The sequence below is a fragment of the Salvelinus fontinalis genome, chromosome 12, assembly GCF_029448725.1.
Source record: "Salvelinus fontinalis isolate EN_2023a chromosome 12, ASM2944872v1, whole genome shotgun sequence".
NCBI classification, from domain to species: domain Eukaryota; kingdom Metazoa; phylum Chordata; class Actinopteri; order Salmoniformes; family Salmonidae; genus Salvelinus; species Salvelinus fontinalis.
In genome coordinates, this window is record NC_074676.1 from 58,884,300 (window position 1) to 58,956,388 (window position 72,089).

Below are 72,089 nucleotides of genomic sequence, written 5' to 3' on the forward strand. Positions count from 1 at the left end.
AAAGGTGAAATAAAAAAATAAAAAAAATAAACTGTGGAATTTCACCCAGTATATGGAATTACACTCATTATATAACCATGAGTAGTTACAGCCTGTGAAGTATCTCCTTTAACAGGTAACAACTCTAATGAACATCATTATATAACCATGAGTAGTTACAGCCTGTGAAGTATCCCATTTAACAGGTCACAACTCTAATGAACATGATGATGTAACCATGAGTAGTTACAGCCTGTGAAGTATCCCATTTAACAGGTCACAACTCTAATGAACATCATTATATAACCATGAGTAGTTACAGCCTGTGAAGTATCCCATTTAACAGGTCACAACTCTAATGAACATGATGATGTAACCATGAGTATTTACAGCCTGTGAAGTATCTCATTTAACAGGTCACAACTCTAATGAACATCATGATGTAACCATGAGTAGTTACAGCCTGTGAAGTATCCCATTTAACAGGTAACAACTCTAATGAACATCATTATATAACTAGGAGTAGTTACAGCCTGTGATCATGAAGTATCCCATTTAACAGGTCACAACTCTAATGAACATCATGATGTAACCATGAGTAGTTACAGCCTGTGAAGTATCCCATTTAACAGGTCACATTTAGTATCGTTTCCTCTTCTTTTAGTTTAGTCACATGATTTCTCAATGTGCAGTACGTTTGCCAATCGGTTGTGCAGCCAGACCTATTTACCATTCCTTTAACCTCATCCCTCTCAACCATACAATTGTTCAATTCCTCATCAACCACAGGGATTTAACCGTTTTTACAGTCATTTTCTTAATAGGTGCGTGTTTATTAGTAACTGGCTACTATATCCGATGGATTTAGATACTGCTTTAAAGCAGAGTTCTGCAGCATTAGTAAAGATGTGATCAATACATCTGATTAGAGCAGAGTTCTGCAGCATTAGTAAAGATGGGATCAATACATCTGATTAGAGCAGAGTTCTGCAGCATTAGTAAAGATGTGATCAATACATGTGGATTATTTCATTCCTGTGCTGTTTGTAACGACCCTGGTAGGTTGACTGATAACTCCTGTACTGTTTGTTACGACCCTGGTAGGTTGACTGATAACTCCTGTGCTGTTTGTAACGACCCTGGTAGGTTGACTGATAACTCCTGTGCTGTTTGTAACTACCCTGGTAGGTTGACTGATAACTCCTGTGCTGTTTGTAACGACCCTGGTAGGTTGACTGATATCTCCTGTGCTGTTTGTAACTACCCTGGTAGGTTGACTGATAACTCCTGTGCTGTTTGTAACGACTCTGGTAGGTTGACTGATAACTCCTGTGCTGTTTGTAACGACCCTGGTAGGTTGACTGATAACTCCTGTACTGTTTGTAACGACCCTGGTAGGTTGACTGATAACTCCTGTACTGTTTGTAACGACCCTGGTAGTCGTTGACTGATAACCTGAACCAGGTTGCAGGTACTAGTTACAGTTTGAAGCTTTTTCTTGAGTGGGCAGCTTGACGAAAGCCAGTCAATATTTAAATCACCCAGAAAATACACCTCTCTGTTTATATCACATACACTATCAAGCATTTCACACATATTATCCAGATACTGACTGTTATCACTTGGTGGTCTGTAGCAGCTTCCCACCAGAATGGGCTTTAGGTGAGGCAGATGAACCTGTAGCCATATTACTTCAACAGTATTTAACATTAGATCGTCTCTAATCTTTACAGGAATGTGGTTCTGAATATAGACAGCAACACCGCCTCTGTTGGCATTTCTGTCTTTTCGGTAGATCTTATAACCATGTATTGCTACCACTGTATCATCAAAGGTATTATCTAGCTGAGTTTCAGAGATGAATGTCGTCTGTTACTAATTATGGATTTCATGAACCTTTTTAGCCCTTTTCTGGGATGCTTGATTGTTTTTATCACTTGCCATTGTTCATTTAAAGATTTCGCTGACTTTTCTTAGCGGATGTACAATCGTAGTGAATTGAATTATGGGGAGTTTCAGGCCCCGGAGAGAACATAATTGTACACTCGCAAAGCCGACTGAAAACAAGGGCTGATGGTCTTACGTTGCAAACTTCCCTTGCTTGGCTAATCATTTGGACCGCCCTCCAAGATGGCGACGGAGATTCCCCCAAGTGCATAAGTCGAGGGTAAGTGGACGAGGGTGTCTTTTTAAGTTTTTGGACCGCATCCATTTTCTCCCGGGGCGGGGACTTCAGGCTGCCATTTTCGCCATTGCAAGGTGTTATGGGATAGCCTCCCTGGCGAAGGGAACCAAAAAGTAAAAAAGGATGCTCACATGCCTGCTTTGTTTTCCAGACCTCCCAAGTAGATCTACGCTTATAGAACTTCCAGTAAACTTAGTACAAACTTGCCTTTTCGACTTATTATTTTTGGAATTGCACTTATTAAATGACAGTTGACTTAAGTACTCGCTATAAGCTCTAGAAAGAACACAAGTATGTATTTTGTAACAGACACAAAGTCGCGCAACACACACTCAACTCTTATTTAGATTTTTTTTTTTCAATTTAAAGTTTTATTACGTTTTCAATCAACCAACCAAACACATTCCACATTCACAGATGTGACAGACTTAAAATAATAATAATAAAAAATTGTTTTATATATATATATATATACACACATACATACATACATACATACACACATACATACATACATACATACACACATACACATACATACATACATACACACACACACACACACACATACATACATACATACATACATACATACATACACACATACATACATACACACACACACACACACACACACACACACACACACACACATACATACATACATACATACATACATACATACATACATACATACATATATATATATACACATACATACATATATATATATATACACATACATACACACAAATAATAATTATAACAACATTTAAAATATAGAACTTGCAGCAGCACTATCAAGGTTCTTATTAGCTATTTCCAGCCGTAGCTGAGATGACGAGCCAATAATTACTCAACTCTTATTTTGAAGGCTAGGTTTGAACAGGATATGCGTTTGACCAACGACACAAGACTATAGATTTAGCCCAACCCACATCACCAGTAATGAGAAATGGAACCGATTCGTTATTTTCTATGATCATTAGCTACCGATGAGTGATTTTTTTGTTTTCGGCAATATGATATCTTCCAAGTTAAAAATAAAACAACTTGTTTTTGCTATTTCGAATTTGAACACATGAAAAAATAAATGAATTATTACTTGGAAATAGAACATTCCAGTTATTTTTATATTTTGTCTGCCACTCACATTTAGAGGTAAGTGGAAAAGTGGGAAATCAAAGCATTTTGCATTCGACCATTTATTGGCGTTGAAATTGACAAACGGAAAAATAGGCTTTTTTAAATGAATTTCCTCTTGTTTGCCCTTGCCGAGATGAAAGGACATTTGAATTATCCATAAGCACACGGACCCAGTTTCCATGTGTTTTTTTTTTCTGTTGCGTTAATTTCAAGAGCACATAGGCCTACAACCTGATCGATACTAGGGATTTATTGACTCTTGTCAAAGCAACAGGGTTTTTGGTGTGTGTGCACTTTATAAGTTGCTTGTTTAAAAAAATATAAGTTGTATAAAAGCCCCTTAGATTTGAATTTAGAATCCCACTAAATGTCCTTAGAACTACAAATACATGTAATTGAAATGCAAGTATTTTTAGTTGAGAGATTCCGGTAAACTCTTTGATGTTTCCTTTCATGTGTCCTACCAATTGCTATTGTATTATTCACCATGGGAACCAATTGTTAGAATAAAAACAGAACTGAGGTTATTTCTCAGTTGTCTTTCGTTGGAGAACAGTTTTTCCTTTGCAGGGATGTGTGTGTTTTTCACCAGTACAGGGCATTCGGAAAGTTTTCAGACCGCTTGACTTTTTAAAGAAAATGTCACCTTTATTTAACGAGGCAAGTCAGTTCAGAACCAATTTTTGTTTACAATGACGGCCTATACAACTCTGTCCACATTTTGATACAGACTTATTCTAAAATTGATTAAATTACATTTCCCCTCATCAATCTACACACAATACCCCATAATGACAAAGCGAAAACAAAACAGGTCTTTGGAATAAAAATAAATGCCTTATTTTCCATAAGAATTCAGGCCCTTTGATATAAAACTCAAAATGGACATAGAAACATCTATATAAGCCTAGCTATACATAAATATGATTCGATAAAACGTTTTATTTAAAATTGAAAAAAAAATGCTACATGAATGCACACTAGACTGAAACTATATAACTGGGCTTTTATTTTGAAACTGTGACTGAGGGCTTTTATTGAGTAATTTGAATGGGCGTGTCTAAGACGTTTCTTTTTCAACTCTTTCCTCCTGCTGGCCTCAGTCTGCGTAGAGCGGCACCGAACCGGACAACAACAGACCTGTCTATCTGTGAGAGAGGGAAATGAAAAGGAGGCTACAGAAGAAATACTTCATTTTAATTCTAGGATATTCCGTGTTACTTCTGTTAATTCCGTATATGCTGGACCACAGGAGTAAATCAGGGTATATTAAACATGGCAAGCAACAGCCGAGGTGCCCCGACCTCGATATGTGGAATAACGGGGACAAGTTCAGCAACAATACGGATACCGTGGAAGAGACGGTAGTCAACAGGAGCCAGTCTAAAATACACGTTTATTTACATGCTACATGGAGGACGGGGTCATCGTTCTTAGGGGAGTTATTCAATCAACACCCCGATGTGTTTTACCTCTACGAGCCCATGTGGCATATATGGCAGGCTCTCTACCCAGGAGATGCGGCCAGTCTGCAAGGAGCCGTGCGGGATATGATGAAGTCCTTATTACGATGCGACTTCTCAGTTTTAAAACTATACACAGGGAGCCAAAATATCTCCACGTCTTTTATATTTGGATGGAGAAAGAACAAAGTGATCTGCTCGGAACCTCTATGCGAGGCGTACAAGAGAAACGAAGTGGGATTAGTCCAAGAAGACGTCTGTGGAAAGTGTCCAAGGAAGGATATCAAAGAGTTAGAGAGGGAGTGCAAGAAGTACCGCGTCGTGGTAATCAAAGGGGTGCGGGTTCTGGACCTCGGTGTACTCGTCCCGTTAATGAGAGATCCCGCTTTAAATCTCCAGATCATTCAGTTGTTTAGAGACCCGCGGGCAGTGCACAATTCACGACTGAAATCGAAACAAGCTCTGGTCAAGGAGAGCATACAGGTACTGAGGAGTAAAAAACATACGGAGAAATACAAGCGTCTACTCGTGCCAAACAACCGGGGAAACCGGGCAGAGAATTATGTCTCTAGCGCAATGGAGCTAATATGTGACAACTGGCTGAATGATATGATGCTCATGATGAACGCGCCCCCCTGGGTGAAGAGGAATTACATCAAGATCCTCTACGAGGACTTGGTTCTGCACCCCATGGAGGAACTCAAGAGAGTCTACAGCTTCTCCAAACTCTCCTCTTTTCCTGCCATGGATAAGTTCGTGTTGAACATGACCCACGGCCACGGCTACTCCTCAGACAAACCGTTTGTAATATCGTCCAGAGACGCGAAGGAAGCCATCTTCGCATGGAGAGAGCGGTTAAACGTTGAGCAGATCTCCCAAGTGGAAGACTACTGCAGTGAGGTCATGAGACAACTGGGCTATCAGAAGAACAGTGTGGATCAAACATACACATTACAGCATCAAGATGGTGGTGATGATGGAGGTATGTAGGCCTGTGATGATGGAGGTATGTAGGCCTGTGATGGTATGTAGGCCTGTGATGATGGAGGTATGTAGGCCTGTGATGATGGAGGTATGTAGGCCTGTGATGATGGAGGTATGTAGGCCTGTGATGGTGGAGGTATGTAGGCCTGTGATGATGGAGGTATGTAGGCCTGTGATGGTATGTAGGCCTGTGATGATGGAGGTATGTAGGCCTGTGATGATGGAGGTATGTAGGCCTGTGATGATGGAGGTATGTAGGCCTGTGATGATGGAGGTATGTAGGCCTGTGATGATGGAGGTATGTAGGCCTGTGATGGTATGTAGGCCTGTGATGATGGAGGTATGTAGGCCTGTGATGATGGAGGTATGTAGGCCTGTGATGATGATGATGGTATGTAGGCCTGTGATGATGGTATGTAGGCCTGTGATGATGGAGGTATGTAGGCCTGTGATGATGATGATGGTATGTAGGCCTGTGATGATGGTATGTAGGCCTGTGATTATGATGGTATGTAGGACTGTGATGGTATATGGGCCTGTGATGATGATGGTATGTAGGCCTGTGATGGTATGTAGGCCTGTGATGGTATGTAGGCCTGTGATGGTATATGGGCCTGTGATGATGGAGGTATGTAGGCCTGTGATGGTATGTAGGCCTGTGATGGTATGTAGGCCTGTGATGGTATGTAGGCCTGTGATGGTATGTAGGCCTGTGATGGAGGTATGTAGGCCTGTGATGGAGGTATGTAGGCCTGTGATGGAGGTATGTAGGCCTGTGATGGAGGTATGTAGGCCTGTGATGATGGAGGTATGTAGGCCTGTGATGGTATGTAGGCCTGTGATGGAGGTATGTAGGCCTGTGATGGAGGTATGTAGGCCTGTGATGGTATGTAGGCCTGTGATGGTATGTAGGCCTGTGATGGAGGTATGTAGGCCTGTGATGGAGGTATGTAGGCCTGTGATGATGGAGGTATGTAGGCCTGTGATGGTATGTAGGCCTGTGATGGAGGTATGTAGGCCTGTGATGGTATGTAGGCCTGTGATGGAGGTATGTAGGCCTGTGATGGAGGTATGTAGGCCTGTGATGGTATGTAGGCCTGTGATGATGGAGGTATGTAGGCCTGTGATGATGATGATGGTATGTAGGCCTGTGATGATGATGATGGTATGTAGGCCTGTGATGATGATGATGATGGTATGTAGGCCTGTGATGATGATGGTATGTAGGCCTGTGATGATGATGATGGTATGTAGGCCTGTGATGATGATGATGGTATGTAGGCCTGTGATGATGATGGTATGTAGGCCTGTGATGATGATGGTATGTAGGCCTGTGATGATGATGGTATGTAGGCCTTTGATGATGATGAGGATGATGGTATGTAGGCCTGTGATGATGATGATGGTATGTAGGCCTGTGATGATGGAGGTATGTAGGCCTGTGATGATGATGGAGGTATGTAGGCCTGTGATGATGATGGAGGTATGTAGGCCTGTGATGATGATGATGCTGAGGGATTTCACCATGAGGCCAATGGTGACTTTAAAACAGTTGCAGAGTTTAATGGCTGTGATAGGAGAAAACTGAGGATGGATCAACAACATTGTAGTTACTCCACAATACTAACCTAAATGACAGAGTGAAAAGAAGGAAGCCTGTACAGAATAAAAAATATTCCAAAACATGCATCTTGTTTACAACGAGACACTGAAGTATTACTGCAAAAAATGTGGCAAAGAAATTAACTTTCTGTCCTGAGTACAAAGTGTTATGTTTGGGGAAAACACATCACTGAGTACCTCTCTTCATATTTTCAAGCATGGTGGTGGCTGCATCATGTTATTTGTATGCTTGTCATCGGCAAGGACTTTTTTTTTAGGATAAAAAGAAACTGAATCGAGCTAAACACAGGCAAATTCCTAGACAACCTGGGAAAAAACTGTGAGACCAAATCCACCTTTCAACAGGACAATAACCTAGAACACGAGGCCAAATCCACCTTTCAACAGGACAATAACCTAGAACACAAGGCCAAATCCACCTTTCAACAGGACAATAACCTAGAACACAAGGCCAAATACACCTTTCAACAGGACAATAACCTAGAACACAAGGCCAAATCCACCTTTCAACAGGACAATAACCTAGAACACAAGGCCAAATCCACACTGGAGTTGTTTACCAAGGCGACATTGAATGTTCCTGAGTGGCCGTGTTACAGTTTTGACTGAACCTTTTACTGCAGTGGGCTAAATCAGGGTCACCGTGTTTTATTGGTAGTCTTAAACAAATCTACTTTAAAACAAAACACACATGGTTATGGGCTTAACAAAAAGAAGACACCTGTACCGTGTCAGATATAGAGTTGAAATGTATTACATTTGGAGTTTCCATCCCAGTATTACACTTTATATACATCACAGAAGACTGAAATATAACACAACCTTTTGACATTGAAACACCGGATTTGTGGCATAAAAAAAAGAAGAAAAGTGATTAATTATCAAAAATATTCCACCCATGAGGCCACTAGGTCATTTGACTGCGGGAAAGGGCGACATCTGCTTGGAAATCTGTGACTTGAAAATGTCTGTTTAGCAATGATCAACAACCAACTTGACAGAGCTTGAAGAATGGCTTACCAAGGAAAAACTTACAAAAGGACTAATTCAACGTAAAACGGAGTTGGAGCACTTGAACCGAGAGATTTGGAAGAATTTACCAAAAATAATCACGTGTAAATATTGTACAATTCAGGTGTGAAAAGCTCTTAGAGACTTACCCAGAAACACTCAGAAACACACACTGTAATCACTCTTAGAGACCCAGAGAGACTCTCAGCTGTAATCACTCTTAGAGACCCAGAGAGACTCTCAGCTGTAATCACTCTTAGAGACCCAGAGAGACTCTCAGCTGTAATCACTCTTAGAGACCCAGAGAGACTCTCAGCTGTAATCACTCTTAGAGACCCAGAGAGACTCTCAGCTGTAATCACTCTTACAGACCCAGAAACACCCAGCTGTAATCACTCTTAGAGACCCAGAGAGACTCAGCTGTAATCACTCTTAGAGACCCAGAGAGACTCTCAGCTGTAATCACTCTTAGAGACCCAGAAACACCCAGCTGTAATCACTCTTACAGACCCAGAAACACCCAGCTGTAATCACTCTTAGAGACCCAGAGAGACTCCCAGCTGTAATCACTCTTAGAGACCCAGAGAGACTCAGCTGTAATCACTCTTAGAGACCCAGAGAGACTCAGCTGTAATCACTCTTAGAGACCCAGAGAGACTCTCAGCTGTAATCACTCTTAGAGACCCAGAGAGACTCAGCTGTAATCACTCTTAGAGACCCAGAGAGACTCTCAGCTGTAATCACTCTTAGAGACCCAGAAACACCCAGCTGTAATCACTCTTAGAGACCCAGAGAGACTCTCAGCTGTAATCACTCTTAGAGACCCAGAGAGACTCTCAGCTGTAATCACTCTTAGAGACCCAGAGAGACTCTCAGCTGTAATCACTCTTAGAGACCCAGAGAGACTCAGCTGTAATCACTCTTAGAGACCCAGAGAGACTCTCAGCTGTAATCACTCTTAGAGACCCAGAAACACCCAGCTGTAATCACTCTTAGAGACCCAGAGAGACTCTCAGCTGTAATCACTCTTAGAGACCCAGAGAGACTCTCAGCTGTAATCACTCTTAGAGACCCAGAGAGACTCTCAGCTGTAATCACTCTTAGAGACCCAGAGAGACTCTCAGCTGTAATCACTCTTAGAGACCCAGAGAGACTCTCAGCTGTAATCACTCTTAGAGACCCAGAGAGACTCTCAGCTGTAATCACTCTTAGAGACCCAGAGAGACTCTCAGCTTTAATCACTCTTAGAGACCCAGAGAGACTCTCAGCTGTAATCACTCTTAGAGACCCAGAGAGACTCTCAGCTGTAATCACTCTTAGAGACCCAGAGAGACTCTCAGCTGTAATCACTCTTAGAGACCCAGAGAGACTCTCAGCTGTAATCACTCTTAGAGACCCAGAGAGGCTCTCAGCTGTAATCACTCTTACAGACCCAGAAACACCCAGCTGTAATCACTCTTAGAGACCCAGAGAGACTCTCAGCTGTAATCACTCTTAGAGACCCAGAGAGACTCTCAGCTGTAATCACTCTTAGAGACCCAGAGAGACTCTCAGCTGTAATCACTCTTAGAGACCCAGAGAGACTCTCAGCTGTAATCACTCTTAGAGACCCAGAAACACCCAGCTGTAATCACTCTTACAGACCCAGAAACACCCAGCTGTAATCACTCTTAGAGACCCAGAGAGACTCCCAGCTGTAATCACTCTTACAGACCCAGAAACACCCAGCTGTAATCACTCTTAGAGACCCAGAGAGACTCTCAGCTGTAATCACTCTTAGAGACCCAGAGAGACTCAGCTGTAATCACTCTTAGAGACCCAGAGAGACTCTCAGCTGTAATCACTCTTAGAGACCCAGAGAGACTCTCAGCTGTAATCACTCTTAGAGACCCAGAGAGACTCTCAGCTGTAATCACTCTTAGAGACCCAGAGAGACTCTCAGCTGTAATCACTCTTACAGACCCAGAAACACCCAGCTGTAATCACTCTTAGAGACCCAGAGAGACTCAGCTGTAATCACTCTTAGAGACCCAGAGAGACTCTCAGCTGTAATCACTCTTAGAGACCCAGAGAGACTCTCAGCTGTAATCACTCTTAGAGACCCAGAAACACCCAGCTGTAATCACTCTTACAGACCCAGAAACACCCAGCTGTAATCACTCTTAGAGACCCAGAGAGACTCCCAGCTGTAATCACTCTTAGAGACCCAGAGAGACTCAGCTGTAATCACTCTTAGAGACCCAGAGAGACTCAGCTGTAATCACTCTTAGAGACCCAGAGAGACTCTCAGCTGTAATCACTCTTAGAGACCCAGAGAGACTCAGCTGTAATCACTCTTAGAGACCCAGAGAGACTCTCAGCTGTAATCACTCTTAGAGACCCAGAGAGACTCCCAGCTGTAATCACTCTTAGAGACCCAGAGAGACTCAGCTGTAATCACTCTTAGAGACCCAGAGAGACTCTCAGCTGTAATCACTCTTAGAGACCCAGAGAGACTCTCAGCTGTAATCACTCTTAGAGACCCAGAGAGACTCCCAGCTGTAATCACTCTTAGAGACCCAGAGAGACTCAGCTGTAATCACTCTTACAGACCCAGAAACACCCAGCTGTAATCACTCTTAGAGACCCAGAGAGACTCTCAGCTGTAATCACTCTTAGAGACCCAGAAACACCCAGCTGTAATCACTCTTAGAGACCCAGAGAGACTCAGCTGTAATCACTCTTAGAGACCCAGAAACACCCAGCTGTAATCACTCTTAGAGACCCAGAGAGACTCTCAGCTGTAATCACTCTTAGAGACCCAGAGAGACTCTCAGCTGTAATCACTCTTAGAGACCCAGAGAGACTCTCAGCTGTAATCACTCTTAGAGACCCAGAGAGACTCTCAGCTGTAATCACTCTTAGAGACCCAGAGACTCTCAGCTGTAATCACTCTTAGAGACCCAGAGAGACTCTCAGCTGTAATCACTCTTAGAGACCCAGAGAGACTCTCAGCTGTAATCACTCTTAGAGACCCAGAGAGACTCTCAGCTGTAATCACTCTTAGAGACCCAGAGAGACTCTCAGCTGTAATCACTCTTAGAGACCCAGAGAGACTCTCAGCTGTAATCACTCTTAGAGACCCAGAGAGACTCTCAGCTGTAATCACTCTTAGAGACCCAGAGAGGCTCTCAGCTGTAATCACTCTTACAGACCCAGAAACACCCAGCTGTAATCACTCTTAGAGACCCAGAGAGACTCTCAGCTGTAATCACTCTTAGAGACCCAGAGAGACTCAGCTGTAATCACTCTTAGAGACCCAGAGAGACTCTCAGCTGTAATCACTCTTAGAGACCCAGAGAGACTCAGCTGTAATCACTCTTAGAGACCCAGAGAGACTCTCAGCTGTAATCACTCTTAGAGACCCAGAAACACCCAGCTGTAATCACTCTTAGAGACCCAGAGAGACTCTCAGCTGTAATCACTCTTAGAGACCCAGAGAGACTCTCAGCTGTAATCACTCTTAGAGACCCAGAGAGACTCTCAGCTGTAATCACTCTTAGAGACCCAGAGAGACTCTCAGCTGTAATCACTCTTAGAGACCCAGAGAGACTCTCAGCTGTAATCACTCTTAGAGACCCAGAGAGACTCTCAGCTGTAATCACTCTTAGAGACCCAGAGAGACTCTCAGCTGTAATCACTCTTAGAGACCCAGAGAGACTCTCAGCTGTAATCACTCTTAGAGACCCAGAGAGACTCTCAGCTGTAATCACTCTTAGAGACCCAGAGAGACTCTCAGCTGTAATCACTCTTAGAGACCCAGAGAGACTCTCAGCTGTAATCACTCTTAGAGACCCAGAGAGGCTCTCAGCTGTAATCACTCTTACAGACCCAGAAACACCCAGCTGTAATCACTCTTAGAGACCCAGAGAGACTCTCAGCTGTAATCACTCTTAGAGACCCAGAAACACCCAGCTGTAATCACTCTTAGAGACCCAGAGAGACTCTCAGCTGTAATCACTCTTACAGACCCAGAAACACCCAGCTGTAATCACTCTTAGAGACCCAGAGAGACTCAGCTGTAATCACTCTTAGAGACCCAGAGAGACTCAGCTGTAATCACTCTTAGAGACCCAGAGAGACTCAGCTGTAATCACTCTTAGAGACCCAGAAACACCCAGCTGTAATCACTCTTAGAGACCCAGAAAAGACTCTCAGCTGTAATCACTGACAAAGGTGATTCTAACGTGTTTTGACTCAGGGCTGTGAATACTTATGAAAATTAGATAGTTCTGTATTTCATTCTCAAAAAATTAGCCAACATTTCTAAAAACATGTTTTCACTTTGTCATTATGGGGTATTGTGTGTAAATGGGTGAGAAACATATTTAATCCATTTTGAATTCAGGCTGTAACCCAACAAAATGTGAAATAAGTCCAGGGGTATAAATACTCTGAAGGCTCTGTATGGGTCAACTGTGTGTGACACGCTCCAAGACTGTTCAAATCAAAATGGGGTTTATTATGGATCCCCATTAGTTCCTGCCAAGGCAGCAGCTTCTCTTCCTGGGGTTTATTATGGATCCCCATTAGTTCCTGCCAAGGCAGCAGCTTCTCTTCCTGGGGTTTATTATGGATCCCCATTAGTTCCTGCCAAGGCAGCAGCTACTCTTCCTGGGGTTTATTATGGATCCCCATTAGTTCCTGCCGAGGCAGCAGCTACTCTTCCTGGGGTTTATTATGGATCCCCATTAGTTCCTGCCAAGACAGCAGCTACTCTTCCTGGGGTTTATTATGGATCCCCATTAGTTCCTGCCAAGACAGCAGCTACTCTTCCTGGGGTTTATTATGGATCCCCATTAGTTCCTGTCAAGGCAGCAGCTTCTCTTCCTGGGGTTTATTATGGATCCCCATTAGTTCCTGCCAAGGCAGCAGCTACTCTTCCTGGGGTTTATTATGGATCCCCATTAGTTCCTGCCGAGGCAGCAGCTACTCTTCCTGGGGTTTATTATGGATCCCCATTAGTTCCTGTCATGGCAGCAGCTACTCCTCCTGTGGTTTATTATGGATCCCCATTAGTTCCTGCCAAGGCAGCAGCTACTCTTCCTGGGGTTTATTATGGATCCCCATTAGTTCCTGTCAAGGCAGCAGCTACTCTTCCTGGGGTTTATTATGGATCCCCATTAGTTCCTGCCAAGGCAGCAGCTTCTCTTCCTGGGGTTTATTACGGATCCCCATTAGTTCCTGTCATGGCAGCAGCTACTCTTCCTGGGGTTTATTATGGATCCCCATTAGTTCCTGCCAAGGCAGCAGCTACTCTTCCTGGGGTTTATTACCGATCCCCATTAGTCCCTGTCAAGGCAGCAGCTACTCTTCCTGGGGTTTATTATGGATCCCCATTAGTTCCTGTCAAGGCAGCAGCTACTCTTCCTGGGGTTTATTATGGTTCCCCATTAGTTCCTGCCAAGGCAGCAGCTACTCTTCCTGGGGTTTATTATGGATCCCCATTAGTTCCTGTCATGGCAGCAGCTACTCCTCCTGTGGTTTATTATGGATCCCCATTAGTTCCTGCCAAGGCAGCAGCTACTCTTCCTGGGGTTTATTATGGATCCCCATTAGTTCCTGTCAAGGCAGCAGCTACTCTTCCTGGGGTTTATTATGGATCCCCATTAGTTCCTGCCAAGGCAGCAGCTTCTCTTCCTGGGGTTTATTACGGATCCCCATTAGTTCCTGTCATGGCAGCAGCTACTCTTCCTGGGGTTTATTATGGATCCCCATTAGTTCCTGTCAAGGCAGCAGCTACTCTTCCTGGGGTTTATTATGGATCCCCATTAGTTCCTGTCAAGGCAGCAGCTACTCTTCCTGGGGTTTATTATGGATCCCCATTAGTTCCTGTCAAGGCAGCAGCTACTCTTCCTGGGGTTTATTATGGATCCCCATTAGTTCCTGCCAAGGCAGCAGCTACTCTTCCTGGGGTTTATTATGGATACCCATTAGTTCCTGCCAAGGCAGCAGCTACTCTTCCTGGGGTTTATTATGGCTCCCCATTAGTTCCTGTCAAGGCAGCAGCTACTCTTCCTGGGGTTTATTATGGATCCCCATTAGTTCATGCCAAGGCAGCAGCTACTCTTCCTGGGGTTTATTATGGATCCCCATTAGTTCCTGTCAAGGCAGCAGCTACTCTTCCTGGGGTTTATTATGGCTCCCCATTAGTTCCTGCCAAGGCAGCAGCTACTCTTCCTGGGGTTTATTATGGATCCCCATTAGTTCCTGCCAAGGCAGCAGCTACTCTTCCTGGGGTTTATTATGGATCCCCATTAGTTCCTGTCAAGGCAGCAGCTACTCTTCCTGGGGTTTATTATGGATCCCCATTAGTTCCTGTCAAGGCAGCAGCTACTCTTCCTGGGGTTTATTATGGATCTCCATTAGTTCCTGCCAAGGCAGCAGCTACTCTTCCTGGGGTTTATTATGGATCCCCGTTACTTCCTGCCAAGGCAGCAGCTTCTCTTCCTGGGGTTTATTATGGATCCCCGTTAGTTCCTGCCAAGGCAGCAGCTACTCTTCCTGGGGTTTACTATGGATCCCCATTAGTTCCTGCCAAGGCAGCAGCTTCTCTTCCTGGGGTTTATTATGGTTCCCCATTAGTTCCTGCCAAGGCAGCAGCTACTCTTCCTGGGGTTTATTATGGATCCCCATTAGTTCCTGCCAAGGCAGCAGCTACTCTTCCTGGGGTTTATTATGGATCCCCATTAGTTCCTGTCAAGGCAGCAGCTACTCTTCCTGGGGTTTATTATGGATCCCCATTAGTTCCTGCCAAGGCAGCAGCTACTCTTCCTGGGGTTTACTATGGATCCCCATTACTTCCTGTCATGGCAGCAGCTACTCCTCCTGGGGTTTATTATGGATCCCCATTAGTTCCTGCCAAGGCAGCAGCTTCTCTTCCTGGGGTTTATTATGGTTCCCCATTAGTTCCTGCCAAGGCAGCAGCTACTCTTCCTGGGGTTTATTATGGATCTCCATTAGTTCCTGCCAAGGCAGCAGCTACTCTTCCTGGGGTTTATTATGGATCCCCATTAGTTCCTGCCAAGGCAGCAGCTACTCTTCCTGGGGTTTATTATGGATCCCCATTAGTTCCTGCCAAGGCAGCAGCTACTCTTCCTGGGGTTTATTATGGATCCCCATTAGTTCCTGCCAAGGCAGCAGCTACTATTCCTGGGGTTTATTAAGGATCCCCATTAGTTCCTGCCAAGGCAGCATCTACTCTTCCTGGGGTTTATTATGGATCCCCATTAGTTCCTGCCAAGGCAGCAGCTACTCTTCCTGGGGTTTATTATGGATCCCCATTAGTTCCTGCCAAGGCAGCAGCTACTCTTCCTGGGGTTTATTAAGGATCACCATTAGTTCCTGCCAAGGCAGCAGCTACTCTTCCTGGGGTTTATTATGGATCCCCATTAGTTCCTGTCATGGCAGCAGCTACTCCTCCTGGGGTTTATTATGGATCCCCATTAGTTCCTGTCAAGGCAGCAGCTACTCTTCCTGGGGTTTATTATGGATCCCCATTAGTTCCTGCCAAGGCAGCAGCTACTCTTCCTGGGGTTTATTATGGATCCCCATTAGTTCCTGTCAAGGCAGCAGCTACTCTTCCTGGGGTTTATTAAGGATCCCCATTAGTTCCTGCCAAGGCAGCAGCTACTCTTCCTGGGGTTTATTACGGATCCCCATTAGTTCCTGCCAAGGCAGCAGCTACTCTTCCTGGGGTTTATTACGGATCCCCATTAGTTCCTGTCAAGGCAGCAGCTACTCTTCCTGGGGTTTATTACGGATCCCCATTAGATCCTGCCAAGGCAGCAGCTACTCTTCCTGGGGTTTATTACGGATCCCCATTAGTTCCTGTCAAGGCATCAGCTACTCTTCCTGGGGTTTATTATGGATCCCCATTAGATCCTGCCAAGGCAGCAGCTACTCTTCCTGGGGTTTATTATGGATCCCCATTAGTTCCTGCCAAGGCAGCAGCTACTCTTCCTGGGGTTTATTATGGATCCCCATTAGTTCCTGCCAAGGCAGCAGCTACTCTTCCTGGGGTTTATTATGGATCCCCATTAGTTCCTGTCAAGGCAGCAGCTACTCTTCCTGGGGTTTATTATGGATCCCCATTAGTTCCTGTCAAGGCAGCAGCTACTCTTCCTGGGGTTTATTATGGATCCCCATTAGTTCCTGTCAAGGCAGCAGCTACTCTTCCTGGGGTTTATTATGGATCCCCATTAGTTCCTGTCAAGGCAGCAGCTACTCTTCCTGGGGTTTATTATGGATACCCATTAGTTCCTGCCAAGGCAGCAGCTACTCTTCCTGGGGTTTATTATGGATCCCCATTAGTTCCTGCCAAGGCAGCAGCTTCTCTTCCTGGGGTTTATTACGGATCCCCATTAGTTCCTGCCAAGGCAGCAGCTACTCTTCCTGGGGTTTATTACGGATCCCCATTAGTTCCTGTCAAGGCAGCAGCTACTCTTCCTGGGGTTTATTACGGATCCCCATTAGATCCTGCCAAGGCAGCAGCTACTCTTCCTGGGGTTTATTACGGATCCCCATTAGTTCCTGTCAAGGCATCAGCTACTCTTCCTGGGGTTTATTATGGATCCCCATTAGATCCTGCCAAGGCAGCAGCTACTCTTCCTGGGGTTTATTATGGATCCCCATTAGTTCCTGCCAAGGCAGCAGCTACTCTTCCTGGGGTTTATTATGGATCCCCATTAGTTCCTGCCAAGGCAGCAGCTACTCTTCCTGGGGTTTATTATGGATCCCCATTAGTTCCTGTCAAGGCAGCAGCTACTCTTCCTGGGGTTTATTATGGATCCCCATTAGTTCCTGTCAAGGCAGCAGCTACTCTTCCTGGGGTTTATTATGGATCCCCATTAGTTCCTGTCAAGGCAGCAGCTACTCTTCCTGGGGTTTATTATGGATCCCCATTAGTTCCTGTCAAGGCAGCAGCTACTCTTCCTGGGGTTTATTATGGATCCCCATTAGTTCCTGCCAAGGCAGCAGCTACTCTTCCTGGGGTTTATTATGGATCCCCATTAGTTCCTGTCAAGGCAGCAGCTACTCTTCCTGGGGTCCAGCAACATTAAGGCTGTTATATACATGTTAAAAACATTAGAATACATTTATAACATATTAAGTGTGTGCTCTCAGGCCTCAAATCTACTACCACTTATCTAGAACACAAAATCCATGTGTACGTGTGTGTATAGTGTGTATGTTATCGTGTGTGTATAGTGCGTATATTATCGTGTGTGTATAGTGCGTATGTTATCGTGTGTTTGTATGCATGTGCTTGTTTGTGTCTCTTCACAGTCCCTCCCTGTTCCTTAAGGTGTATTTTTACCTTTTTAAATCTGATTCTACTGCTGCATCAGTTACCTGATGTGGAATAGAGTTCCATGTAGTCATGGCTCTATGTAGAACTGTGGAATAGAGTTCCATGTAGTGGTGGCTCTATGTAGAACTGTGGAATAGAGTTCCATGTAGTGGTGGCTCTATGTAGTACTGTGGAATAGAGTTCCATGTAGTGGTGGCTCTATGTAGTACTGTGGAATAGAGTTCCATGTAGTCATGGCTCTATGTAGTACTGTGGAATAGAGTTCCATGTAGTCATGGCTCTATGTAGTACTGTGGAATAGAGTTCCATGTAGTCATGGCTCTATGTAGTACTGTGGAATAGAGTTCCATGTAGTCGTGGCTCTATGTAGTACTGTGGAATAGAGTTCCATGTAGTCGTGGCTCTATGTAGTACTGTGGAATAGAGTTCCATGTAGTCGTGGCTCTATGTAGTACTGTGGAATAGAGTTCCATGTAGTCGTGGCTCTATGTAGTACTGTGGAATAGAGTTCCATGTAGTCGTGGCTCTATGTAGTACTGTGGAATAGAGTTCCATGTAGTCGTGGCTCTATGTAGTACTGTGGAATAGAGTTCCATGTAGTCATGGCTCTATGTAGTACTGTGGAATAGAGTTCCATGTAGTCGTGGCTCTATGTAGTACTGTGGAATAGAGTTCCATGTAGTCGTGGCTCTATGTAGTACTGTAGAATAGAGTTCCATGTAGTCATGGCTCTATGTAGTACTGTGGAATAGAGTTCCATGTAGTCATGGCTCTATGTAGTACTGTGGAATAGAGTTCCATGTAGTCATGGCTCTATGTAGTACTGTGGAATAGAGTTCCATGTAGTCATGGCTCTATGTAGTACTGTGGAATAGAGTTCCATGTAGTCATGGCTCTATGTAGTACTGTAGAATAGAGTTCCATGTAGTCATGGCTCTATGTAGTACTGTGGAATAGAGTTCCATGTAGTCGTGGCTCTATGTAGTACTGTGGAATAGAGTTCCATGTAGTCATGTCTCTATGTAGTACTGTGGAATAGAGTTCCATGTAGCCGTGGCTCTATGTAGTACTGTGGAATAGAGTTCCATGTAGTCGTGGCTCTATGTAGTACTGTGGAATAGAGTTCCATGTAGTCGTGGCTCTATGTAGTACTGTGGAATAGAGTTCCATGTAGTCGTGGCTCTATGTAGTACTGTGGAATAGAGTTCCATGTAGTCGTGGCTCTATGTAGTACTGTGGAATAGAGTTCCATGTAGTCGTGGCTCTATGTAGTACTGTGGAATAGAGTTCCATGTAGTCGTGGCTCTATGTAGTACTGTGGAATAGAGTTCCATGTAGTCCTGTGGAATAGAGTTCCATGTAGTCATGGCTCTATGTAGTACTGTAGAATAGAGTTCCATGTAGTCATGGCTCTATGTAGTACTGTGGAATAGAGTTCCATGTAGTCATGGCTCTATGTAGTACTGTGGAATAGAGTTCCATGTAGTCATGGCTCTATGTAGTACTGTGGAATAGAGTTCCGTGTAGTCATGGCTCTATGTAGTACTGTGGAATAGAGTTCCGTGTAGTCATGGCTCTATGTAGTACTGTGGAATAGAGTTCCGTGTAGTCATGGCTCTATGTAGTACTGTGGAATAGAGTTCCGTGTAGTCATGGCTCTATGTAGTACTGTGGAATAGAGTTCCGTGTAGTCGTGGCTCTATGTAGTACTGTGGAATAGAGTTCCGTGTAGTCGTGGCTCTATGTAGTACTGTGGAATAGAGTTCCATGTAGTCGTGGCTCTATGTAGTACTGTGGAATAGAGTTCCATGTAGTCGTGGCTCTATGTAGTACTGTGGAATAGAGTTCCATGTAGTCGTGGCTCTATGTAGTACTGTGGAATAGAGTTCCATGTAGTCGTGGCTCTATGTAGTACTGTGGAATAGAGTTCCATGTAGTCGTGGCTCTATGTAGTACTGTGGAATAGAGTTCCATGTAGTCGTGGCTCTATGTAGTACTGTGGAATAGAGTTCCATGTAGTCGTGGCTCTATGTAGTACTGTGGAATAGAGTTCCATGTAGTCGTGGCTCTATGTAGTACTGTGGAATAGAGTTCCATGTAGTCGTGGCTCTATGTAGTACTGTGGAATAGAGTTCCATGTAGTCGTGGCTCTATGTAGTACTGTGGAATAGAGTTCCATGTAGTCGTGGCTCTATGTAGTACTGTGGAATAGAGTTCCATGTAGTCGTGGCTCTATGTAGTACTGTGGAATAGAGTTCCATGTAGTCGTGGCTCTATGTAGTACTGTGGAATAGAGTTCCATGTAGTCGTGGCTCTATGTAGTACTGTGGAATAGAGTTCCATGTAGTCGTGGCTCTATGTAGTACTGTGGAATAGAGTTCCATGTAGTCGTGGCTCTATGTAGTACTGTGGAATAGAGTTCCATGTAGTCGTGGCTCTATGTAGTACTGTGTGCTTCCCATAGTCTGTTCTGGATTTGGGGACTGTGAAGAGACCTCTGGTGGCATGTCTTGTAGGGTAGTCATGGGTGTCTGAGCTGTGTGCTAGTAGTTTAAACAGACCTCTGGTGTCTTGTAGGGTATTCATGGGTGTCTGAGCTGTGTGCTAGTAGTTTAAACAGACCTCTGGTGGCATGTCTTGTGGGGTATGGATGGGTGTCTGAGCTGTGTGTTAGTAGTTTAAACAGACCTCTGGTGGCATGTCTTGTAGGGTATGCATGGGTGTCTGAGCTGTGTGCTAGTAGTTTAGACAGACCTCTGGTGGCATGTCTTGTAGGGTATTCATGGGTGTCTGAGCTGTGTGCTAGTAGTTTAAACAGACCTCTGGTGGCATGTCTTGTGGGGCTATGAGTGGGTGTCTGAGCTGTGTGTTAGTAGTTTAAACAGACCTCTGGTGGCATGTCTTGTGGGGTATGGATGGGTGTCTGAGCTGTGTGCTAGTAGTTTAGACAGACCTCTGGTGACATGTCTTGTGGGGTATTCATGGGTGTCTGAGCTGTGTGTTAGTAGTTTAAACAGACCTCTGGTGGCATGTCTTGTGGGGTATGCGTGGGTGTCTGAGCTGTGTGCTAGGAGTTTAGACAGACCTCTGGTGACATGTCTTGTGGGGTATGAATGGGTGTCTGAGCTGTGTGTTAGTAGTTTAAACAGACCTCTGGTGGCATGTCTTGTGGGGTATGCGTGGGTGTCTGAGCTGTGTGCTAGGAGTTTAAACAGACCTCTGGTGGCATGTCTTGTAGGGTATGAGTGTGTGTCTGAGCTGTGTGTTAGTAGTTTAAACAGACCTCTGGGAGCATTCAACATGTCAATACTTCTCACAAATACAAGTAGTGATGAAGTCAATCTCTCTTCCACTTTGAGCCAGGAGAGATTTACATGCATATTATTAATATTAGCTCTCTGTGTACATCTTAAGGCCAGCCGTGCTGCCCTGTTCTGAGTCCCTCTTTGTGGCACGACTGAACAGTAGTCCAGATGTGACAAAACTAGGGCCTGTAGGACCTGCCTTTTTGATAGTGTTGTTAAGAAGGTAGAAACTAGGGCCTGTAGGACCTGCCTTGTCGATAGTGTTGTTAAGAAGGTAGAAACTAGGGCCTGTAGGACCTGCCTTGTTGATAGTGTTGTTAAGAAGGTAGAAACTAGGGCCTGTAGGACCTGCCTTGTTGATAGTGTTGTTAAGAAGGTAGAAACTAGGGCCTGTAGGACCTGCCTTGTTGATAGTGTTGTTAAGAAGGTAGAAACTAGGGCCTGTAGGACCTGCCTTGTTGATAGTGTTGTTAAGAAGGTAGAAACTAGGGCCTGTAGGACCTGCCTTGTTGATAGTGTTGTTAAGAAGGTAGAAACTAGGGCCTGTAGGACCTGCCTTGTTGATAGTGTTGTTAAGAAGGTAGAAACTAGGGCCTGTAGGACCTGTCTTGTTGATAGTGTTGTTAAGAAGGTAGAAACTAGGGCCTGTAGGACCTGCCTTGTTGATAGTGTTGTTAAGAAGGTAGAAACTAGGGCCTGTAGGACCTGCCTTGTTGATAGTGTTGTTAAGAAGGTAGAAACTAGGGCCTGTAGGACCTGTCTTGTTGATAGTGTTGTTAAGAAGGTAGAAACTAGGGCCTGTAGGACCTGCCTTGTTGATAGTGTTGTTAAGAAGGTAGAAACTAGGGCCTGTAGGACCTGCCTTGTTGATAGTGTTGTTAAGAAGGTAGAAACTAGGGCCTGTAGGACCTGCCTTGTTGATAGTGTTGTTAAGAAGGTAGAAACTAGAGCCTGTAGGACCTGCCTTGTTGATAGTGTTGTTAAGAAGGTAGAAACTAGGGCCTGTAGGACCTGCCTTGTTGATAGTGTTGTTAAGAAGGTAGAAACTAGGGCCTGTAGGACCTGCCTTGTTGATAGTGTTGTTAAGAAGGTAGAAACTAGGGCCTGTAGGACCTGCCTTGTTGATAGTGTTGTTAAGAAGGTAGAAACTAGGGCCTGTAGGACCTGCCTTGTTGATAGTGTTGTTAAGAAGGTAGAAACTAGGGCCTGTAGGACCTGCCTTGTTGATAGTGCTGTTAAGAAGGTAGAAACTAGGGCCTGTAGGACCTGCCTTGTTGATAGTGTTGTTAAGAAGGCAGAGCATCGCTTTATTATAGACAGACGTCTGCACAATATGTTTTAACTATGACAGTTTATAATCTAGTGTTACTCCAAGCAGTTTAGTCTCCTCAACTTGCTCAATTTCCACAGTATTCATGACAAGATTTAGTTGAGGTTTAGGGTTTAGTGAATGATTTGTCCTCAAATACAATGCTTTTAGTTTTTGAAATATTTAGGGCAAACTTATTCCTTGCCACCCGTTCTGAAACTAACTGCAGCTCTTTGTTAAGTGTTGCAGTGATTTCAGTCGCTGTAGTAGCTGATGTGTATAGTGTTGAGTCATCCTCATACATAGACACACTGGGTTTATTCAAAGCCAGTGGCAATTCATTAGTAAAGATTGAAAAATGTTAGGGGCCTAGACAGCTGCCCTGAGGAATTCCTGATTCTATCTGGATTATGTTGGAGAGGCTTCCATTAAAGAACACCCTCCACATTATAGCCGGGTGTGTAAAGCCTTTAACACTGTTAGCTCTCTGTGTACATACAGCTGCCTGGATGATGTTGGAGAGGCTTCCATTAAAGAACACCCTCTGTGTTCTGTTAGACAGGTTGCTCTTTATCCACAACTTTTTATTTTTTTTATTTGAATTTTATTTAACTTGCCAAGTCGGTTAAGAAACAAATTCTTATTTACATTGATGGCTTACCAAAAGGCCTCCTGACATGTGTTGCTATGTTGCAACATATGACAGCACAGCGTGTTAGCAACACAACATGACAACACAACATAGCATGGTAGCAACACAACATGACAACACAACATAGCATGGTAGCAACACAACATGACAACACAACATAGCATGGTAGCAACACATCATGACCACAGCATGGTAGCAACACATCATGACCACAGCATGGCAGCAACACATGACACCAAAGCATGGTAGCAACACATGACACCAAAGCATGGTAGCAACACAAAATGACAACATAGCATGACAGCATAGCATGGTAGCAACACAGCATGGTAGCAACACAACATGACAGCATAGCATGGTAGCAACACAACACAACAACACAGCATGGTAGCAACACAACACAACAACACAACATGGTAGCAACACAACACAACAACACAGCATGGTAGCAACACAACATGACAACATAGCATGGTAGCAACACAACACAACAACACAGCATGGTAGCAACACAACATGACAGCATAGCATGGTAGCAACACAACATGACAACACAACATGGTAGCAACACAACATGGCAGCAACACAACATGACAACAACATAGCATGATAGCAACACCACATGACACCACAGCATGGTAGCAACACAGCATGACAACACAGCATGGTAGCAACACAGCATGACAACACAGCATGGCAGCAACACAGCATGACAACATAGCATGGTAGCAACACAACATCACAACACAGCATGACAACACAGCATGGTAGCAACACAACATCACAGCATGGTAGCAACACAACATCACAGCATAGCATGGTAGCAACACAACATGACACCACAGCATGGTAGCAACACAACATGACAACACAGCATGGTAGCAACACAACATCACAGCATGGTAGCAACACAACATGACAGCAACACAATATGACACCACAGCATGGTAGCAACACAACATCACAGCATGGTAGCAACACAACATGACAGCAACACAACATGACACCACAGCATGGTAGCAACACAACATCACAGCATGGTAGCAACACAACATCACAGCATGGTAGCAACACAACATAACAGCATGGTAGCAACACAACATGACAACATAGCATGGTAGCAACACAACATAACAGCATGGTAGCAACACAGCATGACAACATAGCATGGTAGCAACACAACATAACAGCATGGTAGCAACACAGCATGACAACATAGCATGGTAGCAACACAACATCACAGCATGGTAGCAACACAACATAACAGCATAGCATGGTAGCAACACAACATAACAGCATAGCATGGCAGCAACACAACATAACAGCATAGCATGGTAGCAACACAACATGACACCACAGCATGGTAGCAACACAACATAACAGCATGGTAGCAACACAACATCACACCACAGCATGGTAGCAACACAACATGACAACACAGCATGGTAGCAACACAACATAACAGCATAGCATGGTAGCAACACAACATGACAACACAGCATGGTAGCAACACAACATCACAGCATGGTAGCAACACAACATCACAGCATGGTAGCAACACAACATCACAGCATAGCATGGTAGCAACACAACATGACACCACAGCATGGTAGCAACACAACATAACAGCATGGTAGCAACACAACATCACACCACAGCATGGTAGCAACACAACATGACAACGCAGCATGGTAGCAACACAACATCACAGCATGGTAGCAACATAACATGACATCACAGCATGGTAGCAACACAACATCACAGCATGGTAGCAACATAACATGACACCACAGCATGGTAGCAACACAACATCACAGCATGGTAGCAACACAACATCACAGCATGGTAGCAACACAACATCACAGCATGGTAGCAACATAACATCACAGCATGGTAGCAACATAACATCACAGCATGGTAGCAACACAACATCACAGCATGGTAGCAACACAACATGACACCACAGCATGGTAGCAACACAACATGACACCACAGCATGGTAGCAACACAACATGACACCACAGCATGGTAGCAACACAGCATGACAACACAGCATGGTAGCAACACAACACAACAACACAGCATGGTAGCAACACAACACAACAACACAGCATGGTAGCAACACAACACAACAACACAGCATGGCAGCAACACAACATGACATGACACAGCATGGTAGCAACACAGCATGGTAGCAACACAACACAACAACATAGCATGGTAGCAACACATGACAGCACAGCAACAGACTAAAAACATAACACATGTTTTTCTAGCAACAGACTATGATCAATAATGTCAAAAGCCGCAAGGAATTCTAACAAAACAGACCCCACAATCGTTTTATCATACATTTTTCACAGCCAATCATCAGTCGTTTGTGTAACTGTGCTTGTTGAGTGTCCTTGCCTATAAGCGTTATTAAAGTCTAATCTGGTCAAACACCATTTTTTCCTGAATTTTACTAAGGGTTGGTAACAGGCTGATTGGTCAGCTATTTGAGCCAGTAAAGGGGGCTTTACTATTCTTAGGTAGAGGAATGACTCTAGCTTCCCTCCAGGCCTGAGGGTACACGCTCTCTAGTAGGCTTAAATTGAAGATCTGGCTAATAGAATATCGTCTGCTATTATCCTCAGTCATTTTCCATCCAGATTGTCAGACCCTGGTGGCTTGTCACTGTGGATACACAACAATAATGTTTTCACCTCTTCCATCCTCACTTTACGGAACTCCAAATTAAAATGCTTGTCTTCCATAATTTGGTGAGATATACTTGGATGTGTAGTGTCAGCGTTTGTTGCTGGCATGTCATGCCTACATTTGTCTTGCAAATGAAAAAAAGAATTAAAGTAGTTGGAAATATCAGTGTGTTTTGTGATGAATGAGACATCTGATTCAATGAATGATGGAGCAGAGTTGCCTTTTTACCCCAAAATGTCATTTTAAGGTGCGCCAAAGGTTTTTACTGTCATTCTTTGTTTAATTTATCTTTGTTTCATAGTGTACTTTCTTCTTCTTTTTATTCAGTTTAGTCACATGATTTCTCAAATTACAGTACGTTTGCAATTTTGATTGTACAGGCAGACTTATTTGTCATCTATTTTGCCTCATCCCTCTACACCATACCAGTTTTCAATTCCTCATCAACCACAGGGATTTAACTGTTTTTACAGTCATTTTTTTAATGGGTGTTTATTAGTAACTGGGATAAGCAAATGTGTCAAGTGCAGCATCTGGTTGCTCATCATGGGGAGGATGGGTAGCCTAGTGGTTAGAGCATTGGACTAGTAACCGAAAGGTTGCAAGTTCAAATCCCCAAGCTGACAAGGTACAAATCTGTCGTTCTGTCCCTGAACAAGGCAGTTAACCCACTGTTCATAGGCCGTCATTGAAAATAAGAATTTGTTCTTAACTGACTTGCCTAGTTAAATAAAGGTAAAAAAAAAAAAAATCATTACACACCACAGACCAGCAAATATTATTTACATCAACAACATAGGAATCACTACAAAACGTATTGTATGACCTCTTATATTAGTTCCAGCCTTTGGAACGTTGGTTTTCCTGGTTATGGCTACTATATGTGATCAATACATCTGATGGATCTGGATACTGCTTTAGAGCAGAGTTCTGCAGCATTAGTAAAGATGGGATCAATACATCTGATTAGAGCAGAGTTCTGCAGCATTAGTAAAGATGTGATCAATACATCTGATTAGAGCAGAGTTCTGCAGCATTAGTAAAGATGTGATCAATACATCTGATTAGAGCAGAGTTCTGCTGCATTAGTAAAGATGTGATCAATACATCTGATTAGAGCAGAGTTCTGCTGCATTAGTAAAGATGTGATCAATACATCTGATTAGAGCAGAGTTTTGCAGCGTTAGTAAAGATGTGATCAATACATCTGATTAGAGCAGAGTTCTGCAGCGTTAGTAAAGATGTGATCAATACATCTGATTAGAGCAGAGTTCTGCAGCATTAGTAAAGATGTGATCAATACATCTGATTAGAGCAGAGTTCTGCAGCGTTAGTAAAGATGTGATCAATACATCTGATTAGAGCAGAGTTCTGCAGCATTAGTAAAGATGTGATCAATACATCTGATTAGAGCAGAGTTCTGCAGCGTTAGTAAAGATGTGATCAATACATCTGATTAGAGCAGAGTTCTGCAGCATTAGTAAAGATGTGATCAATACATCTGATTAGAGCAGAGTTCTGCAGCATTAGTAAAGATGGGATCAATACATGTGATTAGAGCAGAGTTCTGCAGCATTAGTAAAGATGGGATCAATACATCTGATTAGAGCAGAGTTCTGCAGCATTAGTAAAGATGTGATCAATACATCTGATTAGAGCAGAGTTCTGCAGTATTAGTAAAGATGTGATCAATACATCTGATTAGAGCAGAGTTCTGCAGCGTTAGTAAAGATGTGATCACTACATCTGATTAGAGCAGAGTTCTGCAGCATTAGTAAAGATGGGATCAATACATCTGATTAGAGCAGAGTTCTGCAGCATTAGTAAAGATGTGATCAATACATGTGATTAGAGCAGAGTTCTGCAGCATTAGTAAAGATGTGATCAATACATGTGGATTATTTAATTCCTGTGCTGTTTGTAACGACCCTGGTAGTCGTTGACTGATAACCTGAACCAGGTTGCAGGTACTAGTTACAGTTTGAAGCTTTTTCTTGAGTGGGCAGCTTGACGAAAGCCAGTCAATATTTAAATCACCCTGAAAATATACCTCTCTGTTGATATCACATACACTATCAAGCATTTCACACTTGTTATCCAGATACTGACTGTTAACACTTGGTGGTCTGTAGCAGCTTCCTACCAGAATGGGCTTTAGGTGAGGCAGATGAACCTGTAGCCATATTACTTCAACAGTATTTAACGTGAGATCCTCTCTAAACTTTACAGGAATGTGGTCCTGAATATAAACAGCAACACCTCCACCATTTCTATATTTGCTATAAATGTTATAACCATGTATTGCCACTGTATCAAGGGTATTGTCTAAGTGAGTTTCAGAGATAGTCAGAATATGAATGTCATCTGTTACCAGCAAATTATTGTTAACGTTGTAGACTAACAGAGAAATCCTGATTTACTTCTCAACAATGCAGAGAGAAATGGAGAAATAATAGAAAAGTTAAATGGATTATAATAAAAGTAATAATAAATACACAATGAGTAACCTAGCAACAAGATATCATGATGAAACAGGACCTGGTCTCTACTAGTAACAAGATATCATGATGAAACAGGACCTGGTCTCTACTAGTAACAAGATATCATGATGAAACAGGACCTGGTCTCTACTAGTAACTAGATATCATGATGAAACAGGACCTGGTCTCAACTAGTAACAAGATATCATGATGAAACAGGACCTGGTCTCAACTAGTAACAAGATATCATGATGAAACAGGACCTGGTCTCTACTAGTAACAAGATATCATGATGAAACAGGACCTGGTCTCAACTAGTAACAAGATATCATGATGAAACAGGACCTGGTCTCAACTAGTAACAAGATATCATGATGAAACAGGACCTGGTCTCAACTAGTAACAAGATATCATGATGAAACAGGACCTGGTCTCAACTAGTAACAAGATATCATGATGAAACAGGACCTGGTCTCAACTAGTAACAAGATATCATGATGAAACAGGACCTGGTCTCAACTAGTAACAAGATATCATGATGAAACAGGACCTGGTCTCAACTAGTAACAAGATATCATGATGAAACAGGACCTGGTCTCAACTAGTAACAAGATATCATGATGAAACAGGACCTGGTCTCAACTAGTAACAAGATATCATGATGAAACAGGACCTGGTCTCAACTAGTAACAAGATATCATGATGAAACAGGACCTGGTCTCTACTAGTAACTAGATATCATGATGAAACAGGACCTGGTCTCTACTAGTAACTAGATATCATGATGAAACAGGACCTGGTCTCAACTAGTAACAAGAAAGTTATTGAAGCAGATAAATTCCTGGCCTGTTTGATTTAAGTTATACAGTATTTCATACATTTCCTGCCATATTCTACTTTTCAATACAAAATAAAGTGATGCTGAAAAGGACTAACATTTGCAACCTCACATTTACTCAACTGATTTGACTTTGTAATTTAAGGGCTAAAACCCCACATGGACTCATATCTGTTAGAGGTTTGAAGACATCACCTGGACACGCCTGGTGTCTGGTCGTCATGAGGATCACACCAGCCTGTTCATCCCCTTCCTGATGACATCAGAGACGTCCTGTAATGTTGCGACGGCCCTGAATATTTCTGAACCGTCTCAGTGCTTCTCCTTCCGATAGGGCGCTTCCCCTTTAATTCCCTATTAAATAGCCAGCATCAGCCGTGCAAAGGTGAAGTTGTGATTGAGACATGAATGAGGATGTGTACTACCTTCAGTTCATGAAGCTTCAAACCAAATCAAAAGCGTTACAATGTGCAGTGTCCTTGTCCTTGTCCCTTCCTGATGACATCACATCAGAGACGTCCTGAAATGTGCAGTGTCCTTGTCCTTGTCCCTTCCTGATGACATCACATCAGAGACGTCCTGTAATGTGCAGTGTCCTTGTCCTTGTCCCTTCCTGATGACATCACATCAGAGACGTCCTGTAATGTGCAGTGTCCTTGTTCAAAACAAATGCTTTCTGACTACTTCATCTGGGGGATCACTGTCCCAAGCCAATGCATATCTCCGGAGTAGGCGGTAGGCCTCTATCACTGTAGTCAGGTAATGGACTCGGCTACTAACTGACACGGAACAAAGTCCTGACAAACCACTGGAGTCTACATGGCTATGAAGTTACCACACACACAATCACAGGAGTGTCTGATATCTCACACATATCTGTTATCGCAAATGAATTAACCGGTTGTGCCCCAACGCTCTGCCGTGACGTTGTCCAACCCAGTATTCTCAGAAAATATCACCTCAGTCTGAGATCTTTAGGAAACATCTTAGGATGAGATCAATGGGTTACAGGATGAGATCAATGGGTTATAGGATGAGATCAATGGGTTATAGGATGAGATCAATGGGTTATAGGATGAGATCAATGGGTTATAGGATGAGATCAATGGGTTATAGGATGAGATCAATGGGTTATAGGATGAGATCAATGGGTTATAGGATGAGATCAATGGGTTATAGGATGAGATCAATGGGTTATAGGATGAGATCAATGGGTTACAGGATGAGATCAATGGGTTACAGGATGAGATCAATGGGTTACAGGATGAGATCAATGGGTTACAGGATGAGATCAATGGGTTACAGGATGAGATCAATGGGTTACAGGATGAGATCAATGGGTTACAGGATGAGATCAATGGGTTACAGGATGAGATCAATGGGTTACAGGATGAGATCAATGGGTTATAGGATGAGATCAATGGGTTATAGGATGAGATCAATGGGTTATAGGATGAGATCAATGGGTTATAGGATGAGATCAATGGGTTATAGGATGAGATCAATGGGTTATAGGATGAGATCAATGGGTTACAGGATGAGATCAATGGGTTATAGGATGAGATCAATGGGTTACAGGATGAGATCAATGGGTTACAGGATGAGATCAATGGGTTATAGGATGAGATCAATGGGTTACAGGATGAGATCAATGGGTTACAGGATGAGATCAATGGGTTACAGGATGAGATCAATGGGTTACAGGATGAGATCAATGGGTTATAGGATGAGATCAATGGGTTACAGGATGAGATCAATGGGTTATAGAACCACACTAGAACAGCAGTAAGACCAGGTTAGTACTTGTACTGACCAGATTAGTACTGACCAGGTTAGTACTAGTACTGACCAGGTTAGTACTAGTACTGACCAGATTAGTACTAGTACTGACCAGGTTAGTACTAGTACTGACCAGGTTAGTACTAGTACTGACCAGGTTAGTACTAGTACTGACCAGATTAATATCATCACAGCACGTCAGAGGGTAGAGTTTACTGTGTTAGGCCTTACTGAGTCCTTCTGACGGGGAAACAGAATGATAGGGAAATAATTCTTCCTCCTAATGAGGAACTGGTGTTTTATAAAGGCCAATGGGAGGGAGGGAGGGGGTGGGCTGCTATCTGGGGTTGGCAGGGACTGAATCACACCCCCAGGCTGCAGCAGCCCTGCTGGAGAGAACAGAACTTAGGGACCATTGTATGAGTCTGGGCTCAGCCTGTCACCATACATCCCCTCTGACAAGCCCAGCCTTCAGGGCCAGTCAGCACCACACACCAGTCACAGGAGAGGGAGACCAGAGCCATACACCAGTCACAGGAGAGGGAGACCAGCGCCATACACCAGTCACAGGGGAGGGAGGCCAGAGCCATACACCAGTCACAGGGGAGACCAGAGCCATACACCAGTCACAGGGGAGACCAGAGCCATACACCAGTCACAGGGGAGGGAGACCAGAGCCATACACCAGTCACAGGGGAGACCAGAGCCATACACCAGTCACAGGAGAGGGAGACCAGAGCCATACACCAGTCACAGGGGAGGGAGGCCAGAGCCATACACCAGTCACAGGAGAGGGAGGCCAGAGCCATACACCAGTCACAGGGGAGGCCAGCACCACACACCAGTCACAGGGGAGACCAGCGCCATACACCAGTCACAGAGGAGGGAGACCAGAGCCATACACCAGTCACAGGAGAGGGAGACCAGAGCCATACACCAGTCACAGGGGAGGCCAGAGCCATACACCAGTCACAGGGGAGGGAGACCAGAGCCATACACCAGTCACAGGGGAGGCCAGAGCCATACACCAGTCACAGGGGAGGCCAGAGCCATACACCAGTCACAGGAGAGGGAGACCAGAGCCATACACCAGTCACAGGAGAGGGAGACCAGAGCCATACACCAGTCACAGGGGAGGCCAGAGCCATACACCAGTCACAGGGGAGGGAGACCAGCACCATACACCAGTCACAGGAGAGACCAGCACCATACACCAGTCACAGGGGAGGGAGACCAGCACCATACACCAGTCACAGGGGAGACCAGAGCCATACACCAGTCACAGGAGAGGGAGACCAGAGCCATACACCAGTCACAGGAGAGGGAGACCAGAGCCATACACCAGTCACAGGAGAGGGAGACCAGAGCCATACACCAGTCACAGGAGAGGGAGACCAGAGCCATACACCAGTCACAGGAGAGGGAGACCAGCACCATACACCAGTCACAGGAGAGGGAGACCAGCACCATACACCAGTCACAGGAGAGGGAGACCAGCACCATACACCAGTCACAGGAGAGGGAGACCAGAGCCATACACCAGTCACAGGGGAGACCAGAGCCATACACCAGTCACAGGAGAGGGAGACCAGAGCCATACACCAGTCACAGGAGAGGGAGGCCAGAGCCATACACCAGTCACAGGAGAGGGAGACCAGCGCCATACACCAGTCACAGGGGAGACCAGAGCCATACACCAGTCACAGGGGAGACCAGAGCCATACACCAGTCACAGGGGAGACCAGAGCCATACACCAGTCACAGGAGAGGGAGACCAGAGCCATACACCAGTCACAGGAGAGGGAGGCCAGAGCCATACACCAGTCACAGGAGAGGGAGACCAGAGCCATACACCAGTCACAGGAGAGGGAGACCAGAGCCATACACCAGTCACAGGGGAGGGAGACCAGAGCCATACACCAGTCACAGGGGAGACCAGAGCCATACACCAGTCACAGGAGAGGGAGACCAGAGCCATACACCAGTCACATGGGAGGGAGACCAGAGCCATACACCAGTCACAGGAGAGGGAGACCAGAGCCATACACCAGTCACAGGAGAGGGAGACCAGCGCCATACACCAGTCACAGGGGAGGGAGGCCAGAGCCATACACCAGTCACAGGGGAGACCAGAGCCATACACCAGTCACAGGAGAGGGAGACCAGAGCCATACACCAGTCACAGGGGAGGGAGGCCAGAGCCATACACCAGTCACAGGAGAGGGAGGCCAGAGCCATACACCAGTCACAGGGGAGGCCAGCACCACACACCAGTCACAGGGGAGACCAGCGCCATACACCAGTCACAGAGGAGGGAGACCAGAGCCATACACCAGTCACAGGAGAGGGAGACCAGAGCCATACACCAGTCACAGGGGAGGCCAGAGCCATACACCAGTCACAGGGGAGGGAGACCAGAGCCATACACCAGTCACAGGGGAGGCCAGAGCCATACACCAGTCACAGGGGAGGCCAGAGCCATACACCAGTCACAGGGGAGGGAGACCAGCACCATACACCAGTCACAGGGGAGACCAGAGCCATACACCAGTCACAGGAGAGGGAGACCAGAGCCATACACCAGTCACAGGAGAGGGAGACCAGAGCCATACACCAGTCACAGGAGAGGGAGACCAGAGCCATACACCAGTCACAGGAGAGGGAGACCAGCACCATACACCAGTCACAGGAGAGGGAGACCAGCACCATACACCAGTCACAGGGGAGGGAGACCAGAGCCATACACCAGTCACAGGAGAGGGAGACCAGAGCCATACACCAGTCACAGGGGAGACCAGCACCATACACCAGTCACAGGAGAGGGAGACCAGAGCCATACACCAGTCACAGGAGAGGGAGACCAGAGCCATACACCAGTCACAGGGGAGGCCAGAGCCATACACCAGTCACAGGAGAGGGAGACCAGAGCCATACACCAGTCACAGGGGAGACCAGAGCCATACACCAGTCACAGGGGAGGGAGACCAGAGCCATACACCAGTCACAGGGGAGACCAGAGCCATACACCAGTCACAGGAGAGGGAGACCAGAGCCATACACCAGTCACAGGAGAGGGAGACCAGAGCCATACACCAGTCACAGGGGAGACCAGAGCCATACACCAGTCACAGGGGAGGGAGACCAGAGCCATACACCAGTCACAGGGGAGACCAGAGCCATACACCAGTCACAGGAGAGGGAGACCAGAGCCATACACCAGTCACAGGAGAGGGAGGCCAGAGCCATACACCAGTCACAGGAGAGGGAGACCAGAGCCATACACCAGTCACAGGGGAGACCAGAGCCATACATCAGTCACAGGGGAGGGAGACCAGAGCCATACACCAGTCACAGGGGAGACCAGAGCCATACACCAGTCACAGGAGAGGGAGACCAGAGCCATACACCAGTCACATGGGAGGGAGACCAGAGCCATACACCAGTCACAGGAGAGGGAGACCAGAGCCATACACCAGTCACAGGAGAGGGAGACCAGAGCCATACACCAGTCACAGGAGAGGGAGACCAGAGCCATACACCAGTCACATGGGAGGGAGACCAGAGCCATACACCAGTCACAGGAGAGGGAGACCAGAGCCATACACCAGTCACAGGAGAGGGAGACCAGAGCCATACACCAGTCACAGGAGACGGAGACCAGAGCCATACACCAGTCACAGGGGAGGGAGACCAGAGCCATACACCAGTCACAGGAGAGGGAGACCAGAGCCATACACCAGTCACAGGAGAGGGAGACCAGAGCCATACACCAGTCACAGGGGAGGGAGACCAGAGCCATACACCAGTCACAGGAGAGGGAGACCAGAGCCATACACCAGTCACAGGAGAGGGAGACCAGAGCCATACACCAGTCACAGGGGAGGGAGACCAGAGCCATACACCAGTCACAGGGGAGGGAGACCAGCGCCATACACCAGTCACAGGGGAGGGAGACCAGCGCCAGGCGGTCTGTAAGCCATCACCAGGCCCAGAGTGGAGGAGGTGGGAGGCTGTTACTACCCGTTGAGCAGCAGTGGGAGGCTGTTACTACCCGTTGAGCAGCAGTGGGAGGCTGTTACTACCCGTTGAGCAGCAGTGGGAGGCTGTTACTACCCGTTGAGCAGCAGTGGGAGGCTGTTACTACCCGTTGAGCAGCAGTGGGAGGCTGTTACTACCCGTTGAGCAGCAGTGGGAGGCTGTTACTACCCGTTGAGCAGCAGTGGGAGGCTGTTACTACCCGTTGAGCAGCAGTGGGAGGCTGTTACTACCCGTTGAGCAGCAGTGGGAGGCTGTTACTACCCGTTGAGCAGCAGTGGGAGGCTGTTACTACCCGTTGAGCAGCAGTGGGAGGCTGTTACTACCCGTTGAGCAGCAGTGGGAGGCTGTTACTACCCGTTGAGCAGCAGTGGGAGGCTGTTACTACCCGTTGAGCAGCAGTGGGAGGCTGTTACTACCCGTTGAGCAGCAGTGGGAGGCTGTTACTACCCGTTGAGCAGCAGTGGGAGGCTGTTACTACCCGTTGAGCAGCAGTGGGAGGCTGTTACTACCCGTTGAGCAGCAGTGGGAGGCTGTTACTACCCGTTGAGCAGCAGTGGGAGGCTGTTACTACCCGTTGAGCAGCAGTGGGAGGCTGTTACTACCCGTTGAGCAGCAGTGGGAGGCTGTTACTACCCGTTGAGCAGCAGTGGGAGGCTGTTACTACCCGTTGAGCAGCAGTGGGAGGCTGTTACTACCCGTTGAGCAGCAGTGGGAGGCTGTTACTACCCGTTGAGCAGCAGGCCTGTTATTTTAGCTCGAGCAGGAATTCGCTAAGTTTAACTGTGCCATTTTTCCTTTTCTCATCCAGGTGCCTGAAATTCATGGAAGAAACTACGATGGCAGGAGACTGGCGCCAAGGTTAGAGGAACTGAGAGGCAGCGAGACTGTTGGGGTCGGTTTCCTTCAGCCAATCCCGGTTGTATGAACTGAAGGAGAGAGGATCCACAGGGCAGGAGTCCGTCACGGGCTGGACAGAAGCAGGGCAACATGAAGAGGACTTAGAGGGACAGAATCGTGTCGATGCTTTTAGATGCTAAAATGAATTGTGCGTCCTGTTTTGTGGATCTATCAAAAGTGTTTGATATTGAACACGTTGTCCTCCACAGGCCTGAGCTCTGACACATCACCATGTCACCGAGTCCAAATTTCTTGAAGTACGTGAAGGTGTTCCGCAGGGATGAATACTAGAACCTGCTCTTTTCACTATTTATATAAATGCTATTGGTCAATTTGTTTAAAAAAATAAATAAAAAATATTTTAACTCCTGTTTAATACGGGCAAAACTAAATACATGTTGTTTTCAAGTCTTCTGATGATCTTAGATCTATAATCAGACCAGTCCCTGCATACATACGCCTTGGTATTTGGATTGACAGTGATGTAATGGTTACAAGACATGATATGAATGAGCTGGTTTAAGAAACTAAGATTTAAAGTGGATGTTGTTATAGAAACAGATCCTGTCTCTAGTCAGCAGGAAGCAGATTGTGTGGTCACCCGTTCTACCTGTTGTTATGGTGATACTATTTATCAAAGTGCAGCTGCCTCTACTCTTACACCCCTGGATGGTGTTCATCGTAGAGCCCTTCGTTTCATCACAGGAGACCGTTTCATTACAGGAGACCGTTTCATTACTCATCACTGCGTTCTTTACCAACATGTTGGCTCAACCTCTTTAAAGTCACGTAGATCACATCACTCTTTTCGTTAACAACGCTCTGCTCCACAAACGTCCAACTCACCTGACATCACTGTTAAGACTTAAATGACAAGTTCTCAAACCCGTTCACAGGGTTGGTTCACTCTGGAGACTCCTTAGAGGGGACTTAGAGGGACAGAAAGACAACATGGGTTAGCTGCCTGACAAGACAACATGGGTTAGCTGCCTGACAAAGACAACATGGGTTAGCTGCCTGACAAGACAACATGGGTTAGCTACCTGACAACATGGGTTAGCTGCCTGACAGAAAGACAACATGGGTTAGCTGCCTGACAAGACAACATGGGTTAGCTGCCTGACAACATGGGTTAGCTGCCTGACAACATGGGTTAGCTGCCTGACAACATGGGTTAGCTGCCTGACAAGACAACATGGGTTAGCTGCCTGACAAAGACAACATGGGTTAGCTGCCTGACACAAAGACAACATGGGTTAGCTTCCTGACAGAAAGACAACATGGGTTAGCTGCCTGACAAGACAACATGGGTTAGCTGCCTGACAGAAAGACAACATGGGTTAGCTGCCTGACACAAAGACAACATGGGTTAGCTGCCTGACACAAAGACAACATGGGTTAGCTGCCTGACAGAAAGACAACATGGGTTAGCTGCCTGACAAGACAACATGGGTTAGCTGCCTGACACAAAGACAACATGGGTTAGCTTCCTGACAGAAAGACAACATGGGTTAGCTGCCTGACAAGACAACATGGGTTAGCTGCCTGACAGAAAGACAACATGGGTTAGCTGCCTGACACAAAGACAACATGGGTTAGCTGCCTGACACAAAGACAACATGGGTTAGCTGCCTGACAGAAAGACAACATGGGTTAGCTGCCTGACAAGACAACATGGGTTAGCTGCCTGACAAGACAACATGGGTTAGCTGCCTGACAGAAAGACAACATGGGTTAGCTGCCTGACAAGACAACATGGGTTAGCTGCCTGACAACATGGGTTAGCTGCCTGACACAAAGACAACATGGGTTAGCTGCCTGACACAAAGACAACATGGGTTAGCTGCCTGACACAAAGACAACATGGGTTAGCTGCCTGACAAGACAACATGGGTTAGCTGCCTGATAGAAAGACAACATGGGTTAGCTTCCTGACAGAAAGACAACATGGGTTAGCTGCCTGATAGAAAGACAACATGGGTTAGCTTCCTGACAGAAAGACAACATGGGTTAGCTGCCTGACAGAAAGACAACATGGGTTAGCTTCCTGACACAAAGACAACATGGGTTAGCTGCGTGACAGAAAGACAACATGGGTTAGCTGCCAGACAACATGGGTTAGCTGCCTGACAACATGGGTTAGCTGCCTGACACAAAGACAACATGGGTTAGCTGCCTGACAAGACAACATGGGTTAGCTGCCTGACAGAAAGACAACATGGGTTAGCTGCCTGACAAGACAACATGGGTTAGCTGCCTGACAGAAAGACAACATGGGTTAGCTGCCTGACACAAAGACAACATGGGTTAGCTGCCTGACACAAAGACAACATGGGTTAGCTGCCTGACAGAAAGACAACATGGGTTAGCTGCCTGACACAAAGACAACATGGGTTAGCTTCCTGACAGAAAGACAACATGGGTTAGCTGCCTGACAAGACAACATGGGTTAGCTGCCTGACAGAAAGACAACATGGGTTAGCTGCCTGACACAAAGACAACATGGGTTAGCTGCCTGACACAAAGACAACATGGGTTAGCTGCCTGACAGAAAGACAACATGGGTTAGCTGCCTGACAAGACAACATGGGTTAGCTGCCTGACAAGACAACATGGGTTAGCTGCCTGACAGAAAGACAACATGGGTTAGCTGCCTGACAAGACAACATGGGTTAGCTGCCTGACAACATGGGTTAGCTGCCTGACACAAAGACAACATGGGTTAGCTGCCTGACACAAAGACAACATGGGTTAGCTGCCTGACACAAAGACAACATGGGTTAGCTGCCTGACAAGACAACATGGGTTAGCTGCCTGATAGAAAGACAACATGGGTTAGCTTCCTGACAGAAAGACAACATGGGTTAGCGGCCTGATAGAAAGACAACATGGGTTAGCTTCCTGACAGAAAGACAACATGGGTTAGCTGCCTGACAGAAAGACAACATGGGTTAGCTTCCTGACACAAAGACAACATGGGTTAGCTGCGTGACAGAAAGACAACATGGGTTAGCTGCCAGACAACATGGGTTAGCTGCCTGACAACATGGGTTAGCTGCCTGACACAAAGACAACATGGGTTAGCTGCCTGACAAGACAACATGGGTTAGCTGCCTGACAGAAAGACAACATGGGTTAGCTGCCTGACAAGACAACATGGGTTAGCTGCCTGACAGAAAGACAACATGGGTTAGCTGCCTGACAGGGAGACAACATGGGTTAGCTGCCTGACAGAAAGACAACATGGGTTAGCTGCCTGACAAGACAACATGGGTTAGCTGCCTGATAGAAAGACAACATGGGTTAGCTGCCTGACAACATGGGTTAGCTGCCTGACAGAAAGACAACATGGGTTAGCTGCCTGACAGAAAGACAACATGGGTTAGCTGCCTGACAGAAAGACAACAGGGGTTAGCTGCCTGACAACATGGGTTAGCTGCCTGACAAGACAACATGGGTTAGCTGCCTGACAGAAAGACAACATGGGTTAGCTGCCTGACACAAAGACAACATGGGTTAGCTGCCTGACAACATGGGTTAGCTGCCTGACAGAAAGACAACATGGGTTAGCTGCCTGACAACATGGGTTAGCTGCCTGACACAAAGACAACATGGGTTAGCTGCCTGACACAAAGACAACATGGGTTAGCTGCCTGACACAAAGACAACATGGGTTAGCTGCCTGATAGAAAGACAACATGGGTTAGCTGCCTGACAACATGGGTTAGCTGCCTGACAGAAAGACAACATGGGTTAGCTGCCTGATAGAAAGACAACATGGGTTAGCTGCCTGACAACATGGGTTAGCTGCCTGACAGAAAGACAACATGGGTTAGCTGCCTGACAAGACAACATGGGTTAGCTGCCTGATAGAAAGACAACATGGGTTAGCTGCCTGATAGAAAGACAACATGGGTTAGCTGCCTGACAGGGAGACAACATGGGTTAGCTGCCTGACAGAAAGACAACATGGGTTAGCGGCCTGACAAGACAACATGGGTTAGCTGCCTGACAACATGGGTTAGCTGCCTGACAGAAAGACAACATGGGTTAGCTGCCTGACAAGACAACATGGGTTAGCTGCCTGACAAGACAACATGGGTTAGCTGCCTGACAGAAAGACAACATGGGTTAGCTGCCTGACACAAAGACAACATGGGTTAGCTGCCTGACAACATGGGTTAGCTGCCTGACAGAAAGACAACATGGGTTAGCTGCCTGACAGAAAGACAACATGGGTTAGCTGCCTGACACAAAGACAACATGGGTTAGCTGCCTGACACAAAGACAACATGGGTTAGCTTCCTGACACAAAGACAACATGGGTTAGCTGCGTGACAGAAAGACAACATGGGTTAGCTGCCAGACAACATGGGTTAGCTGCCTGACAACATGGGTTAGCTGCCTGACACAAAGACAACATGGGTTAGCTGCCTGACAAGACAACATGGGTTAGCTGCCTGACAGAAAGACAACATGGGTTAGCTGCCTGACAAGACAACATGGGTTAGCTGCCTGACAGAAAGACAACATGGGTTAGCTGCCTGACACAAAGACAACATGGGTTAGCTGCCTGACACAAAGACAACATGGGTTAGCTGCCTGACAGAAAGACAACATGGGTTAGCTGCCTGACACAAAGACAACATGGGTTAGCTTCCTGACAGAAAGACAACATGGGTTAGCTGCCTGACAAGACAACATGGGTTAGCTGCCTGACAGAAAGACAACATGGGTTAGCTGCCTGACACAAAGACAACATGGGTTAGCTGCCTGACACAAAGACAACATGGGTTAGCTGCCTGACAGAAAGACAACATGGGTTAGCTGCCTGACAAGACAACATGGGTTAGCTGCCTGACAAGACAACATGGGTTAGCTGCCTGACAGAAAGACAACATGGGTTAGCTGCCTGACAAGACAACATGGGTTAGCTGCCTGACAACATGGGTTAGCTGCCTGACACAAAGACAACATGGGTTAGCTGCCTGACACAAAGACAACATGGGTTAGCTGCCTGACAGAAAGACAACATGGGTTAGCTGCCTGACAAGACAACATGGGTTAGCTGCCTGACAAGACAACATGGGTTAGCTGCCTGACAGAAAGACAACATGGGTTAGCTGCCTGACAAGACAACATGGGTTAGCTGCCTGACAACATGGGTTAGCTGCCTGACACAAAGACAACATGGGTTAGCTGCCTGACACAAAGACAACATGGGTTAGCTGCCTGACACAAAGACAACATGGGTTAGCTGCCTGACAAGACAACATGGGTTAGCTGCCTGATAGAAAGACAACATGGGTTAGCTTCCTGACAGAAAGACAACATGGGTTAGCTGCCTGATAGAAAGACAACATGGGTTAGCTTCCTGACAGAAAGACAACATGGGTTAGCTGCCTGACAGAAAGACAACATGGGTTAGCTTCCTGACACAAAGACAACATGGGTTAGCTGCGTGACAGAAAGACAACATGGGTTAGCTGCCAGACAACATGGGTTAGCTGCCTGACAACATGGGTTAGCTGCCTGACACAAAGACAACATGGGTTAGCTGCCTGACAAGACAACATGGGTTAGCTGCCTGACAGAAAGACAACATGGGTTAGCTGCCTGACAAGACAACATGGGTTAGCTGCCTGACAGAAAGACAACATGGGTTAGCTGCCTGACACAAAGACAACATGGGTTAGCTGCCTGACACAAAGACAACATGGGTTAGCTGCCTGACAGAAAGACAACATGGGTTAGCTGCCTGACACAAAGACAACATGGGTTAGCTTCCTGACAGAAAGACAACATGGGTTAGCTGCCTGACAAGACAACATGGGTTAGCTGCCTGACAGAAAGACAACATGGGTTAGCTGCCTGACACAAAGACAACATGGGTTAGCTGCCTGACACAAAGACAACATGGGTTAGCTGCCTGACAGAAAGACAACATGGGTTAGCTGCCTGACAAGACAACATGGGTTAGCTGCCTGACAAGACAACATGGGTTAGCTGCCTGACAGAAAGACAACATGGGTTAGCTGCCTGACAAGACAACATGGGTTAGCTGCCTGACAACATGGGTTAGCTGCCTGACACAAAGACAACATGGGTTAGCTGCCTGACACAAAGACAACATGGGTTAGCTGCCTGACACAAAGACAACATGGGTTAGCTGCCTGACAAGACAACATGGGTTAGCTGCCTGATAGAAAGACAACATGGGTTAGCTTCCTGACAGAAAGACAACATGGGTTAGCTGCCTGATAGAAAGACAACATGGGTTAGCTTCCTGACAGAAAGACAACATGGGTTAGCTGCCTGACAGAAAGACAACATGGGTTAGCTTCCTGACACAAAGACAACATGGGTTAGCTGCGTGACAGAAAGACAACATGGGTTAGCTGCCAGACAACATGGGTTAGCTGCCTGACAACATGGGTTAGCTGCCTGACACAAAGACAACATGGGTTAGCTGCCTGACAAGACAACATGGGTTAGCTGCCTGACAGAAAGACAACATGGGTTAGCTGCCTGACAAGACAACATGGGTTAGCTGCCTGACAGAAAGACAACATGGGTTAGCTGCCTGACAGGGAGACAACATGGGTTAGCTGCCTGACAGAAAGACAACATGGGTTAGCTGCCTGACAAGACAACATGGGTTAGCTGCCTGATAGAAAGACAACATGGGTTAGCTGCCTGACAACATGGGTTAGCTGCCTGACAGAAAGACAACATGGGTTAGCTGCCTGACAGAAAGACAACATGGGTTAGCTGCCTGACAGAAAGACAACATGGGTTAGCTGCCTGACAACATGGGTTAGCTGCCTGACAAGACAACATGGGTTAGCTGCCTGACAGAAAGACAACATGGGTTAGCTGCCTGACACAAAGACAACATGGGTTAGCTGCCTGACAACATGGGTTAGCTGCCTGACAGAAAGACAACATGGGTTAGCTGCCTGACAACATGGGTTAGCTGCCTGACACAAAGACAACATGGGTTAGCTGCCTGACACAAAGACAACATGGGTTAGCTGCCTGACACAAAGACAACATGGGTTAGCTGCCTGATAGAAAGACAACATGGGTTAGCTGCCTGACAACATGGGTTAGCTGCCTGACAGAAAGACAACATGGGTTAGCTGCCTGATAGAAAGACAACATGGGTTAGCTGCCTGACAACATGGGTTAGCTGCCTGACAGAAAGACAACATGGGTTAGCTGCCTGACAAGACAACATGGGTTAGCTGCCTGATAGAAAGACAACATGGGTTAGCTGCCTGATAGAAAGACAACATGGGTTAGCTGCCTGACAGGGAGACAACATGGGTTAGCTGCCTGACAGAAAGACAACATGGGTTAGCGGCCTGACAAGACAACATGGGTTAGCTGCCTGACAACATGGGTTAGCTGCCTGACAGAAAGACAACATGGGTTAGCTGCCTGACAAGACAACATGGGTTAGCTGCCTGACAAGACAACATGGGTTAGCTGCCTGACAGAAAGACAACATGGGTTAGCTGCCTGACACAAAGACAACATGGGTTAGCTGCCTGACAACATGGGTTAGCTGCCTGACAGAAAGACAACATGGGTTAGCTGCCTGACAGAAAGACAACATGGGTTAGCTGCCTGACACAAAGACAACATGGGTTAGCTGCCTGACACAAAGACAACATGGGTTAGCTTCCTGACACAAAGACAACATGGGTTAGCTGCGTGACAGAAAGACAACATGGGTTAGCTGCCAGACAACATGGGTTAGCTGCCTGACAACATGGGTTAGCTGCCTGACACAAAGACAACATGGGTTAGCTGCCTGACAAGACAACATGGGTTAGCTGCCTGACAGAAAGACAACATGGGTTAGCTGCCTGACAAGACAACATGGGTTAGCTGCCTGACAGAAAGACAACATGGGTTAGCTGCCTGACACAAAGACAACATGGGTTAGCTGCCTGACACAAAGACAACATGGGTTAGCTGCCTGACAGAAAGACAACATGGGTTAGCTGCCTGACACAAAGACAACATGGGTTAGCTTCCTGACAGAAAGACAACATGGGTTAGCTGCCTGACAAGACAACATGGGTTAGCTGCCTGACAGAAAGACAACATGGGTTAGCTGCCTGACACAAAGACAACATGGGTTAGCTGCCTGACACAAAGACAACATGGGTTAGCTGCCTGACAGAAAGACAACATGGGTTAGCTGCCTGACAAGACAACATGGGTTAGCTGCCTGACAAGACAACATGGGTTAGCTGCCTGACAGAAAGACAACATGGGTTAGCTGCCTGACAAGACAACATGGGTTAGCTGCCTGACAACATGGGTTAGCTGCCTGACACAAAGACAACATGGGTTAGCTGCCTGACACAAAGACAACATGGGTTAGCTGCCTGACACAAAGACAACATGGGTTAGCTGCCTGACAAGACAACATGGGTTAGCTGCCTGATAGAAAGACAACATGGGTTAGCTTCCTGACAGAAAGACAACATGGGTTAGCTGCCTGATAGAAAGACAACATGGGTTAGCTTCCTGACAGAAAGACAACATGGGTTAGCTGCCTGACAGAAAGACAACATGGGTTAGCTTCCTGACACAAAGACAACATGGGTTAGCTGCGTGACAGAAAGACAACATGGGTTAGCTGCCAGACAACATGGGTTAGCTGCCTGACAACATGGGTTAGCTGCCTGACACAAAGACAACATGGGTTAGCTGCCTGACAAGACAACATGGGTTAGCTGCCTGACAGAAAGACAACATGGGTTAGCTGCCTGACAAGACAACATGGGTTAGCTGCCTGACAGAAAGACAACATGGGTTAGCTGCCTGACAGGGAGACAACATGGGTTAGCTGCCTGACAGAAAGACAACATGGGTTAGCTGCCTGACAAGACAACATGGGTTAGCTGCCTGATAGAAAGACAACATGGGTTAGCTGCCTGACAACATGGGTTAGCTGCCTGACAGAAAGACAACATGGGTTAGCTGCCTGACAGAAAGACAACATGGGTTAGCTGCCTGACAGAAAGACAACATGGGTTAGCTGCCTGACAACATGGGTTAGCTGCCTGACAAGACAACATGGGTTAGCTGCCTGACAGAAAGACAACATGGGTTAGCTGCCTGACACAAAGACAACATGGGTTAGCTGCCTGACAACATGGGTTAGCTGCCTGACAGAAAGACAACATGGGTTAGCTGCCTGACAACATGGGTTAGCTGCCTGACACAAAGACAACATGGGTTAGCTGCCTGACACAAAGACAACATGGGTTAGCTGCCTGACACAAAGACAACATGGGTTAGCTGCCTGATAGAAAGACGACATGGGTTAGCTGCCTGACAACATGGGTTAGCTGCCTGACAGAAAGACAACATGGGTTAGCTGCCTGATAGAAAGACAACATGGGTTAGCTGCCTGACAACATGGGTTAGCTGCCTGACAGAAAGACAACATGGGTTAGCTGCCTGACAAGACAACATGGGTTAGCTGCCTGATAGAAAGACAACATGGGTTAGCTGCCTGATAGAAAGACAACATGGGTTAGCTGCCTGACAGGGAGACAACATGGGTTAGCTGCCTGACAGAAAGACAACATGGGTTAGCTGCCTGACAAGACAACATGGGTTAGCTGCCTGACAACATGGGTTAGCTGCCTGACAGAAAGACAACATGGGTTAGCTGCCTGACAAGACAACATGGGTTAGCTGCCTGACAAGACAACATGGGTTAGCTGCCTGACAGAAAGACAACATGGGTTAGCTGCCTGACACAAAGACAACATGGGTTAGCTGCCTGACAACATGGGTTAGCTGCCTGACAGAAAGACAACATGGGTTAGCTGCCTGACAGAAAGACAACATGGGTTAGCTGCCTGACAGAAAGACAACATGGGTTAGCTGCCTGACAGAAAGACAACATGGGTTAGCTGCCTGACAGAAAGACAACATGGGTTAGCTGCCTGACAGAAAGACAACATGGGTTAGCTGCCTGACAGAAAGACAACATGGGTTAGCTGCCTGACAAGACAACATGGGTTAGCTGCCTGACAGAAAGACAACATGGGTTAGCTGCCTGACAGGGAGACAACATGGGTTAGCTGCCTGACAGAAAGACAACATGGGTTAGCTGCCTGACAAGACAACATGGGTTAGCTGCCTGATAGAAAGACAACATGGGTTAGCTGCCTGACAACATGGGTTAGCTGCCTGACAGAAAGACAACATGGGTTAGCTGCCTGACAGAAAGACAACATGGGTTAGCTGCCTGACAGAAAGACAACATGGGTTAGCTGCCTGACAACATGGGTTAGCTGCCTGACAAGACAACATGGGTTAGCTGCCTGACAGAAAGACAACATGGGTTAGCTGCCTGACACAAAGACAACATGGGTTAGCTGCCTGACAACATGGGTTAGCTGCCTGACAGAAAGACAACATGGGTTAGCTGCCTGACAGAAAGACAACATGGGTTAGCTGCCTGACACAAAGACAACATGGGTTAGCTGCCTGACAGAAAGACAACATGGGTTAGCTGCCTGACAGAAAGACAACATGGGTTAGCTGCCTGACAGAAAGACAACATGGGTTAGCTGCCTGACAACATGGGTTAGCTGCCTGACAGAAAGACAACATGGGTTAGCTGCCTGACAACATGGGTTAGCTGCCTGACACAAAGACAACATGGGTTAGCTGCCTGACACAAAGACAACATGGGTTAGCTGCCTGACACAAAGACAACATGGGTTAGCTGCCTGATAGAAAGACAACATGGGTTAGCTGCCTGACAACATAGGTTAGCTGCCTGACAGAAAGACAACATGGGTTAGCTGCCTGATAGAAAGACAACATGGGTTAGCTGCCTGACAACATGGGTTAGCTGCCTGACAGAAAGACAACATGGGTTAGCTGCCTGACAAGACAACATGGGTTAGCTGCCTGATAGAAAGACAACATGGGTTAGCTGCCTGATAGAAAGACAACATGGGTTAGCTGCCTGACAGGGAGACAACATGGGTTAGCTGCCTGACAGAAAGACAACATGGGTTAGCTGCCTGACAAGACAACATGGGTTAGCTGCCTGACAACATGGGTTAGCTGCCTGACAGAAAGACAACATGGGTTAGCTGCCTGACAAGACAACATGGGTTAGCTGCCTGACAAGACAACATGGGTTAGCTGCCTGACAGAAAGACAACATGGGTTAGCTGCCTGACACAAAGACAACATGGGTTAGCTGCCTGACAACATGGGTTAGCTGCCTGACAGAAAGACAACATGGGTTAGCTGCCTGACAGAAAGACAACATGGGTTAGCTGCCTGACACAAAGACAACATGGGTTAGCTGCCTGACAGAAAGACAACATGGGTTAGCTGCCTGACAGAAAGACAACATGGGTTAGCTGCCTGACAGAAAGACAACATGGGTTAGCTGCCTGACAACATGGGTTAGCTGCCTGACACAAAGACAACATGGGTTAGCTGCCTGACACAAAGACAACATGGGTTAGCTGCCTGACACAAAGACAACATGGGTTAGCTGCCTGATAGAAAGACAACATGGGTTAGCTGCCTGACAACATGGGTTAGCTGCCTGACAGAAAGACAACATGGGTTAACTGCCTGATAGAAAGACAACATGGGTTAGCTGCCTGACAACATGGGTTAGCTGCCTGACAGAAAGACAACATGGGTTAGCTGCCTGACAAGACAACATGGGTTAGCTGCCTGATAGAAAGACAACATGGGTTAGCTGCCTGACAGGGAGACAACATGGGTTAGCTGCCTGACAAGACAACATGGGTTAGCTGCCTGACAAGACAACATGGGTTAGCTGCCTGACAAGACAACATGGGTTAGCTGCCTGACAACATGGGTTAGCTGCCTGACAAGACAACATGGGTTAGCTGCCTGACAAGACAACATGGGTTAGCTGCCTTACAAGACAACATGGGTTAGCTGCCTGACAAGATGGGTTAGCTGCCTGACAACATGGGTTAGCTGCCTGACAACATGGGTTAGCTGCCTGACAACATGGGTTAGCTGCCTGACAACATGGGTTAGCTGCCTGACAACATGGGTTAGCTGCCTGACAACATGGGTTAGCTGCCTGACAACATGGGTTAGCTGCCTGACAACATGGGTTAGCTGCCTGACAACATGGGTTAGCTGCCTGACAACATGGGTTAGCTGCCTGACAACATGGGTTAGCTGCCTGACACAAAGACAACATGGGTTAGCTGCCTGACACATAGACAACATGGGTTAGCTGCCTGACACAAAGACAACATGGGTTAGCTGCCTGATAGAAAGACAACATGGGTTAGCTGCCTGACAACATGGGTTAACTGCCTGACAGAAAGACAACATGGGTTAGCTGCCTGATAGAAAGACAACATGGGTTAGCTGCCTGACAACATGGGTTAGCTGCCTGACAGAAAGACAACATGGGTTAGCTGCCTGACAAGACAACATGGGTTAGCTGCCTGATAGAAAGACAACATGGGTTAGCTGCCTGACAGGGAGACAACATGGGTTAGCTGCCTGACAGAAAGACAACATGGGTTAGCTGCCTGACAAGACAACATGGGTTAGCTGCCTGACAACATGGGTTAGCTGCCTGACAGAAAGACAACATGGGTTAGCTGCCTGACAAGACAACATGGGTTAGCTGCCTGACAAGACAACATGGGTTAGCTGCCTGACAAGACAACATGGGTTAGCTGCCTGACAACATGGGTTAGCTGCCTGACAAGACAACATGGGTTAGCTGCCTGACAAGACAACATGGGTTAGCTGCCTTACAAGACAACATGGGTTAGCTGCCTGACAAGATGGGTTAGCTGCCTGACAACATGGGTTAGCTGCCTGACAACATGGGTTAGCTGCCTGACAACATGGGTTAGCTGCCTGACAACATGGGTTAGCTGCCTGACAACATGGGTTAGCTGCCTGACAACATGGGTTAGCTGCCTGACAACATTGGTTAGCTGCCTGACAACATGGGTTAGCTGCCTGACAACATGGGTTAGCTGCCTGACAACATGGGTTAGCTGCCTGACAACATGGGTTAGCTGCCTGACAACATGGGTTAGCTGCCTGACAACATGGGTTAGCTGCCTGACAGAAAGACAACAAGGCTCTCCAGAGGGTAGTGAGGTTTGCACAACGCATCACCGGGGGCAAACTACCTGCCCTCCAGGACACCTACACCACCCGATGTCACAGGAAGGCCAAAAAGATCATCAAGGACAACAACCACCCGAGCCACTGCCTGTTCACCCCGCTATCACCCAGAAGGCGAGGTCAGTACAGGTGCATCAAAGCAGGGACCGAGAGACTGAAGAACAGCTTCTATCTCAAGGCCATCAGACTGTTAAACAGCCACCACTAGCAGAGAGAGGCGGCTGCCTACATACAGACTTTAAATCATTGGCCACTTTAATAAATACAACACTAGTCACTTTAAGAATGTTTACATATCTCACATTACTCATCTCATATGTATATAATGTTTACTGTATCCTTCACTATCTATTCGTTACTATCTATTGCATCTTAGCCGCTCTGTCACTGCTCATCCATATATTTTATACTTATATATTCTCATCCCATTCATTTACTAGATTGTGTGTATTAGGTGTTGTTGTGGAGTTTTTAGATATTACCTGTTTGATATTACTGCACTGTCAGATCTAGAAGCATTTCACTACACTCACAATAACATCTGCTAACCATGTGACCATTAACATCTGCTAACCATGTGACCAATAACATCTGATAACCATGTGACCATTAACATCTGCTAACCATGTGACCAATAACATCTGATAATCATGTGACCAATAACATCTGCTAACCATGTGACCAATAACATCTGCTAACCATGTGACCAATAACATCTGCTAACCATGTGACCAATAACATCTGCTAACCATGTGACCAATAACATCTGCTAACCATGTGACCAATAACATCTGCTAACCGTGTGACCAATAACATCTGCTAACCATGTGACCAATAACATCTGCTAACCATGTGACCCATAACATCTGCTAACCATGTGACCCATAACGTCTGCTAACCATGTGACCAATAACATCTGATAACCATGTGACCAATAACATCTGCTAACCATGTGACCAATAACATCTGCTAACCATGTGACCAATGACATCTGCTAACCATGTGTATGTGACCAATAACATCTGCTAACTATGTGACCAATAACATCTGCTAACCATGTGACCAATAACATCTGCTAACCATGTGACCAATAACATCTTCTAACCATGTGACCATTAACATCTGCTAACCATGTGACCATTAACATCTGCTAACCATGTGTATGTGACCAATAACATCTGCTAACCATGTGACCAATAACATCTGCTAACCATGTGACCAATAACATCTGCTAACCATGTGACCAATAACATCTTCTAACCATGTGACCAATAACATCTTCTAACCATGTGACCAATAACATCTGCTAACCATGTGACCAATAACATCTTCTAACCATGTGACCAATAACATCTGCTAACCATGTGACCATTAACATCTGCTAACCATGTGACCAATAACATCTGCTAACCATGTGTATGTGACCAATAACATCTGCTAACTATGTGACCAATAACATCTGCTAACCATGTGACCAATAACATCTGCTAACCATGTGACCAATAACATCTTCTAACCATGTGACCATTAACATCTGCTAACCATGTGACCATTAACATCTGCTAACCATGTGTATGTGACCAATAACATCTGCTAACCATGTGACCAATAACATCTGCTAACCATGTGACCAATAACATCTGCTAACCATGTGACCAATAACATCTTCTAACCATGTGACCAATAACATCTTCTAACCATGTGACCAATAACATCTGCTAACCATGTGTATGTGACCAATAACATCTGCTAACCATGTGTATGTGACCAATAACATCTGCTAACCATGTGACCAATAACATCTGCTAACCATGTGACCAATAACATCTGCTAACCATGTGACCAATAACATCTGCTAACCATGTGACCAATAACATCTGCTAACCATGTGACCAATAACATCTGCTAACCATGTGACCAATAACATCTGCTAACCATGTGACCAATAACATCTGCTAACCATGTGACCAATAACATCTGCTAACCATGTGACCAATAACATCTTCTAACCATGTGACCAATAACATCTGCTAACCATGTGTATGTGACCAATAACATCTGCTAACCATGTGACCAATAACATCTGCTAACCATGTGTATGTGACCAATAACATCTGCTAACCATGTGACCAATAACATCTGCTAACCATGTGTATGTGACCAATAACATCTGCTAACCATGTGACCAATAACATCTGCTAACCATGTGTATGTGACCAATAACATCTGCTAACCATGTGTATGTGACCAATAACATTTGATTTGGGTTAGCTGCCTTCAGGGTGGTTTGTGCCATCCCATAGGACGAGAGGCCCAATCCTTCCATCCAGTATGCTAGGCTCTATCCGTCCATTGGCCAATCAGCCAGGCCCTGTCCTTCCTTCCCGGTCACTGGTGTCATCAGTACTAATCCCTCTTCAATCCCCAGCAAAGACAACAAGGCCACAGTCATAATAAGCCTCAGCCTGACTTGGGGTGGCCTGGCCTGCCTTGCCCCTGGTCTGTCTGGATGGCTCCAGCTGGCCCTGCCTTGCCCCTGGTCTGTCTGGATGGCTCCAGCTGGCCCTGCCTTGCCCCTGGTCTGTCTGCCTGGCTCCAGCTGGCCCTGCCTTGCCCCTGGTCTGTCTGCCTGGCTCCAGCTGGCCCTGCCCTGGCCCTACCTCGCCTGGCTCCAGCTGATCCTGCCTGGCCCCTGGTCTGTCTGGATGGCTCCAGCTGGCCCTGCCTTGCCCCTGGTCTGTCTGGATGGCTCCAGCTGGCCCTGCCTTGCCCCTGGTCTGTCTGCCTGGCTCCAGCTGGCCCTGCCTTGCCCCTGGTCTGTCTGCCTGGCTCCAGCTGGCCCTGCCCTGGCCCTACCTCGCCTGGCTCCAGCTGATCCTGCCTGGCCCCTGGTCTGTCTGGATGGCTCCAGCAGATGGTTTCCAAGGTGTACAGCGAAGGAGAAGAGAAAAGCCATAGAGCTTTAAAATGAACAACTGTACGTTGTTCCCCCCCCCCCCACCCCTTCCTCCCCACCCCCCCTCCTTCCTCCCCCCCAGTCTACCACAGGAATCCAGCCAGCTGCAGCTCCACTGTTAGTGACGACACTCTCACATTAGTGTTAAATATGGAAATACCAGGGGTACCAGACCAGCCAGGCCAGCCATCCCACCAGCCCACCAGCCCACCAGACCAGCCAGCCATCCCACCAGCCCACCATCCCACCAGACCAGACCATCCAGCCAGCCCACCAGACCATCCATCCAGCCCACCAGCCAGCCAGTCCAGCCCACCAGACCAGACCATCCAGTCCAGCCCACCATCCATCCAGCCCACCAGCCAGCCAGTCCAGCCCACCAGACCAGACCATCCAGTCCAGCCCACCATCCCACCAGACCAGACCGCCATCCCACCAGACCAGCCCACCAGACCAGCCCACCATCCCACCAGACCAGCCCACCAGACCAGCCCACCATCCCACCAGACCAGCCCACCAGACCACCAACCAGCCAGCCAGACATCCATCCATCCCACCATCCAGCCAACCAGCCAGACATCCAGACCACCAGCCAGCCAGACCACCAACCAGCCAGACCAGCAACCAGCCATCCAGCCAGCCAGACATCCAGCCAGCCAGACATCCAGCCAACCAGCCAGACCACCAGCCAGCCATCCACCCAGCCCACCAGCCAGCCATCCATCCAGCCCACCAGCCATCCAGCCCACCAGCCATCCAGCCCACCAGCCAACCAGACATCCAGCCCACCAGCCATCCAGCCCACCAGCCAGCCAGACATCCAGCCAGCCAGACATCCAGCCAACCAGCCAGACCACCAGCCAGCCATCCATCCAGCCCACCAGCCAGCCATCCATCCAGCCCACCAGCCATCCAGCCCACCAGCCATCCAGCCCACCAGCCAGCCAGCCATCCAGCCCACCAGCCAGCCAGACATCCAGCCCACCAGCCATCCAGCCCACCAGCCATCCAGCCCACCAGCCATCCAGCCCACCAGCCATCCAGACATCCAGCCCACCAGCCATCCAGCCCACCAGCCATCCAGACATCCAGCCATCCAGACATCCAGCCCACCAGCCATCCAGCCCACCAGCCATCCAGCCCACCAGCCAGCCAGCCATCCAGCCCACCAGCCAGCCAGACATCCAGCCATCCAGCCCACCAGCCAGCCAGCCATCCAGCCCACCAGCCAGCCAACCAGCCCACCAGCCAGCCAGACATCCAGCCATCCAGCCAGCCATCCAGCCCACCAGCCAGCCAGACATACAGCCATCCAGCCCACCAGCCAGCCAGCCATCCAGCCCACCAGCCAGCCATCCAGCCCACCAGCCAGCCAGACATCCAGCCATCCAGCCCACCAGCCAGCCAGACATCCAGCCCACCAGCCAGCCAGACATCCAGCCAACCAGCCAGCCAGACATCCAGCCAACCAGCCAGACCACCTTCTCCAAGACATTCAAGCCAGGCAGACACAGAACAGCTAACTACCATTACATGACACGTTAAACCATGAGTTATAACAAACATTTCATGGGCCTCTATTCACAGCCGGTGTAGAGACTACCATTACATGTATCATCCGTCCAGCCACACACTGAGTGCACAAAACATTAGGAACACCTGCTCTTTCCATGACAGACTGACCAGGTGAATCCAGGTGAAAGCTATGATCCCTTATTGATGTCACCTGTTAAATCCACTTCAATCAGTGTAGATGAAGGGGAGGAGACAGATTAAAGAAGGATTTATAAACCTTGATACAATTGAGACGTGGATTGTGTGCCATTCAGAGGGTGAATGGACAAGACTAAATATTTAAGTGCCTTTGAACGGGGATATGGTAGTAGGTACCAGGTTCACCAGTTTGAGTGTGTCAAGAACTGCAATGCTGCTGGGTTTTTCACACTCAACAGTTTCCTGGCGTGCATCAAGAATGGTCCACCACCCAAAGAACATCCAGCCAACTTGACACAACTGTGGGAAGCCTTGGAGTCACCATGGACCAGCATCCCTGTGGAACGCTTTCGACACCTTGTAGAGTCCATGTCCTGACGAATTGAGGCTGTTCTGAGGGCAAGGCCCCCCCTAGGTGTTCCTAATGTTTTGTACTTTGAGTATTTTGAGACTATTGATTAAACTTGACTAGTGGAGTCTGTATTGATTAAACATGACTAGTGGAGTCTGTATTGATTAAACATGACTAGTGGAGTCTGTATTGATTCAACATGACTAGTGGAGTCTGTATTGATTAAACATGACTAGTGGAGTCTTTATTGATTAAACATGACTAGTGGAGTCTGTATTGATTAAACATGACTGTAGTGGAGTCTGTATTGATTAAACATGACTAGTGGAGTCTGTATTGATTAAACATGACTGTAGTGGAGTCTGTATTGATTAAACATGACTAGTGGAGTCTGTATTGATTAAACATGACTAGTGGAGTCTGTATTGATTAAACAGGACTGTAATGGAGTCTGTATTGATTAAACAGGACTGTAATGGAGTCTGCATTGATTAAACAGGACTGTAGTGGAGTCTGTATTGATTAAACAGGACTGTAGTGCTGTCTGTATTGATTAAACAGGACTGTAGTGCTGTCTGTATTGATTAAACATGACTGTAATGGAGTCTGTATTGATTAAACAGGACTAGTGGAGTCTGTATTGATTAAACAGGACTGTAGTGGAGTCTGTATTGATTAAACAGGACTGTAGTGGAGTCTGTATTGATTAAACAGGACTGTAGTGGAGTCTGTATTGATTAAACAGGACTGTAGTGGAGTCTGTATTGATTAAACATGACTAGTGGAGTCTGTATTGATTAAACAGGACTGTAGTGGAGTCTGTATTGATTAAACAGGACTGTAGTGGAGTCTGTATTGATTAAACAGGACTGTAATGGAGTCTGTATTGATTAAACAGGACTGTAGTGGAGTCTGTATTGATTAAACAGGACTGTAATGGAGTCTGTATTGATTAAACAGGACTGTAGTGGAGTCTGTATTGATTAAACAGGACTGTAGTGGAGTCTGTATTGATTAAACAGGACTAGTGGAGTCTGTATTGATTAAACAGGACTGTAGTGGAGTCTGTATTGATTAAACAGGACTGTAGTGGAGTCTGTATTGATTAAACAGGACTGTAGTGGAGTCTGTATTGATTAAACAGGACTGTAGTGGAGTCTGTATTGATTAAACAGGACTGTAGTGGAGTCTGTATTGATTAAACATGAATATAGTGGAGTCTGTATTGATTAAACAGGACTGTAGTGGAGTCTGTATTGATTAAACAGGACTGTAGTGCTGTCTGTATTGATTAAACAGGACTGTAGTGCTGTCTGTATTGATTAAACATGACTGTAATGGAGTCTGTATTGATTAAACAGGACTGTAGTGGAGTCTGTATTGATTAAACATGACTGTAGTGGAGTCTGTATTGATTAAACAGGACTGTAGTGGAGTCTGTATTGATTAAACAGGACTATAGTGGAGTCTGTATTGATTAAACATGACTGTAGTGGAGTCTGTATTGATTAAACATGACTGTAGTGGAGTCTGTATTGATTAAACAGGACTGTAGTGGAGTCTGTATTGATTAAACAGGACTATAGTGGAGTCTGTATTGATTAAACATGACTAGTGGAGTCTGTATTGATTAAACATGAATATAGTGGAGTCTGTATTGATTAAACAGGACTGTAGTGGAGTCTGTATTGATTAAACATGAATATAGTGGAGTCTGTATTGATTAAACAGGACTGTAGTGGAGTCTGTATTGATTAAACAGGACTGTAGTGGAGTCTGTATTGATTAAACATGAATATAGTGGAGTCTGTATTGATTAAACATGACTAGTGGAGTCTGTATTGATTAAACATGACTGTAGTGGAGTCTGTATTGATTAAACAGGACTGTAGTGGAGTCTGTATTGATTAAACAGGACTGTAGTGGAGTCTGTATTGATTAAACAGGACTGTAGTGGAGTCTGTATTGATTAAACAGGACTGTAGTGGAGTCTGTATTGATTAAACAGGACTGTAGTGGAGTCTGTATTGATTAAACAGGACTGTAATGGAGTCTGTATTGATTAAACAGGACTATAGTGGAGTCTGTATTGATTAAACAGGACTGTAGTGGAGTCTGTATTGATTAAACATGAATATAGTGGAGTCTGTATTGATTAAACAGGACTGTAGTGGAGTCTGTATTGATTAAACATGAATATAGTGGAGTCTATTGATTAAACAGGACTGTAGTGGAGTCTGTATTGATTAAACAGGACTGTAGTGGAGTCTGTATTGATTAAACATGAATATAGTGGAGTCTGTATTGATTAAACAGGACTGTAGTGGAGTCTGTATTGATTAAACATGAATATAGTGGAGTCTGTATTGATTAAACAGGACTGTAGTGGAGTCTGTATTGATTAAACATGAATATAGTGGAGTCTATTGATTAAACAGGACTGTAGTGGAGTCTGTATTGATTAAACAGGACTGTAATGGAGTCTGTATTGATTAAACAGGACTGTAATGGAGTCTGTATTGATTAAACATGAATATAGTGGAGTCTGTATTGATTAAACAGGACTGTAGTGGAGTCTGTATTGATTAAACATGAATATAGTGGAGTCTATTGATTAAACAGGACTGTAGTGGAGTCTGTATTGATTAAACAGGACTGTAATGGAGTCTGTATTGATTAAACAGGACTGTAATGGAGTCTGTATTGATTAAACATGAATATAGTGGAGTCTGTATTGATTAAACAGGACTGTAGTGGAGTCTGTATTGATTAAACATGAATATAGTGGAGTCTGTATTGATTAAACAGGACTGTAATGGAGTCTGTATTGATTAAACATGACTAGTGGAGTCTGTATTGATTAAACAGGACTGTAGTGGCGTCTGTAATCCTCTGCTGTCTCAGTGCTGTGACTGTCAATAGGAGGGGGATCAATCAATCAATCAATCAATTTTATTTTATATAGCCCTTCGTACATCAGATAATATCTCGAAGTGCTGTACAGAAACCCAGCCTAAAACCCCAAACAGCTAGAATGCAGGTGTAGAAGCACGGTGGCTAGGAAAAACTCCCTAGAAAGGCCAAAACCTAGGAAGAAACCTAGAGAGGAACCAGGCTATGAGGGGTGGCCAGTCCTCTTCTGGCTGTGCCGGGTGGAGATTATAACAGAACTATGCCAAGATGTTCAAAAATGTTCATAAGTGACAAGCATGGTCAAATAATAATCATGAATAATTTTCAGTTGGCTTTTCATAGCTGATCATTAAGAGTTGAAAAATAACAGGTCTGGGACAGGTGGCGGTTCCATAACCGCAGGCAGAACAGCTGAAACTGGAATAGCAGCAAGGCCAGGCGGACTGGGGACAGCAAGGAGTCACCACGGGCGGCAGTCCCGACGCATGGTCCTAGGGCCCAGGTCCTCCGAGAGAAAGAAAGAGAGAAGGAGAAATTTAGAGAGAGCCAAGATTTTCAAAATGTTCATAAATGACAAGCATGGTCAAATAATAATCAGGAATAAATCTCAGTTGGCTTTTCCTAGCCGATCATTAAGAGTTGAAAACAGCAGGTCTGGGACAGGTAGGGGTTCCATAACCGCAGGCAGAAGAGTTGAAACTGGAATAGCAGCAAGGCCAGGCGGACTGAGGGCAGCAAGGAGTCACCACGGCCGGTAGTCCCGACGTATGGTCCTAGGGCTCAGGTCCTCCGAGAGAAAGAAAGAGAGAAGGAGAAAATTAGAGAGAGCCAAGATTTTCAAAATGTTCATAAATGACAAGCATGGTCAAATAATAATCAGGAATAAATCTCAGTTGGCTTTTCATAGCCGATCATTAAGAGTTGAAAACAGCAGGTCTGGGACAGGTAGGGGTTTCTTAACAGCAGGCAGAAACAGTTGAAACTGGAATAGCAGCAAGGCCGGGCGGACTGGGGACAGCAAGGTGTCAGCATGCCCGGTAGTCCTGACGTATGGTCCTAGGGCTCAGGTTCTCAGAGAGAAAGAGAGAACGAGAGAATTAGAGAGAGCATACTTAAATTCACACAGGACACTGGATAAGACAGGAGAAGTACTCCAGGTATAACCAACTGACCCTAGCCCCCCGACACATAAACTACTGCAGCATAAATACTGGAGGCTGAGACAGGAGCGGTCAGGAGACACTGTGGCCCCATCCGAAGAAACCCCCGGACAGGGCCAAACAGGAAGGATATAACCCCACCCACTCTGCCAAAGCACAGCCCCCACACCACTAGAGGGATATCCTCAACCACCAACTTACAATCCTGAGACAAGGCCGAGTATAGCCCACAAAGGTCTCCACCACAGCACAACCAAGGGGGGGCGCCAACCCAGACAGGAAGTTCACGTCAGTAACTCAACCCACTAGCACTGGAGTAATATGATCAAATTTCTTGGTTCTAGTCAGGATTCTAGCAGCCGTATTTAGCACTAACTGAAGTTTATTTAGTGCTTTATCCGGGTAGCCGGAAAGTAGAGCATTGCAGTAGTCTAACCTAGAAGTAACAAATGCATGGATTAATTTTTCTGCATCATTTTTGGACAGAAAATTTCTGATTTTTGCAATGTTACGTAGATGGAAAAAAGCTGTCCTTGAAACAGTCTTGATATGTTCGTCAAAAGAGAGATCAGGGTCAAGAGTAACGCCGAGGTCCTTCACAGTTTTATTTGAGACGACTTTACAACCATCAAGATGAATTGTCAGATTTAACAGAAGATCTCTTTGTTTCTTGGGACCTAGAACAAGCATCTCTGTTTTGTCCGAGTTTAAAAGTAGAAAGTTTTCAGCCATCCACTTCCTTATGTCTGAAACACAGGCTTCTAGCGAGGGCAATTTTGGGGCTTCACCATGTTTCATTGAAATGTACAGCTGTGTGTCATCCGCATAGCAGTGAAAGTTAACATTATGTTTTCGAATAACATCCCCAAGAGGTAAAATATATAGTGAAAACAATAGTGGTCCTAAAACGGAACCTTGAGGAACACCGAAATGTACAGTTGATTTGTCAGAGGACAGACCATTCACAGAGATGTCCGGGATGTCCGTATTCTGTCTCCAAAGTGACAGATATCTAAAACAAACACCCTGGAATCATCTGGTGAAAGAATAAAACCCTTATGATTAAATGACAAACACTTCAATAAAGAGATTGTTTATAGTAAAATAGTGTGGATGTTTTTGGTACTAAGAAGCATGCAGAGTACAGGCGTTGATAACACTGACAAACGGACATGACGGGTAGAGAGATTTGATTTGATTTGAAACGGACATGACGGGTAGAGAGAGATTAGGGAAGCATTTATAATAGTCATGGTTAGCAGATGTTATTGGTCACATGGTTAGCAGATGTTATTGGTCACATGGTTAGCAGGTGTTATTGGTCACATGGTTAGCAGGTGTTATTGGTCACATGGTTAGCAGATGTTATTGGTCACATACACATGGTTAGCAGATGTCATTGGTCACATGGTTAGCAGATGTTATTGGTCACATGGTTAGCAGATGTTATTGGTCACATGGTTAGCAGATGTTATTGGTCACATGGTTAGCAGATGTTATTGGTCACATGGTTAGCAGATGTTATTGGTCACATGGTTAGCAGATGTTATTGGTCACATGGTTAGCTGATGATATTTCTTCAGCCTCCTGAGGTTGAAGAGGCTCTGTTGCGTCTTCTTCACAACGCTGTCTGTGTGGGTGGACCAATTCAGTTTGTCTGTGATGTGTACACCGAGGAACTTAAAACTTTACACCTTTTCCACTACAGTCCCGTCGATGTGGATAGGGGGGTGCTCCCTCTGCTGTTTCCCGAAGTCCACAAAACTGTAACTTCCAATTGGATATCAGGAAAAGTAAAAATAATACCCTACAACCCCCTACAGCTGTTAGAGGTGACCATAACTATGGCCTTGTCTTCAAATAATACCCTACAACCCCGTAGGGCTCTGGTCTAAAGTAGTGCACTATATAGGGAATAGGGCTCTGGTCTAAAGTAGTGCACTATATAGGGAATAGGGCTCTGGTCTATAGTAGTGCACTATATAGGGAATAGGGCTCTGGTCTAAAGTAGTGCACTATATAGGGAATAGGGCTCTGGTCTAAAGTAGTGCACTATATAGGGAATAGGGCTCTGGTCTAAAGTAGTGCACTATATAGGGAATAGGGCTCTGGTCTAAAGTAGTGCACTATATAGGGAATAGGGCTCTGGTCTAAAGTAGTGCACTATATAGGGAATAGGGCTCTGGTCTAAAGTAGTGCACTATATAGGGAATAGGGCTCTGGTCTAAAGTAGTGCACTATATAGGGAATAGGGCTCTGGTCTAAAGTAGTGCACTATATAGGGAATAGGGCTCTGGTCTAAAGTAGTGCACTATATAGGGAATAGGGCTCTGGTCTAAAGTAGTGCACTATATAGGGAATAGGGCTCTGGTCTAAAGTAGTGCACTATATAGGGAATAGGGCTCTGGTCTAAAGTAGTGCACTATATAGGGAATAGGGCTCTGGTCTAAAGTAGTGCACTATATAGGGAATAGGGCTCTGGTCTAAAGTAGTGCACTATATAGGGAATAGGGCTCTGGTCTAAAGTAGTGCACTATATAGGGAATAGGGCTCTGGTCTAAAGTAGTGCACTATATAGGGAATAGGGTGCCATTTGGGATGCAGCCCTAGATCGTTAACATCATTGGACCTCCTGCTGTGCAGCACCAGTCAGCTTCTCCTCTCACGTGTCTCACACATTCCCGAGTCCAGCGGGACAATGTGGCATTCATTCACCCTGCAACTGTACGTTCCATAACCCTCCTGTACACTCCTACACACTGCATCCACTGTGGACTCTGTCTGTACATTCAGGACAACACACCCACACAGCCCACGCATAGAACATTGGGGATTTGTTCCCTTCAAAAAAAAGGGGAGGGATTTGTTCATTCACATTTGAAGCAGACGAGACAAACACCGATGTGTCTGCCGAGAAAACAGAATCCACCCCCAGGACATGCTTGTTCGACCCGCAGCTTGTTGGGTTGGTCCCCTTTGCTCCAGGGGCAGACTGGGACCAGAAATCGGCCCAGGCATGCAACACCCCCCCCCCCCCCCCGAGGGCTCCGTTATTAGCAAAATATTTATAATTTTCCAAAAACAATATTACTATGAAAGACCCACTGGGTTGAAAATGAACCAGCACATCTGGCATTTGCCTGAAATACCGTGCGGCCAGTCTGATACAGCTGGAGACGACCGAACCAGCCAATCCAGCTGCAGTAACCAGGACAGATCCAGCCAATCCAGCTGCAGTAACCAGGACAGATCCAGCCAATCCAGCTGCAGTAACCAGGACAGATCCAGCCAATCCAGCTGCAGTTCCACTAGATAGGCACAGCTGCCTCCAACGTTATTGCAGCGCTACTATTTACAACTTAAGAAGAGCCAGGAAGAAAAACAGAGGATCTGGAGAACAGAGGAACAGAAACAGAAACATAGAGCTGGAGAACAGAGGAACAAGAACATAGAGCTGGAGAACAGAGGATCAGGAACAGGAACATAGAGCTGGAAAACAGAGGAACAAGAACATAGAGCTGGAGAACAGAGGATCAGGAACATAGAGCTGGAGAACAGAGGATCAGGAACATAGAGCTGGAGAACAGAGGGACAAGAACATAGAGCTGGAGAACAGAGGATCAGGAACATAGAGCTGGAGAACAGAGGATCAGGAACATAGAGCTGGAGAACAGAGGATCAGGAACATAGAGCTGGAGAACAGAGGATCAGGAACATAGAGCTGGAGAACAGAGGATCAGGAACATAGAGCTGGAGAACAGAGGATCAGGAACATAGAGCTGGAGAACAGAGGATCAGGAACATAGAGCTGGAGAACAGAGGAACAGAAACATAGAGCTGGAGAACAGAGGATCAGGAACATAGAGCTGGAGAACAGAGGATCAGGAACATAGAGCTGGAGAACAGAGGAACAGAGGATCAGGAACATAGAGCTGGAGAACAGAGGATCAGGAACATAGAGCTGGAGAACAGAGGATCAGGAACATAGAGCTGGAGAACAGAGGATCAGGAACATAGAGCTGGAGAACAGAGGATCAGGAACATAGAGCTGGAGAACAGAGGATCAGGAACATAGAGCTGGAGAACAGAGGATCAGGAACATAGAGCTGGAGAACAGAGGATCAGGAACATAGAGCTGGAGAACAGAGGATCAGGAACATAGAGCTGGAGAACAGAGGATCAGGAACATAGAGCTGGAGAACAGAGGATCAGGAACATAGAGCTGGAGAACAGAGGATCAGGAACATAGAGCTGGAGAACAGAGGATCAGGAACATAGAGCTGGAGAACAGAGGATCAGGAACATAGAGCTGGAGAACAGAGGATCAGGAACATAGAGCTGGAGAACAGAGGAACAGGAACATAGAGCTGGAGAACAGAGGATCAGGAACATAGAGCTGGAGAACAGAGGATCAGGAACATAGAGCTGGAGAACAGAGGATCAGGAACATAGAGCTGGAGAACAGAGGATCAGGAACATAGAGCTGGAGAACAGAGGATCAGAAACATAGAGCTGGAGAACAGAGGATCAGAAACATAGAGCTGGAGAACAGAGGATCAGGAACATAGAGCTGGATAACACAGAGGATCAGAAACATAGAGCTGGAGAACAGAGGATCAGGAACATAGAGCTGGAGAACAGAGGATCAGGAACATAGAGCTGGAGAACAGAGGATCAGGAACATAGAGCTGGAGAACAGAGGAACAGGAACATAGAGCTGGAGAACAGAGGATCAGGAACATAGAGCTGGAGAACAGAGGATCAGGAACATAGAGCTGGAGAACAGAGGATCAGGAACATAGAGCTGGAGAACAGAGGATCAGGAACATAGAGCTGGAGAACAGAGGATCAGAAACATAGAGCTGGAGAACAGAGGATCAGAAACATAGAGCTGGAGAACAGAGGATCAGGAACATAGAGCTGGATAACACAGAGGATCAGAAACATAGAGCTGGAGAACAGAGGATCAGGAACATAGAGCTGGAGAACAGATGATCAGGAACATAGAGCTGGAGAACAGATGATCAGAAACATAGAGCTGGAGAACAGAGGATCAGGAACATAGAGCTGGAGAACAGAGGATCAGGAACATAGAGCTGGAGAACAGAGGATCAGGAACATAGAGCTGGAGAACAGAGGATCAGGAACATAGAGCTGGAGAACAGAGGATCAGGAACATAGAGCTGGAGAACAGAGGATCAGGAACATAGAGCTGGAGAACAGAGGATCAGGAACATAGAGCTTGAGAACAGAGGATCAGGAACATAGAGCTGGAGAACAGAGGATCAGAAACATAGAGCTGGAGAACAGAGGATCAGGAACAGAAACATAGAGTGTTGTTAGACCTGGCTTCGAGGGCATTATCACTTCAATCCATGATTTAGACTGGCTGAGAAACACTGCCTGGCTGGCTGTCTGTCTCGTCCCGACTCCCGACACGTTCATTACTACAGCTGGAGGTCGAATTTGAATATTGAAACAACATTGCAAATGTCGGAGAGACAAACAGCAAGGTTTATACAAATCTCCGCTGTTAAACTACATGTTAGTCTAAAGGAAATGGGAGATAATGTCTGGATGCTTTTTATAGTGGAGATCAAGTTTATAAATTGCCTGGCTGGGCTGATGAGACAGTGGATTGGTCAGTCAGATGGAACAGAGTCTACATTGCCTGGCTGGGCTGATGAGACAGTGGATTGGTCAGTCAGATGGAACAGAGTCTACATTGCCTGGCTGGGCTGATGAGACAGTGGATTGGTCAGTCAGATGGAACAGAGTCTACATTGCCTGGCTGGGCTGATGAGACAGTGGATTGGTCAGTCAGATGGAACAGAGTCTACATTGCCTGGCTGGGCTGAGGAGACAGTGGATTGGTCAGTCAGATGGAACAGAGTCTACATTGCCTGGCTGGGCTGATGAGACAGTGGATTGGTCAGTCAGATGGAACAGAGTCTACATTGCCTGGCTGGGCTGATGAGACAGTGGATTGGTCAGTCAGATGGAACAGAGTCTACATTGCCTGGCTGGGCTGAGGAGACAGTGGATTGGTCAGTCAGATGGAACAGAGTCTACATTGCCTGGCTGGGCTGATGAGACAGTGGATTGGTCAGTCAGATGGAACAGAGTCTACATTGCCTGGCTGGGCTGAGGAGACAGTGGATTGGTCAGTCAGATGGAACAGAGTCTACATTGCCTGGCTGGGCTGATGAGACAGTGGATTGGTCAGTCAGATAGAACAGAGTCTACATTGCCTGGCTGGGCTGAGGAGACAGTGGATTGGTCAGTCAGATGGAACAGAGTCTACATTGCCTGGCTGGGCTGATGAGACAGTGGATTGGTCCGTCAGATGGAACAGAGTCTACATTGCCTGGCTGGGCTGATGAGACAGTGGATTGGTCAGTCAGATGGAACAGAGTAAATAGGCATTTTAACATCATAGATTTAACCGGTGGTAACTTGTGGATTAGACACCGGCTGGAATGCGCTTTTAACCAATCAGCATCCAGGATTAGACCCACCCGTTGTATAATAGTGTTTATAAGCTGGGCGGCCTTGAATGCTGATTGGCTGACAGCCGTGCTATATCGCCTACCTGAGTGATCCAGCACACATATGAAGTGCATCCCAAATGGCACTCTATTGCCTATATAGTGCACTAGCTAAGGGGACATTTCGAATGCAGAGGTCCGGTACAGTAGAGACATGTTCTGTGTGTTTGAATCTAGCAGTACCATAGATGATTAACAGAACTAGAGAGAGGACTAATGCCATGGCCTGGCTAGAAGCCCAGACTAATCTAGGGTCTGCATCCCAAAGGGCTCTGGTCTATAGTAGTGCACTATATAGGGAATAGGGCTCTGGTCTATAGTAGTGCACTATATAGGGAATAGGGCTCTGGTCTAAAGTAGTGCACTATATAGGGAATAGGGCTCTGGTCTATAGTAGTGCACTATATAGGGAATAGGGCTCTGGTCTATAGTAGTGCACTATATAGGGAATAGGGCTCTGGTCTATAGTAGTCCACTATATAGGGAATAGGGCTCTGGTCTATAGTAGTGCACTATATAGGGAATAGGGCTCTGGTCTATAGTAGTGCACTATATAGGGAATAGGGCTCTGGTCTATAGTAGTGCACTATATAGGGAATAGGGCTCTGGTCTATAGTAGTGCACTATATAGGGAATAGGGCTCTATAGTAGTGCACTATATAGGGAATAGGGCTCTGGTCTATAGTAGTGCACTATATAGGGAATAGGGCTCTGGTCTATAGTAGTGCACTATATAGGGAATAGGGCTCTGGTCTATAGTAGTGCACTATATAGGGAATAGGGCTCTGGTCTAAAGTAGTGCACTATATAGGGAATAGGGCTCTGGTCTAAAGTAGTGCACTATATAGGGAATAGGGCTCTGGTCTAAAGTAGTGCACTATATAGGGAATAGGGCTCTGGTCTAAAGTAGTGCACTATATAGGGAATAGGGCTCTGGTCTAAAGTAGTGCACTATATAGGGAATAGGGCTCTGGTCTATAGTAGTGCACTATATAAGGAACAGAATTCCATTTGGGACTCATCCCAAGTCAATACAGAGTTCTCTGTTCATGTTACAGGTGGACTTTAGATCACACGTCGCATTCTTCACTGTCATGAGATGCGACCCATTGAACAGATTAGAGAACTGAGACAGAGGGTGTCGTTGTGTTCACATGCTGTCGTTGATCAGCCCCGCCGCCAGACAGTCTGACAGAAATCCTTCCGTCAACAATGCTTTTAAGACGGTGGTTGTTATGTTGTACAAAAGGTCAACTTGGCTGGTTTTGCTGGAAAAGGCTTTTTATTTCATACTGAACAAAAATATGAACACAACATGTAAAGTGTTGGTCCCATGTTTAATCAGCTGAAATAAAAGATCCCAGAAATGTTCCATAAACACAAAAAGCTTATTTCTCTAAAATGTTGTGTACAAATTAGTTTACATCTCTGTTACTGAGCATTCCTCCTTTGCCAAGATAATCCATCCACCTGACATGTGTGGCATATCAAGAAGCTGATTAAGCATGATCATTACACACGTGCACCTTGTGCTGGGGACAATAAAAGGCCACTCTAAAATGGGCAGTTTTGTCACACAACACAATGCCACAGATGTCTCAAGTTTTGAGGGAGCGTGCAATTGGTATTTAGACTGCAGTAATGTCTACCAGAGCTGTTGCCAAATAATTTAATCCTTCTCTACCATAAACTGCCTCCAACATCGTTTAAGAGAATCTGGCAATAGGTCCAACCGGCCTCACAACTGCGGGCCACGTGTAACCACGCCAGCCCAGGACTTCCCCATCTGTCTTCTTCACCTGCGGGATTGTCTGAGACCAGCCACCTGGACAGGTGATGAAACTGAGGAGCATTTCTGTCTGTAATAAAGCCCTTGAGTGGGGAAAAACTCATTCTGATTGGCTGGGCCCTCCCAGGACCACTCCTGCCCAGTCATGTGAAATCCATAGATTAGGGCCTAATTTATTTAAATTGACTGATTTCCTGTAACTACTGTAACTCAGTAAAATCGTTGAGATTGTTGCGTTTATATTTTTGTTCGGTACAGTTTTATTACGGATATTTTAAACATTTTCAAATCTTTTTCTAGTGAGACGCACACAGTGGTTACTGGCTGCACTCAGACACTCTCCTCCTAGCCAGGAGCCCCCACTGTCCTCTCCTCCTCCTAGCAGCCCCAGACCATTATTCCTCCTCCACCAAACCTTACAGTAGCGTTCTCCTGGCATCCGCCAAACCCAGATTCGTCCGTCGGACTGCCAGATGGTGAAGCGTGATTCATCACTCCAGAGAACGCGTTTCCACTGGTCCAGAGTCCAATTGCAACGAGCTTTACACCACTCCAGCCGACGCTTGGCGTTACGCATGGTGATCTTAGGCTTGTGTGCGGCTGCTCGGCCATGGAAACCCATTTCATGAAGCTCCCAAGGACCAGTTATTGTGCTGACGTTGCTTCCAGAGGCAGTTTGGAACTCGGTAGTGAGGGTTGCAACCGAGGACAGATGATTTTTACGCCCTACACGCTTCAGTACTCAGCAGTCCCGTTCTGTGAGCTTGTGTGGCTTATCGCTTTGCGGTGGAGCCATTGTTGCTCCTAGACGTTTCCACTTCACAATAAAAGCATTTACAGTTGACCGGGGCAGCTCTAATTTGACGAACTGATTTGTTGGAAAGGTTGCATCCTATGACGGTGCCACGTTGAAAGTCACTCAGCTCTTCAGTAAGGCCATTCTCCTGGCAATGTTTGTCTATGGAGATTGCATGGCTGTGTGCTCAATCATATACACGTGTCACCCCTGGGTGTGGCTGAAAAAGGTGAATCCACTAATTTGAAGGGGTGTCCACATACTTTTGTTGAAGTCAGAAGTTTAAATGTGTATGTAAACTCATTTTTTCACAATTCCTGACATTAATCCTAGTAAAAATTCCCTGTCTTAGGTCAGTTAGGATCACCACCTTATTTAAAGAATGTGAAATGTCAGAATAATTGAGAGTACCTATATCCATTCCTGAGCGGTATGACGGCTACGATGTCCTATGGTGTTTATACTTGCGTACTACTGTTTGTACAGATGAACGTGGTACCTTCAGGCGTTTGGAAATTGCTCCCAAGGATGAACCAGACTTGTGGAGGTCTACCATTTTTTTTCTGAGGTCTTGGCTGATTTCTTTTGATTTTCCCCATGATGTCAAGCAAAGAGGCACTGAGTTTGAAGGTAGGCCTTGACATACATCCACAGGTACACCTCCAATTGACTCAAATGATGTCAATTAGCCTATCAGAAGCTTCTAAAGCCATGACATCATTTTCTGGACTTTTCCAAGCTGTTTAAAGGCACAGTCAACTTAGTGTATGTAAACTTCTGACCCACTGGAATTGTGATACAGTGAAATAATCTGTCTGTTAACAATTGTTGGAAAAATTACTTGTGTCATGCACAAAGTAGATTGCCAAAATTATAGTTTGTTAACAAGAAATTTGTGGAGTGGTTGAAAAACGAGTTTTAATGACTCCAACCTAAGTGTATTCAGACTTCAACTGTAGCTCCCAGCCTTCAAGCCTCCTGTGATCAATCAGTTTATTCCAGTTCAGAATAAAACATATATATTGAATTTTAAAAGCAACAATTCCAACTAGACTTTCTATCAATTTATACAATTTATACAGTAAGATGTACTGGAGAATGTACAGTAGCATGTACAGTATGATGTACAGTTAAATGTGCAGTATGATGTGCAGTAGGATGTATAGTATGATGTGCAGTAGGATGTATAGTAGGATGTGCAGTAGGATGTACAGTAGGATGTACAGTAGGATGTATAGTAGGATGTGCAGTAGGATGTACAGTAGGATGTACAGTAGGATGTATAGTAGGATGTGCAGTAGGATGTACAGTAGGATGTACAGTAGGATATACAGTAGGATGTACAGTTAAATGTGCAGTAGGATGTGCAGTAGGATGTACAGTAGGATATACAGTAGGATGTATAGTAGGATGTACAGTAGGATGTACAGTAGGATGTACAGTAGGATGTACAGTAGGATGTACAGTTAAATGTGCAGTAGGATGTGCAGTAGGATGTACAGTAGAATATACAGTAGGATGTACAGTCGGATGTACAGTAGGATGTGCAGTAGGATATACAGTAGGATGTACAGTAGCGTGTACAGTAGGATGTACAGTAGGATATACAGTAGGATGTACAGTAAGGTGTGCAGTAGGATGTACAGTAGGATGTACAGTAGGATATACAGTAGGATATGCAGTAGGATGTACAGTAGGATATACAGTAGGATGTATAGTAGGATGTACAGTTAAATGTGCAGTAGGATGTGCAGTAGGATGTACAGTTAAATGTGCAGTAGGATGTGCAGTAGGATGTACAGTAGGATATACAGTAGGATGTATAGTAGGATGTACAGTTAAATGTGCAGTAGGATGTGCAGTAGGATGTACAGCAGGATATACAGTAGGATGTATAGTAGGATGTGCTGTAGGATGTACAGTAGGATGTGCAGTAGGATGTACAGTATGATGTACAGTAGGATGTACAGTAGGATGTACAGTAGGATGTACAGTAGGATGTACAGTTAAATGTGCAGTAGGATGTGCAGTAGGATGTGCAGTAGGATGTATAGTAGGATGTACAGTAGGATGTACAGTAGGATGTACAGTAGGATATACAGTAGGATGTGCAGTAGGATGTGCAGTAGGATGTACAGTAGGATGTGCAGTAGGATGTACAGTAGGATATGCTGTAGGATGTACAGTAGGATGTGCAGTAGGATGTACAGTATGATGTACAGTAGGATGTACAGTAGGATGTACAGTAGGATGTACAGTTAAATGTGCAGTAGGATGTGCAGTAGGATGTGCAGTAGGATGTATAGTAGGATGTACAGTAGGATGTACAGTAGGATGTACAGTAGGATATACAGTAGGATGTACAGTTAAATGTGCAGTAGGATGTGCAGTAGGATATACAGTAGGATGTACAGTAGCGTGTACAGTAGGATGTACAGTAGGATATACAGTAGGATGTACAGTAAGGTGTGCAGTAGGATGTACAGTAGGATATACAGTAGGATATACAGTAGGATGTGCAGTAGGATGTACAGTAGGATATACAGTAGGATGTACAGTAGGATGTACAGTAGGATATACAGTAGGATATACAGTAGGATGTATAGTAGGATGTACAGTTAAATGTGCAGTAGGATGTGCAGTAGGATGTACAGTTAAATGTGCAGTAGGATGTGCAGTAGGATGTACAGTAGGATATACAGTAGGATGTATAGTAGGATGTACAGTTAAATGTGCAGTAGGATGTGCAGTAGGATGTACAGTAGGATATACAGTAGGATGTATAGTAGGATGTACAGTTAAATGTGCAGTAGGATGTGCAGTAGGATGTACAGTAGGATGTGCAGTAGGATGTGCAGTAGGATGTGCAGTAGGATGTACAGTAGGATGTACAGTAGGATGTGCAGTAGGATGTGCAGTAGGATGTACAGTAGGATGTGCTGTAGGATGTACAGTAGGATGTGCAGTAGGATGTACAGTATGATGTACAGTAGGATGTACAGTAGGATGTACAGTAGGATGTGCAGTAGGATGTGCAGTAGGATGTGCAGCAGCATGTACAGTAGGATGTACAGTAGGATGTACAGTAGGATGTACAGTAGGATGTACAGTAGGATGTATAGTAGGATGTACAGTAGGATGTACAGTAGGATATACAGTAGGATGTATAGTAGGATGTGCAGTAGGATGTGCAGTAGGATGTACAGTAGAATATACAGTAGGATATACAGTAGGATGTACAGTAGGATGTACAGTAGGATGTACAGTAGGATATACAGTAGGATGTGCAGTAGGATGTGCAGTAGGATATACAGTAGGAGATACAGTAGGATGTACAGTAGGATGTGCAGTAGGATGTACAGTAGGATATACAGTAGGATGTATAGTAGGATGTACAGTTAAATGTGCAGTAGGATGTGCAGTAGGATGTATAGTAGGATATACAGTAGGATGTACAGTAGGATGTACAGTAGGATATACAGTAGGATATACAGTAGGATATACAGTAGGATGTACAGTAGGATATACAGTAGGATATACAGTAGGATGTGCAGTAGGATGTGCAGTAGGATGTATAGTAGGATGTACAGTAGGATGTACAGTAGGATGTGCAGTAGGATGTACAGTAGGATATGCAGTAGGATATACAGTAGGATATACAGTAGGATATGCAGTAGGATGTGCAGTAGGATGTACAGTAGGATGTACCATAGGATATACAGTAGGATGTGCAGTAGGATGTACAGTAGGATATACAGTAGGATATACAGTAGGATATACAGTAGGATGTACAGTAGGATGTACAGTAGGATATACAGTAGGATGTACAGTAGGATATACAGTAGGATGTACAGTAGGATGTACAGTAGGATATACAGTAGGATGTACAGTAGGATGTACAGTAGGATATACAGTAGGATATACAGTAGGATATACAGTAGGATGTACAGTAGGATATACAGTAGGATATACAGTAGGATATACAGTAGGATATACAGTAGGATATACAGTAGGCCTGAATAGTTCATCTGTGGTGATCATACAGCCTGTGTGTTCTGTTACTCATCTGTGTGATGTGATCAACCTGTTTATTCCAGTTCAGAATTATATGATTTATTGTATGTTAACAGCAACAGGTCCAACCTAGACAGGTACGTGAGTGTTTTTAATGGGGGAAAATAAACATGGATAGATATTTATGGGTATTTCATTGTTATTTGTTTTTGTCTATATTGCATAATTTTTGGGTGCATAAAGGCAATAAAAAAAAACGATATTTACGTTTAGTTGCATCTTGTCCTAAGCTTGGGACCCAGGAAAACACAGACTCATTTGGGTCCCGGGAAAACACAGACTCATTTGGGTCCCAGGAAAACCCAGACTCATTTGGGTCCCAGGAAAACACAGACTCATTTGGGTCCCGGGAAAACACAGACTCATTTGGGTCCCGGGAAAACCCAGACTCATTTGGGTCCCAGGAAAACACAGACCGACTCATTTGGGTCCCAGGAAAACACAGACTCATTTGGGTCCCGGGAAAACACAGACTCATTTGGGTCCCGGGAAAACCCAGACTCATTTGGGTCCCGGGAAAACACAGACTCATTTGGGTCCCGGGAAAACCCAGACTCATTTGGGTCCCAGGAAAACACAGACTCATTTGGGTCCCGGGAAAACCCAGACTCATTTGGGTCCCAGGAAAACACAGACCGACTCATTTGGGTCCCAGGAAAACACAGACTCATTTGGGTCCCGGGAAAACAGACTCATTTGGGTCCCGGGAAAACACAGACTCATTTGGGTCCCGGGAAAACACAGACTCATTTGGGTCCCGGGAAAACACAGACTCATTTGGGTCCCGGGAAAACCCAGACTCATTTGGGTCCCAGGAAAACACAGACTCATTTGGGTCCCGGGAAAA

General features: G+C 45.8%; 1 protein-coding gene across 1 annotated transcript; it reads left to right on the plus strand.

Moving 5' to 3' along the window:
* Positions 1-4,388: 4,388 nt before the first annotated feature.
* chst7 (carbohydrate (N-acetylglucosamine 6-O) sulfotransferase 7) lies at positions 4,389-36,133 on the plus strand. Its single transcript, XM_055941217.1, has 2 exons — positions 4,389-5,755; positions 35,653-36,133. The coding sequence occupies exons 1-2, from the start codon at positions 4,474-4,476 to the stop codon at positions 35,658-35,660; spliced, it is 1,290 nt and encodes a 429-aa protein (XP_055797192.1). The 5' UTR covers positions 4,389-4,473; the 3' UTR covers positions 35,661-36,133.
* The last annotated feature ends 35,956 nt before the right edge of the window (positions 36,134-72,089 follow it).

Bases quoted from the DNA above. Each gene is read 5' to 3' on its own strand.
- chst7 (XM_055941217.1), top strand. From the start codon at position 4,474: ATGAAAAGGAGGCTACAGAAGAAATACTTCATTTTAATTCTAGGATAT.